This window comes from Protobothrops mucrosquamatus, unplaced genomic scaffold (genome assembly GCF_001527695.2).
Source record: "Protobothrops mucrosquamatus isolate PMUCROS unplaced genomic scaffold, P.Mucros_1.0 scaffold2725, whole genome shotgun sequence".
Classification (NCBI taxonomy): Eukaryota; Metazoa; Chordata; class Lepidosauria; order Squamata; family Viperidae; genus Protobothrops; species Protobothrops mucrosquamatus.
This window is the reverse complement of record NW_015388768.1, coordinates 109,215-174,041: the sequence shown is the minus strand read 5'-3', so window position 1 is coordinate 174,041 and position 64,827 is coordinate 109,215. Positions and strand designations below refer to the sequence as shown.

The 64,827-nt window shown below is 36.8% G+C and overlaps 1 protein-coding gene across 1 annotated transcript; it reads left to right on the top strand.

The window, feature by feature from the left end:
* The first annotated feature begins 8,716 nt into the window (after positions 1 to 8,716).
* On the top strand, positions 8,717 to 21,105 carry CLK4 (CDC like kinase 4). Its single transcript, XM_015825620.1, has 12 exons — positions 8,717 to 8,859; positions 13,757 to 13,979; positions 15,057 to 15,147; positions 15,512 to 15,578; positions 17,057 to 17,173; positions 17,268 to 17,434; positions 17,527 to 17,621; positions 17,881 to 18,010; positions 18,249 to 18,331; positions 19,212 to 19,291; positions 20,322 to 20,409; positions 20,496 to 21,105. The coding sequence occupies exons 1-12, from the start codon at positions 8,717 to 8,719 to the stop codon at positions 20,634 to 20,636; spliced, it is 1,425 nt and encodes a 474-aa protein (XP_015681106.1). The 3' UTR covers positions 20,637 to 21,105.
* Positions 21,106 to 64,827: the final 43,722 nt, after the last annotated feature.

Sequence of the window (64,827 nt, the reverse complement as noted above, 5' to 3'; positions counted from 1 at the left end):
CCAGCCGACATTGCTTGGCCGACGGCACCCTGAGGAGGCCCGCTCTGTGGGAGCGTACCGGTCTGTGGGAGGGAATCTGTGGCAGAAGGCGGTCTCGGAGGTATCCAGGTCCTATGCCATGGAGCGCTTTAAAGGTGGTAACTAACACCTTAAAGCGTACCCGGAAGGCCACTGGCAACCAGTGCAGCTCGCGCAGCAGGTTGAGCCACAATGATGGTTACTTACTTCCAAATGGTGGGCACAACTAGGGAACTGAAGTCCCATCTCTCTTTACAGGTGGTGGTCATTTAATAACTTGTTTAGTACCACAGTCACCGTTCAAACTTACAACAGCGCTGAAGGAGTGGCCGTTGCAGCATGTCTCATGATTGTGATTTGCATCAGTTTGGTATAGTGGTTAAGGTGCTGACCTAGAAGTTAGGTTAGTCACTCTCATTTAGCCCAACCCAACTCACAGAGTTATTGTGGGAAAAATAGGAGGAGGAAGGAATATTAGGTACTAGCTGTACCCAGCCACGTGTTGCTGTGGCTCAGTCTGGTAAAAGCGTGTGTTGCTTTTACGTCCAACAGATGGTGCTGTTTTTCAAAAAAAGCATGTTTTTACCTGTCACAGGTGTGACATCTATATAATATAGGTATATAAAAACGTGCGTATTCGAATGCAACATTGTGTCAAAATTTCAAAGCAATTGGTGAAGAACTTTCGGAGATTTCAGATTTTGAACAAACAAACATTTACATTTTTATTTATATATAAGATGTTCACCACTTTGAGTTACATATAAAAGTGAGATAAAAAAAATCCAAACAGAAAAAATATTGTGTCTTTCTCTGATGGCCTCCCATAAGCAAAATCAATGGGGAAGCAGTCAGAAAGTCGGAAGTCAGTGTCATGTGAGGTCCTTGCTTAACAATCCGTGCAGTCTTTGTTTAACCATGACAACCAGGATTGCCAGAAATACCATTGGTAAGCGGTGCAATTACATAGCTTATCAATTTATGATCACATTGCTTAATGACTGTTTCTGATTCAAATTAGTGTCAATAAACAGGGACCTCCTGTACATGTATGAAATGCTTGTGATACACATTAAAAAGGCAGATTTTTTATAACCACTCATGTCTGCCATTATGCAACCAGTGAGAGTCACTCTGAAATCTTCGATTGCACTGCAAATGTAATTAAGACTTTTAGTGGTCAGGTTATTCCAGAGCTGAGGAGCTACTATTGAAAGGGAAGTTCTGGAGGGGACAGGTGTTGAATTCTGACTTGTGAGACATTTGGAGCAAGGTTTCCACTCATGATCTTCTAACTTGAATAGCAATATACAGGAAGAGATGCTACTTCAAATGAAGGCTTTTAACACTGTATGGTTGTAATTTGACCTGATGTGAAAATAGAGGCAGTGAAGAAGATTGGATCCTATAATACAACCATCTCACCTGATGGGACTGGCCTGCTCCATCCATGCTGGCAGAGGAGGCATGCTGCAGGTCCCATCAGTCGAGGAATTTCAGCTGGCAGGGTCCAGCAGAAGGGCCTTCCTGCCCTTTGGACCATCTTACTCCTGGAGGTGAGACCTGCTCCCATCCTTCTGATCTCCCATAAGGACCTGAAGACCCGGCTCTGCCAGATGGCTTAGGGCCCCAACAGGGGAGCATCACAAGGTGGTCGATGAATTAAGAGGCAATCCCACCCCCACCCCCCATGCATCCTGCTCCCGCCTTCACCATCTTTTAATTATAATTGTATTTTATTCTAACTCCATTGTTATCATCTTAGGAATATTCACCTTATAGTTTTAATGCTTTTAATGCTGTAGCCACCCAGAATAGCTTCAAAATGAGATGGGTGGCAAATAAAATTAATAAATAAATAACTATAATGCCCACAAAATCATAAGGTTGAAAGAGCCCTGGAGTCAATCTGAACCAACTCCTGTCCTATGCAGGAATCCATAAGTACAATGTACCCAACAAATGGCTCTCCAGATTCCTTTATTTTTTAGTGAAAGAAAGCCCACTACTTCCTGGGCAATGTGCTCTATTGTTTCATATCTGCTCTCTGCTTTATTTACCAAGGAAATTTAAAGAAATAATATCGATGCAGGAGATCCATTTTTATAATTAAACTGCACTGCTTTATCACAACCACTGTCACAACCACCTTTCAAAGTAGTTAGCTTTATTCAAAGCCTTACAGAATATCAATACAGTACCGCTATTGCCATCTGCTGATCAGAAAAATAAATACATTTAAACTGTGGTAAACATTACCATGATTTTATCATCTACTGTATATACCACTAAAAAGTTTATATCTGTAATGTTTAATTTGCTGAAACAGTACATCATAGGCCAAAACGTTTTGAAACAAGGTACCTCAAATGGGCTAACTTACAGAATATGTCCAAACTCTGGGACCCATCACTCCTTTGGAATTGAAATTTGGATAAAGCATTTTATGACATAATACAAAATCTTATTATAAGATTTAATATAATATAATTTGAAGTAACATGTCTTTAACATGAAACTTTTACTGGTAGATGTATTGTTATATATTACAATATTATTCCAAAAAGGAATCATTAACAGAAAAGACCAAATCATAAAGGGGACAACATACCTTCACATTTTCTTACGTTGCCAGCAAAAGAAAAATCAACAGTCCATCCTTTCTGATGCATAATTTATGCTGTCTAATAAATGCAGAATAAACATTTTGTTAAACTAATTTCAATCAGGTCCAGAGGAGTATGGGAAGACAGTAAACAAACTCCCATTCATAGTCACAAAATAAAACTTACGGACTTATTAAGACTTGAATGTAGAAATTAAACCAAAAATATTAACCTGAATTTTTTGTTACAATCTATAAAATAGTTTGATTTACTGTTTAATTAAACACCCTGTGAAATGAAAGTGCACATGCCAGGGAAATAGACAGTATTTGTCCTTCTCTGGGCACTTGCCTCAATATCAGGATCAAGTCATGTTTTGATGAGGGAGAACGTACTTGATTTGAAGGGATAGTAAATACTGTGATATATGCCACCCAAAGTAAATTAGCTTGGATTTCCAGGCACTTTTTTAAAGGACAGGGCAGATTTGAGAAGCAAAAGATGACATAAAGTCTAAGCAAGTGTTTACATTCAGTTTATGGATTATGACAGAAAAATGTATTTACATTGCCTGGAATTCTATGACCTAAATTTACTCATGTGGTTTTGAAAGCCTTAATGTCTTGAGGCTTCCTATGGTCTGCAGGTATCTATTCCATATATATTATCATATACCTATGCTGGGCTACTATATCAAACAAGGGTAGGGTCATTCTCAGAACTTACTCCACTCTGTCGGGACCAGTGTTTGTCCACATGTAGTTGGAAGCCAATTTGATAAGGCTCTAATATGGCCCTGAGGGATCTAGATGTAGATAAATCCAGGGCTGGATCACTATCCAACCAAGATAGGAGGAAAACCCCAGAACATGATCTTTAAGGGTTAGATATATGCCTAGGACTTGAATGTTTATCTGAACCAGACTTTAATACATTTAAAAGAAATTATTTATGCACTACAGTATTAAACTTAAAGCTTTACATATTCATCACTTTACTGGCATGTCTGCATGGCTTACAAAAATAACCCATAATTATTAAAAAAATAAAAAAAATACTGAAAACAACATTAAAACCCAAGGATATCTAAAGGATAAGTAACTATATCTTAGCTCTTTCCCAAACTGTAAAAAGAAAAGGATTTGCTTCAGTTCCAATGATCGTTAACTGATTCCATATAACATTAAAGATACAATCGATTCCATAAGTAAATTCTTAAACAATCTGTATGAAGCCACTGAAGTCTGAACACCGCTCTTTACATAGCTTCAATGAGAATTTTAATGTCTCTCAAGATCAAAAGCTACAGAATTTCCAGCATCACTTCCAAGATCAATTATTGCATCAGAGATTTTGCTGGCACACAAGCCAGATCCTTCATCTGCACACTCAGAATTCAGAGGGAAAAATCCTTTTAATTTCATGGTCTTGTTTTATTTTTCTCAATACAATTGGAAAAATGACATTTTGGAGATTACATAAAAACATGGGAGCTGTTTGCAGTCAAGACAATCTGCTTATGCATTGCTCTCCTTTCTTTCTCCCTATCTTCTAGCTATCTATCTATAAATAAAAATGTAAATGTTCGTTTGTTCAAAATCTTAAATCTCCGAAAGTTCTTCACCGATTGCTTTGAAATTTTGACACAACGTTGCATTCGAATACGCACGTGTTTTTATATACCTACTATTACCTTGAGTGCTTTTTGATGCACCCTGTTGACCCAAATATGGGAGAAAGAAATCCTACTATTATATAGATGTCACACCTGTGACACAAACGTGCGCTTTCTCTTTTCTTTCTTTTCCATTTAACCAGACTGAGCCACAGCAACGCGTGGCCGGGTACAGCTAGTTTTCTATAAACATAGACGAATGCTTTTCCTGCAGTTCCTATGCGGGAAGTACATTACGGCATGCTACCCTCCAAATGTTGCCTCCGCATTTTCAAACCACATTGCGAGGATTTTTAAGTAGCCCCTTTCCCAGTTACGCTGGTGGTAAAGCAACCCTGGAAACAATAAAACGTACAGTAATTTATTTCAATTAGCAGAGAAAAACCGCTCGGACATTGAGCATATGAAAACTTCAACCTAAACACGCGCCACGCCGTGGGAAGCCACAAAAATTAACCAATCGCTGCTTCTGACTTCATAATCTCTGCACCCAACCCCTCCGTCCTCCAGGCACTACGTGGGCGAAGCCTGTTTTTACAGTGCTCTATTCTGGATAAGTCAGAGAACCTGGACTGTGGAGGGAAAGGCGTGGGACTTTTATTTCTTTTAAAAGGGAAACTTTGGGAAGAGAGAAAATCTCACCGGTTTTTTACGCTTGGCCCTGGGGGAAAGCGGCGTTCTTCTGAAGCAAAAGTGAGAGCTATGATACACTATACAACTTTGTTCAGATTTCAGGAGGGTCTTGAGAATTTTGTAACGTCTCTTTAGGTAGCATAGTTGCAAATGTAAAAGTAATAACAAATTAAACTATGTAATTTGCTTTTTGTAATCCAGGTTCCTCTGTCGCGTGGAGCGAGAATTGCACCCTCGTTTTGCAAAATGCTTTTCAGACTCCAGTACTCTCGCAAATTGGGGGTGGGTTTGGGTGTGTGTGTGTGTGTGTGCTGCGACTGCCCCGCAGGGAATACTTTGGAACCACTTTATTACTTTTTTTAAAAAAAAACTTGTTACCACCTTTAATTAAGCTGCTTCTAACGTGTCAGGTGAGATGCGCAGCTCTGGAAGACTGCTGCCTCCGACCCCTTTCCCCGTCGCATTGCCAAGCATTTATTTCCACGGAGAAGGCCGATCATCCTTTCTTCTCGGCTGCAGATGCACTAATTTAACACATTCAAGATACATTTAGAGATACCACGAAGTAACCCAGTGGGTGTCTTCGCCGTCTGGAATTATTTATAAAAATAAATGCAGGCGGGATATAAATAAACCAACGTGGCTGGCTGGCAAAATTCTGGGAGGGGAAGTCACAAATCTTAAGTTTGGCCAAGTCTGGATACTCCTGATGTAGACAGCGTTCCTCCCAGATCCACGCTCATTTTCCTGCCTTTCTTCCCTCCACTTTCAGGCTGTGCGTGATAAAAGCCCTGCTTCTGCAATTCTGCTCCAAAAGTTCCGATCTAAACGTTCGGGCAGCAACCCTTCTCGCGAGGACGCTCAAAAGTTCAAAAAAACCCAAACTTGGCCATTCTATAATAAAGGAATCCCCGCGGGGAAGGCGGCAGCTTTCTTCCCGGCCTCGGATGTGTGACGTAATTCCGGAGGTGGGCGGGGAGAAGAAAGCCGCCATTTTGTTTGTTTGGCTGCTTGATAAGGGGGGGAAACCGAGGTCTTCCCACCTGCTCGTAGCTAGGAAGGGACGGGGAAATTGGTAGCGCTTCTTTTTCCTTCGTCAGGTGAGCTTTGTGGAGAGGAAAAAAGGTAGGTGTGAAGTGGAGCGTCTTTGTGACCCATCTCCCGGGTTGGGAAGAAAGCATTAATGTTCCGGTTGGGGCAGGGGTAGGCAACCTCGGCTCTTTTATGACTCATGGACTTCAACTCCCAGAATTCCTGAGTCAGCATAGCTGACTCAGGAATTCTGGGAGTTGAAGTCCATGAGTCATAAAAGAGCCGAGGTTGCCTACCCCTGGGTTGGGGTAATGAGGAGGAGAGCAAATCGACGATAAAGTTGCTATAATTTCAAATTTTCTTTTCCTCCCCCGAGGTACTTGAATAGCAACAAAAGACGTTCTCTCCCCCCCCCCCAACGCGATACTTTTCCTGAGGTTAATTATTGCAGTTTTACGTTAAAAGAATAGCAAACGATATGACTTAAATTTAGCTCGTTAGATATACTGGTATGGTCCACATTGTATCTCAGCAGCGATCCCACGAGTAGAAATCCGTTTTTCCAGTCTTATCTGGAGATGACTAAATAAATATGGGACTGGGCGTGTGGAAGTTATGTACTACATCTCTGTGTGGAGGAGAGAGAGTCGAATTTTTGACTGCATAACAAATAATCAGCCTCGAATAATCACAGCCGAGTGAGTGTAATATCGAGATAGTATTGAGATAGATGCACCCCTCTTTTGTTTTGGCACTTCACTAATTGCCAATAAAATAGATCTACAAGAAACATCGTAATAGAAAGGTTAAAAAGGAGCATCGTTGCACTTAATGCTGCAGAAGCCACAGTATTAATATTGTTCGTTGCATTGTATTGTCAGGGATGCCTGTTGCCCCTCTTTCCCAGTTTAAGCCGAGCATGCTCTTTAACAAAAGGTAGTTGAGACATACAGTAGGAGCAAGACAACATTGATTTTTAGTGAGTTTGCACACTGCAGCAAACCTTAGTAGGATACAGTTCCTGTTGATTTAGCAGGTTCTGCAAACACAGCCATCATGGTTTATTCATAAACCATAGCTTTAACAATGTTTAAATGTCATCAGCCTCTTTCATGCCTATTACGGTAGATATGTACCTACCTATAGGCATGACTTCTGGTACTAGTGCCTGGTCCTGGACATTTTGGAAGTCTTAACCTGCTCATGAGAAGATAGCCTTGTAGAATTCTCTATAGAGATCTAAATAGTGATGGTAAATTGTAAAGTGTTAGTAATCCTGAAGGTTGTTTTTATTTAGGAGAGAGCAAGAACGCAATCAGCCTCTAAAATTGTTTGTCTGAGAGTAAACCTGAAATTTACATGTTTATTCAAAATTTAATACTCCTGGACTACTAAACTGATTACTCTTATGCACATTGAAAGCAATATGATCACACAGGGAGCTTACTCTCTTGCAATCCCTTCCTCTCCGATCTCTGCTCTTTGCAAAGGAAAGGGAGGGAAAAAAGCAAGTGATTTCTGTAAGTCTCTCCTTTGCCTGAACCTTTCCCCTTTGGTTTGGTTTGTCTTCTAATCACTGCCCGCTCTTCAGAATCCTTGAGTTCCCTGCTTAATATCTTATATGCATCAAAAGCAATGTGATCATGTCTGCAGTCCAGGGCTGGGAGCCATGGATTTATTTATTTATTTATTTATTTATTTATTTATTAATCATATTTATATCCTGCCCTTCTCCTAGTGGACTCAGGGCGGCTTACAGCCAGTTTAAAACGGAATAACAATACAATATACAAATTTAAAATGTGGTTAAAATAAAATATTAATATAGGCCTTTCTTTTTTAAAAATATTTAAAAACCAAATTTAAAATACCCCTTAGGCCAGTCCTGCCAGCTGAAATAACCATGTCTTGAGGGCACGGCGGAAGGAGGGGAGATCCGGAATCACCTGGATCTCTGGGGGTAGTTCGTTCCAGAGGGTGGGGGCTCCGACAGAGAAGGCTCTCCCCCTGGGGGTCGCCAACCGACACTGTCTGGTTGACAGCACCCTGAGGAGACCCTCTCTGTGGATGTGCCATATGTACAGCTTACTATACCCTTTCTCATTGCCAGTGTGATCATATTGCTTTCAATGTGTAGAAGAGCAAACAAAAATTTACTCTCTTGAAATTTTTTCCTCAAGTTTTTCTAATCCACAGGGGATATGGGAGAAAGGTCAGCCAAAGAGAGATTGCCCTCATGAATGGTTGTTTTCCCCCTCCCCCATGCTACAACTTGCAGAGTGAAGAGATTGTAGAGAAAGGGATTTGAAGGGATTAAGTTTCCAGCCCCAGTCTGCCCTAGCAATCATTTCAAGACAATCTAACCTAAAATATTCTGGATATTTATTTATTTTCTTTGTCTTGATAAGTAGCATATTGGGTTCATGTAATGAGGAATGGGAGGGAATACAACAAATGGGCAGAAATTCTCTTGAATTTAAATAAATGGTTCTGTTTTTACAGACTTAAATATTTTTTGTAAACTGCTCTTTTTATAGTAACTCTGAAGTAAGTCTCACTTTGTAATGAGGTTTATTTCCACTAAATTGAAATTAGAATATAACCTTACCTTCATTTGCCATATTAAAGTAAAATCAACTCCTATTGAAATAATAGGAGTCCTTTTTGACTTAATATTTAAGGTTGTGCTTTTAATTTGTTTTAAATAAACGAGCATGTAACACTTTTATCTTGATAGATTTTCTTTTAAAAGATGAAGCACTCAAAACAAGCTGCTTATTCTGAAGAGGATGATAAAGGAAAAGAAAAGACTACAAATAGCCGAAAGCATAGGAAGAAGTCTCAGAGTAGTGAAAGAAATTACAGATGCTATAAATCACTTAAAACTGCAGACAGGTACTTAAATATATTTTTCTAATTATAAATATAGTATAGGATAATTATATAAATAATTAAATAAGGTTTAAAGAGGTGAGAGCTGCTTTTATCTGTTTGGTCTTCTGGAAGGGTATTAAAACTTGACTTTTCCAGTTGGCTTGGGTGTTCCTCACCACTGGAAGTGGTTGATGGGATACAAAAATCTCATCCCTGTGCCATCCATTTCCTTAGTTCTAGATTTTATATAATTTTTTTAAAAAATAATTGTTTTTATATTTATCTTTTTACTGTTTGTAAGTTGCCTTATCAGGGACATGGTCGTCATATAAATTTAATAAATAAGAAACTATGTTACTTTAGTACATTTATGTAACTGTTTTTATTTGATTTGATTTGATTATATATATATATTGCTCTTATGTTTTTTAAAGTAGTTTAATTAGTATTATAAATGATGTCTGTGTTCCTTTGTTTTTATTTAGTGAGACAAAGATAAGAGTTCCTTTTATAGTAATATTGTTCACTGAAGTTCTAGAAGGTAAAAATAATTTGCTATAGTAAGGAAAGGAACCAACAATTTCTTTGATGACTTTGGATACATTTATGCAAAGTTTTTGCGAGCTAAGCTTGCAAAGTGCATGTTCATGTCTAATATTAATTGGATGCTTTGTCCAAGAGAAGGATTATATTGATGGTACTTAATATAATTTTCATGTAATCATTATAATACTGATTTTCTCTTTTTAAATGTCTACTTTTATATTTGTATTCTTTTCTACTGACTATTGTATGTCACTCAAAGTTACTTCTTGTGAGATGGGCAGCTCTATACATTTGATTAATAAATAAAATTTAAAATTATCTGAAGTTGAGATATTTACACTGTGTGTTTTTAAACTTATTTATTTGCTGAACTATCTCTTTATGGAAAGTGATAACATTGAATTTCCTGGAGAATAATTTCAGTGTAATTCTTTATTTTATTGCTGTTTTTATTGGATATGCGAGTCCTATCTCTTGAACCCTGCCTTATCTATTGAACTCTCATCTATTTTCTTTTCAAGAGTCTAATTAGGCCCTTGTTAGTGGCCAGCTCTTGACTGTTGTTCATCTCTACCATACCTATGGAGGCATAAAAACAATTCATGTACAAACTGCATAGTCTAAATTGATTGCTGCTAGTCAGCAAGGATATATGAGGAGCTGGTGTCCTTGAGAATGATCCTGATTATTTTCACTCAGCAGTTCATAACTTACCCTCCCCATAGAACTAAAGCAAAGGGGCTTTTTTAGCATCTGTGATGTTCATTAAAAGCTAACTATTATGCAGATCAGTCTAAGGCTCATTTTAATCCAACATTTTCATTCTCAGTATAAACCCAAATGTCCCTGTTGTTCTTACAAACAGAAGAGGGATATATACTCCCTTCCTACCATTGTTCCCTTATACCTTATATATGGGAACATCCCAAATCTGGAAGTAGACTGAATCTTCAAGATTATTAACCCTAGGCATGTTCTCTGTGAATTTATTCAATATTCTTTTAAAAACTTCCAGTGACTATTGTTATGTGATAATGAATTATGCAGATATGCAGACTGATTGTAAGCTATGTGAAAAAGTGCTTCCTTTTATTTGTTTGCTTATCCTTCAAGTGAACATCATTGGATATCCCCTAATCCTAACATCCCCTAATCCTAGCTATGCAACTGTCTTTCAGCTGCTTAGTGCAGCAAGGCTGAAGCACTTTGGGGAGATGCTGTGAAATTGACAGTTGAGGATGTTTGGCTGTTATGTGGATAGTTATGTTAGCTGCTTCCCAAGACCTGGGAAAGGGAGTGGGTAAGTGTGAGAAGGTAAAAGTGATGGTGGAGAGAGGGTGATTGTAGTTGGGCTTTAGAGAGTAGTGAGTTTGTTACTGCTGCATAGCCTGTGCTACTTCACACTGTCTTTGGATTAGTAGTGGAATCTCCAAAAATGACAGCTTTGAAGACTTTACCTGCTCATATATAGTTCAGGCCACCCTAGCAAGCATGAACCTGATCCAAATCATTAAAGGATGTAATATACAGAAATAATCAGGTGTTAGATCTAGTTTTTATCTCAGGGTAATTATAACATGATCTGAAGGCTCTATCAGTCCTGTGTCATGGTCAGACTGATTGTTTTGGGGTTGCTGGTGCTGTCTTACCCACCCACCATCAGAAAGAGGTTGGACCTATTGAAAATTACTAGGCAAGAAAGGGATCTTGAGTTAGAATCTGACTGGGCAGTCTGGTGACATTTGCTGAAGCATGGCCTTGTCCTGTTGTTTGGGAATGCTTAATCCTATGACAGCTGAGGAAGAGAACATGGCTTTTGGGACCTAGTTGCCTGTTAAATCTAGTTCCCTTCTGGTTGGATACATGAATGGTGAATTCATCCTTGAATGAGAGGATGCTTTTGCCTAACTTGATGATAGTGTATACTACCTGAAAAAACTGGACACTATAGTGGCAGACAATTGTAGCCCAGTCTTCATTCTTCCTATCTAGGAAAGTTGTTGAAAAGGTGATCAAGTTGCAACTTTAAAAGATACTGACATTATCAGATTATCTGGGCCTGCTTCAGTCAGGTTTCAGGCCCAGGCAAAGTAGAGAGACAACATTTGTTATACTTGTTAGTAACCCCTGTCAGTGCCAGGATGTCCTGATTCTTCTTGACATCTTTCAATATTTTCACAGTATCTTTCTGGATTAACTATGAGGATTGAAAGTGGGAGACATGAAGTTGCAGTGCTTCTTCTCCTTTCTCCAATATCAGTTGATATTGATGAGGGGAAGAATAAGTTGAAGACTGCTTTATGAGATACCACAGGCTCAGTGCCTAGTCCTTCCAATGCCTTACATGATGCCTCTGAGTGTGATCATCGATTAGGTACAGGTAGTCTTCGACTTAAAGCAGTTCATTTAGTGACTGTTCAAAGTTAAAATGGCACTGAACAAGTAACTTATGACCATTTTTCACACATATGACCATTGCAGCATCCCCGTGATCATATGATCAAAATTCAGGTGCTTGGCAACTCATATTTATGATGGTTGCAGTGTCCTGTTAAATTCCCTCCATTAATGGCTTTTATCTGTATGCTAATTATTGTTGGTAATTTAGTATTCTTCTTTAGAAATTATTTGACCCAAAAAGAGTTTGAAGCGCTGACTTCCTTACCCAATAGATACACCCACAGTGATGTTTGGTCTTCAAAGATAGTGGTCACTGTATTCTTCTCTTGCAAAATTCTTCTGCATCTCTTTGTTCACTCTGGTTGTGAGCTCCCAATTGCCACTGTTCTTTCCTAAAAATCCTATTTTCAGTTGAATTGTTGGCTAAAAAAGTGACTCCATTGCTTAATTACTTGTTTTAATTTGTCATCAGTTTATAAAAAACATATTTTATTGTAAAAAAAACCCTACAATTTAAATGAAATTACATAGGATTTTGTTGACACAGGGTTGTGGAAGGAACACGTCCTCAGGATGAAGGAGAGTACTGAGAGGGCCACTTGGGAAAGAAACTTTGCACATTAAAGCTTCCTAAGTCGAGAGGAAGAAGAGGGAAGTAGGGAAGAAAGAGAAGGAAGGGAGAAAGGAGAGGAGAGAGAAAAGAGTAAAGGAGGGGAGAAGGAAGTAGGAAAGTTGGAGGAGAGAGTGGTGAAAGAGAAGAGGAGAGGAGAGGAAGAAGAGGGAAGTAGGGAAGAAAGAGAAGGAAGGGAGAAAGAAGGTAGAGAAGAAGGAGTGGGGATGCAGTAAAAGGGGAAATGGGCGAGCAACACCAAAAGTCATGTGCATGTATTTATTTCATTAAAAGTATATTATATATAAGAATGTAAAAAGGATGTATGTTAATATCTGATAAATATCACAGTATATGTATAGGGGAGAGTTTGGAAAAATAAAAAATAAATTAAAAATAAAAAAATAAAAAATAAAGCTTCCTAAGTCATGACTGTATTTTTCTGAAGCGCTGGGCAATCTCCCTTCCTTAGCATTTGTGTTTGCTGAATTCAGAGATGTTCTTATCCTGCCCTGTGTATGGGTTTGTTGTTTTAGAATATCCTCAGATGAGATGAAGTATCTAAATCAAAGGTCCCCAACTTTTTGGGCACCAGGGACCAGTTCTGTGGAGAGAGGTTTTTCCATGGACCTGGAGGGTGTATGGTTTTGTGTGCTGCCTGCATCCCACAGATGGGGTTTTGCTTGTTTGTGTGGGCCGGTTGCTGGCATGCTGCGGCCCAGTACTGGTCCACAAACTGGGGGTTGGGGATCTAAATAGTTCTTGTGTTGCTCAGCATAAGCAATCCACACACTCAGGTGGGATAGTTCATTGATTATGATTTTTTTATAATGATAGTAATTATAAAGTTTCAATTATGTCTGCTTGCTGTTTTTACTAATGCCCTGAATTTTGAGTTGCTATAATAACAACTTTCATATGGTTACTCTCTACTTAAAGAGCTTAACACACTCATTTCTATAATAGAGTAAACAGTATATTTTCCATCTGAACTCTAAATAAAAAGGAATTCTAATAAAATATTGTGCATTTTTGGAAGCTTATTAGAATATAGAAAATATTACTGGTGTGCAGAACATTTAAAATCCAAACCATCTCAAACTCAAAACAGTTCATCTAGATTGAAATACTGTATTTGTTTTGAGTTTGAAACAGATGTTTCACATTCGAAACAGGATCTTCTGATTCTTTCAGAAATATTTTAAGCTTGAATGCACAAACATGGAGTAGCTGTTTCGAACATGAAACAAACATTTTGAATTTGAAAAAGGTCATGATGGAAATATTTTGCACACATTTATTAAATATATTTGTTTTTAATTACTTTTTGGAAATGGGGAAATAATGTAAATATATTTTCAGTAACTACTTGGATGATAGATCCACACATGAGAGAGACCATCATGACCGAAGATATGTTGAGGAATATCGAAATGACTTCTGTGACATAGATGACCATGAGCATTGTCACAGACATTATGAAAAGAGCCATTGCCATCATTATAGTAAATCATCTGGTCAAAGTGGGAAAAAGAATCATAAACGAAAGCATAAGAAACACGATCCCAGCTACAGCTCACATCCGGTATGTATGGTTTAAAAAAGAATAATAAATATATTATTGTTTTTAGTCTACTTCAAGGATATAAATGTTTGAAGATTTGATATGAAGTCTGCATTTTATTTTTATTATTTCTGTATGATGGTGTATGTATGCATGTGGATTGTACTATAGTGAATGGTATTAACTGTATGAGTTTTCATTTGGCTTAATTTGTCCAAAACTTTAGAAAACTCAAATTACTTTGTTGCCTTTTGTCTCGCAGCTCAAAAAATAAAAATAGCTGATTTACCTTTACTTGAATTAGCCTTACAGCACGGTGAAGCAACCTTGTCTAGCGTGTTCCTTATTCTTCAAAATGGTTCTGTTTCAGTGGAATTAGTTCATTAATATGATGTCTGTAATGAATTCATCATGTTTCTGTGAAATAGTTTCAAGCAAATATTAAGTATTGAATGATTTTATTATTATCAGAGAATGAATCATTTTAATAGTTAGCAAGATCTAAATATTTTACGAATAATAAAAGTACTTTTATTGTATACATTCAAATTTAAAAATGTTGAGATGCAAGACTTCGTTCTTGCAGATGTATATCACCAGAATATTAGACAGAATTCTACAAATTTTATTAATATTTTTCTCTTTAGCTGGTCCAATTATGGAAAATAAATAATTGCATGAATAACCTGTTGATAAATATTAATCAAATTACATTTTTTAAAAAAAATTGAGATCAGACCTGTTTTATAAAGATAAAAATGACAAAAATTGTTTTTGACTAGCAGAAGTACTTTAGATTATAGTCTTAGTTTCAATCTTCTGTTAATGTAAAATTTAAGAGACAAAATTGTGTTGTGTTTCTGTTGTCTTACAACTTTAAGTATTTATCTGAAAATCTGTTCCTTGCCATGTTTTTCTTCTGTAACATAAACTGTGCCCTGTGAATTTCTGGGGACTGAATTTGAAATTGTTCCTGCCAACTGTTCGTGGCCTGGTGTGTAACTGAATGCCTGAATATCCCGCTGAATGAATTGCGTAATCTACCCTGAATTCACTCTGATATATTGATTGGCTGGACGATCTTGGTGCCGTTTCCAGAAGAGCCACCGAAGGAAAAGATCCAGGAGTGTAGAGGATGAGGAGGAGGGTCACCTGATCTGTCAAAGTGGAGACGTACTAAGAGCAAGATGTATAGAATATTTTTCAACACTTTTTAAAAAAATGTCAGCAAAACATCTGTTTAGTATAGTATGTTAGATGAAAAGTGGGGGCGGGGCTAAGAAAGCTTCATTGCTCTCTTTTATCTTTTGTTTTGTCTTTGTATTCTATTTCTTTTCTTTTTCTGTACTCTTAAATATTGGTGTTTAGACAACCACAGCAGTAAATAAAGCTTAAAGTTAGATTGATAGCTAGATAACTATTTTGTGACACCTTTCCAATAAAAGTAACACATTCCGAAGCAGACAGTAAATGTTATAATGATAGACTTAATAGTGTTCAGCTTTATTCAGCTAATTCAATAACAGTTGGAATTTGTTTCTTTTTTTTTTTAGATGAGGTTATTGCTACTTTAGGGGAAGGCGCTTTTGGGAAAGTCGTAGAATGCATTGATCATGACATGTATGTATTCTGTTTTCTCAAAAGTATTACCAAATGAAATGTGTTTATATGACGGTAGAAATCCTTCTGCACATGTTATTAATTTAAGCAAATCAAACTTCAGATAAATAGTTCAAAAATAATTATTAGCCAATTATAATTATTTTTTTCTGCATCTTCTGCACTCAAGGTGTAAACCTAGCATGATAACAAAAGTTTTGCAGTCCAAACCCTAGCTCAGAAAAGTCTTAACAATGCAACATGCCAACTCCAAGCTACATTAAACTCATTCTCTTTACTATTATCTTGACAAATGCAACCAAGAATACTAGGCTATAATAACAAAGTAAACTTAAAAAAAACCATAATGAGGCAAACATGACAAGAGGTCAGGTATTTGTTAAGGGGCCTTAACAAATACCTTGCAGTCTAGGCTATGGGACTATGAGGTTCTAGCCTATTGTCAGACAATCCTTTCTTGCAGCTGGCTGCTTGGAGAAGTAAGGGCATTGGAAAGAGAATGCCACTGCCCCACCCACTGTTTCTTTCTGGTGTGCTTGCTCTGTAGCCTCCATGATATTGCTCTTGAAGCAGTGAAGTCCTCCGTAGAAAAAAGACATATTCTTCTCATGAAAACTGGAGTTTTTGTTGAATTCAACTTTAAATGTTGCGCTTTGTATTTTCAAGCTTAGGAATTTGTTATTTTTTATTTGCTATTATTAAATGTATATGCCGCCAAACTCATCTTCATTGAATCCTTTTACTGATTGTTTTAATAGGATATTGGATTATATGTTTATCGTTTTGGTGATTGTAAGGAAGGTGTTTATTCTGTTGTGTTAAGATTTCTATTTACTACTAGTATTTCATATTTTGCTTTTATTGTTTTGAATTGATTGTTAGGATCATTGAAGGGCATGTTAAAAATAATAACTTCTACTAAGTTGCCACTTTGTTTCCTGGCATATCCTTCTATTTTTGAAGAGAAAATTGCTGGATAGGGAAGAGAAAATATGATATGGTCTCATGGTTGCAAGATATGGAAGACAGTGTTAACTTATTTTTCCTTTGCCTGAAGCTGCATAAAATACTGCTCAGATGCTTTAGGAGACTCTGGTTCATCATGGGAAATAATGCCGACAATTACAAAATTGGTAAAAAAAAAAATAAATCCTCGTCAACTCTTGACTCCGGGGGTCTTGTCTTTATCAGTATGTAATCATTCTTATATTATTCTGGTAGGGTTTGATGGTGATATGTACAATATGACCAGATTGTAATACCAGAAAAGGTTTCAAATATTATTTACATATAAAAAAAGAATGTTCTAAAGTTATACTTTCATTAACTGTTGCATATCATTTTAATATTTCTGAATCAGGACATGTAATCCCATCTATCAGTATCAAGTATCAGTTAATAAAGATTACAGCTGATTTTTTTCTTATATGCTTGAAAAAGGCTGAAGTTAAATTGCAGTATTTTATTTTATTTCTCAGGAGAGAGATGCATGTAGCTATAAAAATTGTAAAAAGTGTTGGTAGATATCGAGAAGCAGCTCATTCAGAAATACAAGTATTGGAGCATTTAAATACCCTGGATCCTAGTAGTACATTGTAAGTATAAACTAAACATTAATACTATGTTTTAAAAAATAAATAATTTACTGTTTTATTAATGTCTTGTTTGGATGATGTTTTTATTTCCTAGTCGTTGTGTCCAGATGTTGGAATGGTTTGAACATCATGGTCATGTCTGCATTGTATTTGAACTGCTGGGACTCAGTACTTACGATTTTATTAAAGAAAATAGTTTTTTGCCATTTTCTATTGAACTGATTAGGAAGATGGCTTTTCAGATTTGTCAATCCATAAACTGTAAGTATATTTAATAATTAAAGAATTATTTATATCTATAATACTATACAGGAATTTAAGTATTGAGTGATTACTTCTTTTTCTTTTTCCAGTCTTGCATCACAATAAGTTGACTCATACAGATCTAAAACCTGAAAATATTTTATTTGTAGAGTCTGATTATGTAGTAAAGTACAATTCTAAAATGGTAAGTGCTAAAACATTTCTTGCTAGGTTGTTCCTATGCATTTTTTATTCTGTACAATGTATTCAGCTGCCATAATATTTTTTTTAGTATGAGATTTCTGTGTAAAATATTTAGTAAGGCCACAGTTAGTAAAATCATTGCACGAAGCACTTGACTTCTTTAAGAAAGTTTATTACTTGGATCACAATATATTCCAATTATAAGAGATTCAAGAAATACAACTAAAATAATGTGTTGGTTTTTTTTAACTTTGTTACAGAGGCGAGATGAACGCACCCTGAAAAACACAGATATTAAAGTTGTAGACTTTGGTAGTGCAACATATGATAATGAACATCATAGCACTTTAGTCTCTACACGTCATTATAGAGCACCTGAAGTTATACTTGGTTAGTAAAACTTTTCAAAGCTAATTTATTAGTTTAATGTTCTATAAATAATTGTAAGAATCTTTTCCATACATAACTTTATAATATGCATGGTGTTACTATTCCTCCCTACCTTTTCCTATTTTTATAAGTAATGGGGGAAAGACTGATGGTTTAAGAAGTCAGGTAAGTATTATTAATTCATGATTTTCAACCTGAGTATCATGAAATAATCAGAATGTTGTGAATTGTGTTACAGCACTTGGTTGGTCACAGCCCTGTGATGTCTGGAGTATAGGCTGCATTTTGATTGAATATTATCTTGGCTTCACTGTCTTCCAGGTATGCATATAACTTTTTACTTATAATTCTAGAGTTAAATGGAACATTGAATCTACTTGGCTTTGTTAACCCTTTAATGTGAAATCTTATGGAATGTGGGTAAGATTATTTATCAGAACTTTATATCTACACAAGATGGGTGGCATATACATTTAATAAATCAATCAATTAGTGACAAGAATTGCTTACTTTAATACAGTATGGCTGAATTACTCGAGCCTTACCTAAGTGCTTCAGTAGTATGGTTACTATTCTGGAAGTGACCAATTTCTGAGTACTTCTGGCATGGTCAGAAGACTCTTAGAACATTTACAATGAGTTCAGAACAATCTGTTACTAAAACCAAACAATCATTCTGCATTCAGAACTGTTCCAATGTAAAATGTTATGCACAGCACTAAAAAAGAGTGCACATTGAATAAAGGTAATAATTACTTAACAACCACATTTGGTAACCACAGCTTTATCGGTAAGTAATGTGATTATTAAGTGAGTCTTCATGCAGTTTTACTCCAGTCTTCTTCATTGTCGCCTCTTTTTGGAAGTGGACTGTGAAGTATGCAAATGGTGGTCGCTGCGATGGTCTGAAACACTCGAAATTCGATAACGTAAACATGGGAATTATGTCAGAGCCATTGTGCCTTTAAATGATCACTAAACAGGGTAATTATTCAGCAAAGACTACTTGTAAAATGTACAGTTGACGAACTCTTCATTCCAGGTTTTTGCATAGTTCCAAATTCCAGAACCCTGGAGACTATAAACAGTTGTCCTTTTTCTGTGAAAACATGCTGATATGGGCAAAGGGTATTCTGATTGTTAATACTTACATTTTAGTATACTCTTAATTTCTTTGGGCTGCTTTTGTTTTTTTTTGCAGACACATGACAGTAAAGAACACCTGGCAATGATGGAGAGAATACTTGGGCCTTTACCAGTGCACATGATTAGAAAATCACGGTATGCTAGTTTAAATTGTGAACGTGTTTTTTACAAAAAAATTCAAAGAAAACTTTTTTTGGTGGGGGGGGGAATAAAAATATGTCATGCTGGTAATATTTGCATAGGAGTTTATTTGCATCAAACCAGACAAAAGAATCAGGGTTTATGATCCTATGCAAATATTACCAGCATGACATACTTTTATCTATTGTTAGAAATATCCTTGGGCAGATGAAAGTTTCCTTTCCTTTCCTTTCCAATGTTAAGACTACATGGTTAGAAAAGAATAACTCGAACTGCTGCCAACATTACCCCCTCCCCCCCCAGCAAGATAGGTGGCAAATAAATTTAACAAATAAATAAAATGATTTTGGGAGTTTTTATTTCTGTGTATTTAAAATACACAGCAATGGTTCTGGGTGCTGGGTGCCAAAATAAATAACTGTAAATTAAAGTGCACTGTAGGGGTAGCATCAGTGACAGTTTTTTTTAATGGAGAAATTAATGATAGTTGAAAAAGTAGCTGAAGTCTATGTGCAACCTAAAAACAAGCATCAAGAAGAAAGATGAAGGAAAGGATCCCTAAAGGAGCTTGAGAAAAGGAAGAGTGCATGAGAGCTTAAGGAAGAAAATTTAAGTTTTTGAAATATTTTGAGTTTGAAAAGAGGTGAGTTTGGAACGCATTATTCAAAGCTCAGATTGCATTGCTTGAAAAACTTGAGTATCGACAAAATAATGCATTTCAAATTTTAATAGATTTGAATGACTCTGTAAGCACATAGGAGTAGCCGCTCATCTTTTACTGCCTTATACGCAAGGCTGAAGTTAAAACAGATGTTTATTGTATACTTTGGGTATAAGTTTCAACTGAATTTAATGTAATATCATTTTACATAGGATTGTATTAAGGATATTATAAACACTCAAAGAGAATGAAGCATTTATGAATTTACTTATGAATGAATAAATTATATTTGTAAACTGCTCAGTCATACTGATAGCCCAAAAATGGAGATTGGCAAGTTACAGATAGCCTTTTTGTATATAGGAAATGTTACTTTCATCATAACCAACTGGACTGGGATGAACATAGCTCTGCAGGCCGTTATGTTAGGAGACGATGCAAACCACTAAAGGTAAGGGGGGGGGGGAATTCTTTCTCCATTTAATTCTGAAGTTCTAAGAGTATTTTTTAAAGTCAGCTTTTCTCTCTTTTCCCTAGGAATTTATGCATTGTCATGATAAAGACCATGAGAATCTTTTTGATCTCATCTGCAGGATGTTAGAATATGATCCAGCCAACAGAATAACTTTAGATGAAGCCTTGGAGCATCACTTCTTTGATTCCCTAAAAGATAGATAGCTTTTCCTGTCTTCCTTTAAGGAGATGATAAGGACAAGGTCTGTCAACATCTGTTGTGAGATGTTGTAAATAATAAATTAATTTGTACAGTTGTTTCTGTAAATATAACCGTTATGTGTCTATACTGATGCTCCTGTATTATTTGGTTGAACAGTTACAGCTGATCATGGATGTTGTCATGTAAACATTAAAGAAACGTTTTTACAAGTGATTGTACTTTTTGGTGTTAAAGAAGAAGGCAATAATGGACTTGGGAACTGTTAAACAATGGTGACATTAGGAGCAAGAGTTTTCAGAGGACAGTCAATATTTCAAGAAGATAATTCACTTTTAACAGGATAATTGAAAATTATCCTGCTTCTCCAAATTTTTACATTGAGGCTTATATTTTAAAATATTACAATATTTTATATGATTCTTAGATTAATTATCTGCTATATTGCAAAAAGCATTTCAATTATCTTAATGATTATGTTGGGATTAACATTTAAAAATATTTTTGTTGGGTAGATTGGTGTGGGCATATAGTGGGGATACAGAGGAGGATATAGATAAAACATAACCACTTTCTGATATCAAAGTGAGATGTAATTGTTTCTAATCTGCAATTTATATCTGGAAGTAAAATAAATTTTAGTAATCCTAATACAGTTTAGATTAGTTTATGCCCATATGAATGAAATCCTATGACATAGAAAAAGCATTAATTGTTAGAATACTATTAAGTTGGTCTCAACACTTAGTGATGATTTATTGTGGATCAACATTCACTATCTCAGCCTGCCTTCAATTATAATCTACAACTCATTCAAGGGCATTGTAATAATCTTTGTCATCCAGTCCATATACCTACCTATTTGCTTACCCTTCCATTACTAACCTGAATCTTGCCAAACATGTTTGCATGCGAAAGTATGTAAATTTTTGCTTGTTGATCATTCTTTTGAGTCGGTCTTTTTTGTTCCATGTTGATGGATTGGTTCTCATTGGAATCCTTGGTATTCTCAGTCACCATATTCAAATCTACGATTCAAAGGTAGCTTTACATTTTTCACTCTTTCTGTTTCCACTTTCCCCTGACACATGACCTTGACATAGTGCAGTGGCTTAGTACCTTCAGTGACCCTGAAAAGGACACTGACAGAGCTATAAGTTCCTGCTAATGGTGAAAGAATAAAGTTGATGTTATAGGCAATATATAACAGGGAGAAGGGAGGCAAGAGGGAAACCAGGCTACCTGCAACAAGAAACTCCAAAATCATATTTGAAGAAGATAGTGTCAATCCCTTTTTCTCTTGTTTTCAAAGAAACTTAAGCAAGAAAATATATTAAGATTGGTAAAACCATTTGAATTTTTGTGAAGGCTCTTTTAACATAGCTATGTTAATTTTTGAATGGTTTATTATAACCATAGAAAAAAATATTTATTGTATTTTTATACTGTTCTTGATCCAAATAATTCAATTGGGGTACTTCCCATTTTATTCTCATAACAATATTGTGAACTAATTATAAAAAGAGACTGAACCAAGGTCATCCAAAAATGTAACAAAACAAAATGCTGAGTCAGATTCATTGTAAATAACTCTATTCAGCTGACCATCAGTTATTATCAATGTCAGATACTGTGTGGTGCCAGAAATTTCAGGTTAATTATGTTGTCATTAAAAGTTGGACTTTAATGTTCATAAGTCATTACAGCAATTTCATGAGGCATTCATATAACTACATGCTTTGGCCAACAGCCCATATTTTATCTCCCATTCATCTTTTCCCCCCTTCCTTTCTCTGGAAAACTATTCAAATAGAATGACACAAAGAAGTTCAGATTTCAGAAGAAATGAAAGCTCCCCAGTGATTCACTGTCCACAAATTTTTGGAGATGTGTGATTAATACAAGCATTAATACTCTTCACCGCTTATTTCCTTCCTTTAAATATCTAAATTTGCATATGAGTCAGCTCTATTTTTCATCTTTCCTTGCCAGTTCAGAAGTGTACTTTTAATTATTCTGTGTACTATAGTTTTTGAAGAATTTTATTTCACACGAACACAGATTTGCATTTTGGACATCTGGAATTCTTTGGTGGTAAAAAAAATCCAATTGTTTGCTTTCATGGAAATGATTTTCCTTATAGACAGGAAAAGTCACAATTCTCCCTTTCTGTAAATTTTCTTACAGTGCTGCTGATGTTCTATAGCAACTTATGAGAAGTCTGCACGGTGAACTGTTCCCAGTTCATATGATACTGGCTGCCGTTCATAAATTATACTTTTATGGCAGTCAAGCATTTATTTTCTTCCAAAATTTAATGTTAGTGTTGCTGTTTTTAAAGTAACTTTATAAAATAAACAGTGAAGAACTGGCAATTAATATATCTGGGAGTTGCGATGAAAAGATCAGAACAGAAGAAATTGTGGAACTTCCAATTAAAAGGACTGAAGGGGATTGGACATGTGTTTATAATAAATTCAAGTACCACTCATCACAATTTGCTAATGGGGATGAACAGACAACCAGCCTTGAAAATAGGGAAGTTACTGGTTCAAGTAAAGCATAGGAAATATTGCTTCAAAGGAGACCTATTTAGTCACTTTTATATTAACAGGTCTCTTTTTCATTAATATGCCTATTCAAACTGCTCTTCAGGGACAAAAGAATGATTAGCATTCTGTGATTGCTATGACTTGCCAGGGTATTGGTAAATAATTTATAATTTTATATATTTTAGTGAAATGCTACTTTTTAATTTCTACAACATTACTAATGGTGCTTGGAGTTCAATAACTGGTTACAAGGTTAGTGATTATTACAGTAGTAGTGTTCATATTCATATTTAAGTCAGAAGTATCCAATATTGGCATCTTTATCCACTGGCACAAGGTGAGGTTTCATCAACATGCCTTGATGTAAATCTCCGTCTTGAGCAGTTGCAGTGGAAGTCCTGACTTGGTATAGGTCTGGAGGCTGTTAGGTCTGGATAGGAAGAAATCTTAACACTAATAACTTGATTTTTCCAAATGTTTTGGATTACAAGTCCCATAATTCATGGTCACTGGATTTATAGGAGCAATAGACCAAAAATGGGGAGCATGTGGATTTGCTGTTAATTATACTTTGACTTGGTTTATCTTAAAATTATTGGGATATTGAGAACTATACTAGATCTTAACCTGGCTGAGAAGTTAGGAAAACATACATTTATAAAGTGATTTTTTTCCCTGTAGTATAGGTGCTAATAGTTGAAAAGTCTTGGGTTATATAGAAAGTTGGAGAATTTTTTAAAAAGAATATTTGTCAGGTCCATTTATCAGCTCGTCAGTTGCCCAATTACTGTAGCAATAAATTGGTGCAGATAAGCAGGAATAACACAAGACTCCCTGGTGTGGAGATGTTGCTTGAGTACATGCAAAAATGGAACTTCTATTATTTACTCTGGAAATCTACCATGTTATCATTTAAGTGAACAACAAGAAAGCAAGATACAACTCCCAGATCACAAAAACTTTGCTGTGCTCCTGACAAAACATTGAATGGTAAGATAGAAATATTTGAAACTTAGTGGCAAGATCACTGAATAACAAACTAGACACTGGTGGGTATAGAAACAAAATTGATTAGCATTAAAGTATATCATTTTTATGGACCTGGTATACAGAAGACTGAAACAATCACATATATTGCTATAATCTGCTTTCCTTTCTTGCTGCTTTCAACATTCCTCAGCCATCCAAATGAGTCCAAGAGAATTCCTCAATTCTCCAGAGCAGATATATTTTTTAGAAAGGAAAAAAACATTCTTAGCAATCTAAGATATCCCATCCAGGATAAATACAGCCCATCCAGAATAAATAGCAATGATGCTCTACTACTAATGTGTAATTTCCTTTGTGAATGCTTTTTATTGTATTTGAAGAACCATAGTTAGCCAATACCTTTATTAGGAGCAACCAAAATAACAAGAGTTTTAAATTCCTAAACTGCATCAAGCCAGATAAACAATCTTAAGGAATAAACAAGAATAGAGGAATTGCTCTCTTACATTTTATGCAGTTTTTAAATTACGATTATTGAAACACAAAATTTTGAATTTTTGTTTTAATAAGACCTCACAAAACTATTTTTAAAAATACCAAACAAAATATTGATCTAAGTTGGAATCCAATTTTGTAAACTTTGATTAACTGTGCTTTATTGAATAAACCACAATTACCTGGATTTATGTAATACATTATGCCAAAACCAAGCTAACAATGTTTAGCACTGAATTTTATCTCTACATTTAAGCGGCCATAGAATTAAGAATATTCAGTTTGTGTTGTAAAAATGAATAATGACAATTCAGTAGAGTGCTATATCAGTGGTAAATGTATTTTAACTGTATTATGATGTTAAGTCTCACTGATGGGACTATTAAATGTGTATGGAATAGACAAAGATTGTTTTATGTATCAGATTAACAAACTAAGCAAGTTCCAGTAGGGGGCATTATAAGCTAAAGGTAATTAACATCAATTTATAATTTCTGAACCAACAAAAGAATATACCATAAACTTTAATGCACGCATATTAAATTCATGAGTGCTTAATTGCAATTTGAACTGATTACATGAAGCCTATAGTCAGAATTAAAATGTTATTCTATTAAGCAAAAGGGAAGATTTTTTTTTCTCATGATTTAACCCGTTAAGAGTGGATACATAGAAGGCAGATGGAAAAAATGCATAAGAATGTATCATGCCACTTACAGATACTAAAAACAACAGTAATAGGAAAGATGAATTAGAAAATGATGGGCAATTTTCTGGAATAACTGACCATTTTTGGAATTTTTGAAAGTATGCGGTGGACATTCTCCCAAATTTTACCTCAGCTAACAATCACAAAACACGCTGAGACAAATTAGTGAAGGTGCTTCCTCAATCTTCCTGGAATCCTACTACCCAGTTTAGCTTTGTCTTTTTTTCAGACTAGATGGACTTCTGACTTCTTCCTCCTCTAGGTCTATATGTTGTCCTTTTAGCTGGGGCTTTTCACCATTTCCATTTTTTAAATTAAAATGTGTATCAACAAAGCAGGTACAAATAGCATTAGTGAGGATAACTACAGTCAAGACTGGTACCCATGGAATTGTATTATCTTCCTGGATTAGATTAAATCTCCAATAGGAGTATTACTAAGAATCACTTAAAGAATTTGAACTTCAGGAAAAAAATCAGCCCTGGATTCTAGGATAGTGGATGCATCTAAAGTGGCTCTACAACAGCTATTCTTATTTCCATATTTTGGTAACTGCAATAAGATTGAATTGTGCAGTGCCCAGAAATTGCCTTGAAAGCTTATTTTATCAGGAAGGTTGATAAGTAGAATAGTGTATCAATAGCCATGTCTCTTTCCCTGCCTTAAACATTTTCTGTGTCTCTCAGAAATATATTATTATTAAAGCTCTCCTGGGCCAGCTGTTTATTATAGTACTTTGTGGCTTAGAAGCTGCATAATTTTAAAACTGAGATAGACTCCTGTTTTCATCTGTTGAAGGATAACCTCCACTAAAGCCAATTGAGTATTTTTGAATGAACTGTCATATTGAGTGACAAAGAGCTACCTGATTCAAACTACTTATCCCTTCCCACACATCTATATTCTGCCAACACATAGTCCTTAGGAAGTTACTGTATGGAATATTTCTTTTAATTTGCCATACTTTAGTTTTTCTTGTAGGAAAACGGTGCATTTCTTACTTTGAAAACATCTGGAAAATTCACAACTCACTGCAAAGAGATTTCTTTACTGCTTAATTTGCATAGCAAGTACAAAGATAACCTAGAAACCAGGTCTCCATTGTTCCTACTGCTTGGTTGTGACTTCAGATTAGTACAAATATACAACAGTAACACAACAGGAGATGGCACTCTGTATGTACTCAAGAGGCAGTCAGTATTGTCTCCAGCCAAAAGCCAAATATATTAACTTGGGGACAAGTAGTTCAAACCAGAGGATACAGGCAGTGATATGGCTCTTTCCTGCTCAATTATATAACAGTTTATAAAAAAATAAATTGAGTTGTCTTTAATACATTTAGACTGCAGTGATTATCCCACAACTGTAAGTAACATCCCACAAAGTTGAATATTGACTTTCTGAGTAAAATGCATAGAACTGCACTGTTTGTTATTCTAGGTTTTCTTGTACAGGCAAGTAAAAAAAAAAAAGCTTCACAGGTCAACCAATTAAATTCATTTTCTGATTGGTCACAACTATGCCTGATTTCATTATTTTATATATAAAGTTAGCCATTTTATGCTTCAGAACTACATTTGCTTTTTAATACCATGTCCCAGTCAGAAATATCTTTTTGGAGCCCTTCACAATAAAATTTGGAACTAGTGTTTTTTATCATTTAAAGTGTGTGTTTTAAATGATAAAAAGTGCTGGTCCCAAAGCATCCCTTCATTGCTTACATTTCCATTATTTAGATGTATTCATTACAAGATCTGTTTATTCCTGCTTTCTTTTTTTTAATCCAGTTTTAATCAAAAGAGAACCTCTCTTCTTATTCCATAACTGCTAAGCTTGCTCAAGGATATTTGGTGATTTTATCAAAAGCCTTTTGAAAGTGCAAGCAAATAAAATTAGATTTCATAGAATTAAAAAGGGCTCCTTAGAACCATCATGCAACTGAGTTCAATATATATTGCCTCCAAGTAAAAGAATGTTTAACATTGAAACCTAATGCAATTTTATACTAGAATAAGACCCACTGAGCTCAGTGGGGCTTATGCTTGAGTAAATATGCAAAGGATTGTGTAGACAGGACAAAGAGGTAATGTTAGATGAAATTATGAGCCAAATTGACACACTAAAAATAAATAGAACCTCAAGTCCAAACAATGTCACACACAAGTTTTTGAAGAACTTTAATATGAAGTTGTTGATCTTTTTTTCAAGTACACAGAACTTCTAGAGAACTGGAAAATAGCCAGTGTGACTGGAAGTGGCTCAAGGCGGCAATAAAGGTATTAGGCCAGTTTTGTTATCGGTTATTGAAAGTGCTATTAAAAAGAAAATAAGCAAATACAAGAAAGAGTGAGACTTGATGAAAAGAAACAAAAATAGTTTCTATAAAGTTAAATCTTTTTTATAGACATTTGAGGGTGTTAACAAACATGTTGACAATACTGACCCAACAGTAATTTTTTGGGGGGGAAAAAAGTACCCAAGCAAATTTAACTGCTTTCAAGTAAGAGGAAGGAGCAATCATTGACAAATGGTGAAGAACAGGAACCAAAGTGGGAATAAATGGCCAATTTTCACACTGATGAGATGTGTAAATTGGAATCCTCCAGGGAAGGTTGTTGTAACTGGTATTGTTTATTTGCATGTGTGATTTTATGGAGAATTTGGGGGAGGGGGGGAATGTCTGTTAAGGCCAAATATCTTTGAATCCCAAAAAATATAACTCACATCACTTGCCTCCAATTTACATCTCTTACATAATGTAGATAATGTAAAATGATGCAAATTGTGTTAATTTATTATTCAGAATGTGTTAGACACCAGACTTTAATCTGGTAAAGTCTGAACTAAAATGAGCAATGTTAGTGTCTGTGGTCTAGACAATAGATGTGTGAACTAAAATATCTATTGCAACCAAAGTTTTCTAATTAGTAGTCTGTAAAATTGAGACAGGAGATCAAATCAGTCAATCCTAAAAGAAATCAACCGTGACTGTTCTTTGGAAGGACAGATACTGGAGTTGAAGTTCAAATACTTTGGCCACCATATGAGAAGAGAGGACTCATTGGAAAAGACCCTGATGTTGGGAAAGATGGAAGGCAAAAGGAGGTTAGATAGTGTCATTGAAGCAACGAATATGGATTTGGGCAGACTCCGGGAGACAATGGAGGACGGGAGCTCGGTGTGCTGTGGCCATGCAGTCGTGAGGAGTCAGACACAACTTAGCTATATACAGTATAGCTATATAACTAACTAAAATTGGGGCTGAGCAGCTATAGCTGTATTGGCTGATGAAATCCAACTATTCAGTGTGGTAACATCAAAAATGGACTGCAAAAATCTCCCAAAGCTTCCGAACTGATGAAATGTGTTTATAAACCATCCTTAACGCCTCTGTGAGATAGATGGTTTCTAAAAAAAGATAGATAAATACGAGAGAGAGAGAGAGAGAGAGAGAGAGAGAGAGAGAGAGAGAGAATTCAGTATGAACAAGTGTGAAGTGATATAGTTGACATAAAAAATCCAAATGTCACCAATACATTAATGGGTTCTTAGTAGTAACACCAGGAAAGAGATCTTTCAGTCACAGTGGGCAGCTTGATGAAAATGTAACTTTGTACAGCTGCCACAACAAAGGGAAATTGAATTATTGGAAACTTGGAAATTATTTTAGCACTCAGACGACTGATCATTACACTTTGAAAGGGATTATTTTAGAGTTAGGAAAGGTGCAAAAAAGGACAATCAAAATTATTAGGGGCTAGAGAAACTCTTTTGCAAAGAAAGGCTTCAGTGCAGCAATCAAGGCTCTTTACCTTAGAACAAAAGGAAATAAATATGGGGTGCATCAAATCAGGCAGAGGATAATGAGGTTTTCTCTCATCACCTTATTCTGTTAAACTAGAATTTGCAAATGACATTATGGAAGATCATAGAGGATCAGGTTATCAATGGCTATGAATACTGATTGTCTGCTGTGTCCTGAATTATAGGCAACCCTAGGCAGTGGAAGAGGGCTCTCAGCCTCCAGTCTAGGTTTAAAAAGCTTCCCAATTCAATCAACCTGACCCATTGTGTGAGATAGAATGCTGGACTCTTCTTACAATTCCATCACAGTAACATGGTCTCTTTAATGTGTAAGTTATATGTTGTGGGTTATAAATTGTATCTGGTGTCTTTCTTTGGGGTGGAATGGAGCCATTGGAAAATTAAAGACCACAGACCCTAGCACAATATATAAGTAGAAAAGTATCGGGAGATACAACTTCATAGGGATTCGAGATAACTTGTTGGATGGATAGTTCATTTTGGGACTAATTATCCCTTCCATCTCCTACAAAGCAAAGCCAACTCAGAAGTGAACCCCACTTAAGTTCAAAGGAACATATCGCACGCCACCGAGAATGGGAATAGCACCGAGGGATGCCAAATTTACACGCACGCCCCAGTCTTTCCAGGCCATCTGTTAAAGACTTGAGACGGCTCTACTAATCAACCTCCATCCACTACTCGGGAAGAGGGTTTGAAGCGCAGCCGCTGCCCGCCCTCAGGAGAAACCGACGGGACGACTGAGGAGACCCCCGCCGCAGCCAGCGGAGAAGAATCCTCCCTTTCGGGCGGGCAGCAGGGAGAAAGGAGGGAGAAGGTGTCCCATTCGCAGCCTCCAGCCCTCTCTCCGTTCCTGAGCTGGGGGGCTCGGCGCAACTCTGGCCCGGGCTGGGAGGAGACTGCGAAGGCGCGGGGGGCGGCTGTCCGTTTCGGACTCCCCCGGGGAAGGAGAGCCTCGAGTGGTGGACGCCGCCCCCGCCTCCCCAGTGCCAGAGGGCTGAGGGGGGGGGAAGAGAGAGAGAGAGACAGGCAGGCAGGCACCCACCTACCCTCCTCCCTGCCCCCGCCCCGCGCAGCTGGAGGGCCATGCTAGGGAAGAGGCCACGCTTCCCAAACTTCCTGCCCCGCTCGCTCGGCCAGCGGGTGCCAAGAGCTGCTGCCGCGCCCGCCGCCGAACGAGCGCTCCGTCAGCCAGGGGACCGCAGGCACCGCCGCTCCCTGCGGAGGAGAACCTGAGCGCTCCCCGCCTCGGCCGGCCTCGCGGCACGCACGCGCGCGCCCGCGCGAGAGAGATGAGCGGGCCTCGAGGGAAGGCGCCCGAGGCTGCGCCCCAAAGCGGCGGCCGCTGCGCCGGGGGGGCCGTCGGCAGGGCCCCCGTTATCCTCTCGCTGCTCTTCTCGCTCCTCTCGGTGGGCGCCTGCTTCCTCCTCAGCGCCAAGACCTCCAAGCTGCAGGGGCGGCTGGTGGCGCTGGAAGCAGAGTTGGCCAGCCGCGCCTGGAGCCCCGGAGAGCAGCTGGCCGCCGAGCCTTTGCTCGCTGCGCTGCAGCCTCAGGTGGACGACCTTCTCCGGGAGGTAAGGGCTGAGAAGGGCGGGGTGGGGGCGAAGGGGACAAGGGCGGGGCGGGGCGGCGGGGCGAAAGGCTGCCTTATTCGCTCGCTTCTCTCAAGTAAAAACTTTCGAAGGAGAATCCGGCTTTTCCTCACCGGGTCTAGGAAGGGGCTGCAAATGGGAGGCGGGAAGGCAGGCAGGCGGGCTGGCGTTTGGATCAGGCTCTGGGCTGCGGACGTCTTTTGACTGACAGCGCGGGGCTCGACCCGAGAGTGCAGGAAGAGCCCCGTCGCACCTCGCTCTTGATCCAAGGCTTGAGGGGGCATCTGAAGGCGCCGCCGCTTGCCGATCTGCTGAAGCGGCGGGACTCTGCATAGCTGTGGGTCTTCAAAGTGCCTCCCAGGGCATCGGGTGTCGTTTGTGCTGTAACTGGCCGAGGCAGCTACTCGGTCCTGGAAGCAGGCGGAGGGGACCCTGCTCTCTGGCGTCTCCAAACGAGAACACTTGTGGGCTGTTTTGCATTGTGGAACTCCATGCTTAACCTTTTAACCTACATTTCCTCAAAGAACTTGGGACCTGGTGAAAACCCCTATCCTCAACACCTGCTTCGTGTTGTTGTCCACAACGCTCCCGGCTAAATGAGACTGAGATAATCCATTGCTTAATATATTGTGAGAACCACAACGGTTTTAATTGGTTTAGTAAACCATTAGCATGTTGCATGACTCGCCTTACTAGAGCATCCTCTGAATTAAATGATTGAGCGGGGATTCAGCTCTGGCTTTAACCCAGCGGTTATCTGGCAGGATGCACTGTTTTAATTGCTAGATTGCAAGCTCTACAATATATAAGTAAAGACATCCTCTAGTTGAGGTTAACTCTAAGTGACCGCATTCATGTGGTCTCGGCACCATTTTGGAGATAAGTTGCCTTTGCTTTTGCTGGGATCATTTTTGTTTTTTGTTTTATTTCATATTTTAATCAACACCCTTGGATGAATGTAAAAAAAAAAAAAGTGTATTTTGAGCACATACAGAATTTTCCTTCACTATAGTTCCAAAAGTACTTTGAGGATGTCAAGGTCTCTCCCGCACCTCTTTTAAACTAAAACTCACAAAACTGTAAAGGTATCATTAATTTTGTATCCTTTTGTAAATATACATTTGTGAAATCTGGATTTCTAGATTACTTCATTACCTTGTGTTTTTAAATTCTGTGACAGCAGTGCTCAAAACAGTCTTCAACGTAGTGATCAGTTGACTTTCCAGAATGTCAAGTTGGCATTGCAATTCAAGACATACCTGGAGGGTTTTAGGTTAGGAAGAGGTGGTTTGTTATAAATGGATGAAACATTTCCAACTTACTGTTAAATCATATTGTGTAGAGTTGGGAAAAGCTCCAGTAACAACCTTTCTTAAAATCAAAAGTACTTTAAGAATATTTCCCAGGAAAGAGAGAGCCTCCTAGTAAGTGTAAAATGAAGCTGATTTAATTTATGAAGCATGTTAAATATGGTTGCAAAGATGTGCAAATCATGGACCATATCTTGTAGATTGACTGGCAATTAATATATAGACTTGACTGGCACTGTGTTCACACAAATCTTAGTCCCAGTTTAATTATCTGTTATAGTTAAGACGTTCCCCTTTCTATCATTGAACTGGACTGATCTGGAACAAAACATGGTGTAACCGGATTAATACTTGGATAAAAGTCCAGTAGAAACTCCTTTGGTTTGTAGCATAGGTGACAAAATTAGAAAAATCATCTAGAAGAATGCAGTGGCAAACCACTTTTTTATAGTTGCCAAGAAAACTACATGGACATGTCTATACAGCCACCAGGAGTTAAGCTTGACAAGAGGGAAGCCAAGGGGACTTTCTTAAGTACACAGTTGTTTGTTCTGTGCCTTAACAAAATGTTAGGTACCACTGACAACTTCATTCTGCTTCTTCTTAGGATAATTGCTGATGTGAAGTGAGGACAGAAACTTGTGACACTGTAAAAACAAAGATATTTGTTATACATTTGAAAAGAGAACTGACATTGCATGCTATAGTAAAGGATTAAGATTTCAGTCTTGATTTTTTTTCTGCAATAAACCAGGATGGCTACTGTTCTAAAATAGGAGGTAAAATTCATACCTGGAATTATTCAGAACAGTAGTCCTTCTCAATGGTAGCCCCCTTCTCTCTGGAATTCTTTCTTTCCAGAGGTATGTGAAGTTTCTGCTTTGCTGACATCTCAAAAATAAGTTATATATACTTTATTCCAATGAACCTTTGATCCCAGCTGATTGATTGATTAAGAGTGTTTGGTTAAGGTTTTGCATTGGATCACGTTTCTATGTTTTTCCTTTATTTCTGTTTCTAGATTTTTGTTTATTTTGATGATATAGCACCTGGAGTCTTTCAGGATTCAGGCAGATTACAATTATTGTTAGATAGGTAAATAAAGTACTGTAAGTTTTATCTAACAGGCTTATAGTGTTTGGGGCTTTTTGCTCATGAGATTTTACAGTTTGCAGCCAACTTCTGGAGAAGAATTAGAAAGGCTAAGAATCCCTTTCATGGTATGTTTTCTAATCCTATGCAAATTATCCATAGTTTGTTTTCTTTAAAAGACCAGAAGTGTGTGGGATGTAGATACATGATGCAAAATCCATGCCAAAAGAAGAAAACAGTTTATGGTGTTTCTCAGTCTATAGCTATATCTCCAAGACTGGAAAATTGGCATGAAATTGCTTAACATTTAAACAAAACCAGGACAGAATCTGACAGCAACATCTATATGCTGTCTAACTCCACTTAATGTTGGTTGTGAATAGCCAAGAAAAGAATAACAGGGAGCTTAAATTTTATTTTAAAAACAAAATTCCTGCAGAACTACAAAATTAATTATAAACAAAACATAGGTACTGTAGTTCCAAAGGATATGAATAAATATACCCTTTGATTCTTAAGTTTGCTGTGTTACTGACAGAGCATTCAAATAAGGTAATTGTTCAATTAGTCTCAGATACAGTTCTTCATGACCTCTTTAACTGTCACAGGGTAACTTATAAGACATCCCGGAATACATTCTCCATCTATAAATAGCACTTTCCTACCAATGTTTTGAATTTTGTAGCCAGTCTATACAATGTGATTACTTCAGTCCAACTTTACTGGCTTGTGATTTAGAAATAGAGGAATACAAGCCAACAGAAATAGAAAAATACTAATGTAATAGTATAATTGCAGCTTAATGAAGTGATATTGCAATGAAAAATCCCTTCTTGAAATAGTCATTATGAAAAAAGGAAATTCTAATATAAGCAGTGGATGCTACACAAATACTCAAAGAAAGATGGTAGATTTATTTTTCTCATTTAGCTGGAAACTGCAAACCTATCCAGATATAATTTGGATTTCATTTTTGTTTATGATTGAGAATAGTTTCTTAGTCACTGAACTTTTAAAAATCTGGATTGGTTTGGACATACAGTAATGCTAAATCAATGAACCATTGGTATAAATCTTATATTTATTAGGTTTCCTGTTGTATTTATTTTCTTTTTCTGAGTGACTACAGGATTGGAATGCTTTGACGTTTCTATTTTTTTTTTAAACTGGCATACAAAGAAGAATATGGGGATTATTGCATTTATTCATCAGAGAATCAAGTTTTAGTTAGTTAATGAAGGTCTGAAATCAAAAAGAACACATATGGAGGGTTAAAAAAAGGCTAAAAATAGACAAAATTCATAATTGTTAAGATGGTGTCAGGTAGGCTAAAGCTCAGAATAAGTTAAAGTTGGTGAATGATGATAAACAATAAAAGGTTCTTCAGATACATTCAAAATAAAAGAGAAAAGATTTATACCAGTTGCTCAGTGAAAATGGCAACATGCTAGCACACAATGTAATACAAAGGTGAAACTACTCAATTCCTGTTCTGATTCAGGTTTTATCAACAAGAACGCATTTGTTGTACCAGGCAGAATGAAGGGGTAGGACTGAAGCTTGAGACTGAAAAAGAGAGAGATGGTCAGGACATATCAGTTTATTCCGAAGGAGTTTAAATCTCCAGAGCTGCATGATTTACATCCTACATGTCTATGGAGATTCTCAGTCATCCAAGTCATAGTTGTCCCAAAGATGCTCTTTCACGGGGCAACTGGACTTTGTTTTCTTTTTTCGCTTCTTATCCAAGAAGCTTCTTCAGCTCTGCCTGGATGGTGGGGAATGGAAGGATTTATACTCCTTGCAGACAGCTGGTCAAATCCTTCCATTCCCTACCATCCAGTCAGAGCTGAAGAAGCTTCTTGGATGAGAAGTGAAACATCTTCAAAGAAAAACAAGAAAGTCCAGTTGCCTTGTGAAAAAGCATCTTTGGGACATTTACATCCTACCATACTATAGGAACATTGTACTATAGAATTCCAGACACAGGAATGGTCTGGCTGGATTTTTATGTATTAGTTGTAAGAAATCCCAGCAAATAGCCAAAATGGTTCTCAATTTTAGCAGCTTGAAATTATATGGACTTCAACTTCTAGAATTTCCCATCCATCATGCTGGCTGAGGAATCCTGGGAGTTGAAATCCACATATCTTCAAGTTGCCATGGTTGAGAAATACCGTGATAGACAATAAAAAGAAGGCAATGTCACAGGAAATCATGACTTCAAAAATGGGAAAAGGAGGATTCAGGAAACTATTACCAACCCTTCAAGTTAGTCAGATCAGGAAACAGACTAATGGTGACTGGAGCTCTATTAATATAGACTATAGTAACAGAATCTTGAAAGCCTGCCTACGTTTTCCCTAAAACTTTGTTTTCCGGTACTAAAATATGCTTACCACATAGATTCTCCAAGGACATTTCTATGGCCCTCTACAACTTGAAACAATTAGTTTTATATCAATACCTGGGAAGATTTGAGAACAGATGATAAAACAATCGTTCTGCAGATACCTTGATAATAATGCAGTGATTATCAAAAGCCAGTATGGATTAGTCAAGAATACGTCTTGTGCAACTGACATTACGTTTAGACTTGTAACATTCAAGATTGGATTGCACATGGACATAAAGGATCTTGATTTCAATAAGCATTTGATAAAGTACTCAAGAACATTCTGGATTGGGAAACTATGTGGGCTGAATAGCATGACAATTAAGGGGAAAAACAGCTATCTTTAAAAACTTCCATCAGAAGAGGGGACCTATTTCCATCATCCCCTATTTCCATCATCATCTTCTGACACAGAAGAATGATCTTGGGTTAGAGGAGGAAAGCAACTTGACTGTGGAGAGCTAATTATCAAGGGAGGTGGTGCTCATGTTCACCGAATATGTTCAAGGACAAGCTGGATAACCTGTTGACTGGATTATTATGATTCCTAACCTGAGTAAAGTATTGGGTTTTAAAAGGAAGTTCATAGTGTTATAGACTGTAAGGTTGAAAGAAACTTTGGGTATTTAATTCCATCTTCCCGTTCAGTGTAGGAATCACCTCTCCAGTTCTGATACATGGCCTTCCTCCTCCAGAGAAAGAAAACCTATATCATGACAAAACACTTTCAAATACCTAAAATCAAGTTTCATGCCTTCCTGCATGTTTATCTTCTCCAAGCTAAACTATCCAACTGTTCTTCATGTAATGTTCATCCTTGACTCCTTATCATCTTTGTTGCTTTCCTCTGGGCATACTCCAGTTTTTCCACATTCATAAAATATGATGCTCAAAACTGAATGCATCAATGCTGAATAAAGAGATACAGTGATTATCATTAACATTACTGTAATCCTACTGTTGATGCAGTCTAGGAGTGCATATTTTTTCTTCTTCTGCAGATATATAATAAAAGTTGGCTCATATTTTGTGATCTACTAAGATACAGATTCTTTTTGAATATGGTATTTCCCCTACACCTTATATTTATATTTGCTTTTTCCTACCCAAATATAAGTCTTCACATTTGTTTCTGTTGAAAATCATATTGCTGCTATCTTATCATCATCATCATCTTTTTTCTCTGTCTTACCATTTGCTTCTAGCCTAATTCTTATATAGAGACCTTGGAATACTCTTTGTATTTATTGGAATTTTTGACTCATGTAATTTGATCTGTATCTTCTTGCGAAAGTTCTATGCTCACTTATGTGATGGATCTTTTTATAACACATCGTGTGATTAACACATGGAAATGTCTTTTTAGCCTATAATATATAGTTTGAAAAACAAATTTCATGTATTTACAATGTAGCACAGGTTCCTTGTAGATGACATTTTATCAGATTTGGGACCCTCAACAAGCCCTTTCTGACAGACCACGCCAAAGAAGAATATTCATCTCAGAGAAGGCAATCTTCAACCCTTAAAGCCTTAAACCAGGGGTGTCAAACTGCCGGCCCACAGGCTGGTTGCATTATGCAGAGGCCGTGCCCACCCCAGCTAAGGCAATGCGAAAAAAGTTGCGATACATCGCGACACATCACATGACACAGCGAGTTTGACACCCATGCCTTAAACTCTGCATGGGTTTAAAGATGATAACCTGCACTTTGAACTGCATTTGGAGCTACCTGGCAATCATTGCTGCATCTGGCAGTAGTGATGTCACATAGATGTCATATAGGTAATAATAATAATAATGATAGTAATGATAAAGTTGGAAGGAACTATTCAGGCCAGTTACTGAACCAAATAAAGTGACTGACCAATCTTCAAGAGCAGCCCCATGAGGTCCACTTGTGAAGTACACAGGTATGCATTAAGCCCTCTCTTCCCAAAAAATGACTGCAGCTGGCATACAAGATGCAATTGTTCGAAAGATCTTCCACCTGCTGTTTAAGCAGGAAGTCTGGGTGATTTGTATTATTTGACTAGTGTAAAGACAAAGTGATTGTCTCTAAATTTATCTCATTCAATGGAAGACTGAGTAAAGTTTGAGAAATGTGCAGCTCTTTTTGCAAAAACATGTTAATGTCTATTTTCTATATTATCAGGCTGTTATTTTTAGCTGTCATAGGTCAGTGCCAAAGAAGAGAATAGATGTCATTGCAGAGACATCAGTGATGGCATGCCAGTGAAAGATGAGAGCTCCAAAGGACGGCATCAGAGTGTGATACCTCGTTCTTGTATTGCACAAAGTGTCCCAAGAGCACGTCTCTAGGTGACATTCCACAGTTAGAAAGCTCTCAAATGAATTTGCCTTGGAAAATGTTTAGGGGCAAGAACAACTTGTTATTTTTTTTTAAAGTGCAGTTTGTTGTGTTTTTCTCTTCTTTGACTTCTCAGCCTTAGTCCTAAAGGGGAAAAAATGGTAACTTTATTGTATATTAGAGAAGATGCTTCTGGATGCAGGGGAGGAACATATACGAAGCTCCACTTTTCAAATACAGTAGTTAAAGCAGCTGTATCTTTTTCCAAGCCTGCACAAGTACTGTGGGTGCCGTTTCCAGACGTTCCTGCATGTTCATGCATGCAAAGTCACTTTTCTTTGCTGGGAAAAAGGCAGGGAAGTGACTGACTGTGCATGTAGGCAGAAACAGCTTGAACCCACAACCCAAAAGAAGTGTTCCCTTGTCTTCAGGAGCACCTTTTGGAAGGATTTGCCCAGTCCTAAAGTACATTGTATAAATTGGATTCCCTACCAATCCATGGAAACAACTTCATCAATCCATAATGCATGTGTCAGCATATTTCAGAGCTGCATTAAATATATAAGTATTTTTGTAAGCTTTATTTTGTAATTTTCTAAATCTTCCAGCCTAACTGCTTCATTCTAGAGAGCTGAGCCACCATTATAATGGATGAATAATGTCTCATCTAGTTTTCAATAGTATCATAGGGATATGATACTTACTTTTACAATGACTTTGCTATTTCAAATATGCCCAGAATCTTCGTTCTGAAACTGGAAATGAAGTTTTCGGGGGATTGTAGTACAAGCTGGAAAAGCTGCATTGGTATTCCTACCACAATAGGAATATGTTCTTTTGTTAATTCATTAGAAAATGGGAGGAAGAGATTGAGTAATTTGTCCCAACTCCTTTCCTGTGCCTGAATAGACATGAGGTAGTGCACCAGGAAGTTATAAATTAACTTTCATGAGCTGCTGAATTGTCAGTAATTGCATAATTTCAATTTGGCATGAATATTTCTAGTTTTCAGTGTCTCTCCCCTTCTCTTATTTGTTTTATTTGGTTTGATGCTTACTACTCATCTACAATGCTACATAGATCCTCAAAAGTGAATATAAACAAGTATTCTAAATTCAACTGTGCAGCTTTGTTTTCTAGCTTCTTCCTTTTTTAAAAGTAAAAACTGCATAATCCTATCTACAAACAGACAATCCTCTATAAAGGTAGCTCCTTTAGTTTAAAAAATGCATACCATTTTTGTGCATGGTATGCATATATAGATACCATTACTTTGTTTGGGTCTCAGTCAATGATTTTACAGAGTCTAGGGCAGTGATGGCGAACCTTTTAGAGACCAAGTGCCCAAAAACTGCCCCCACTCTGCCTCCATCCCCTGCCCTGCCCCCGCTCTGCCCCCCCATCCCCTGCCCCTGCTCTGCCCCCCCATCCCCTGCCCCGCCTGCCCACAGGACCACTCACCACCTCCAGGGCCCGCCACAGATCATCCAGGCAGCCCAGCAGCGCTATGGTGGCCACACCCTTTGCCCGCGCCCTGCAGCATCAACTGCACGATGGGGTGTGAGGGCAGAGTCTTATCTACGCTGCCTGGCTGCCATGTCCTTGGCTGCGCTGCTCCGTGTGGGCCATACTCGGGGGTGACTCTCCTTCAGGGGGGCTGCTGGAGAGGAGGGGGTTGCAGGGCGAGGCAAGGCTGGGGCAATGACACGTGTGCCCACAGAGAGGGCTCCGAGTGCCGCCGCTGGCACCCGTGCCATAGGTTCGCCACCACTGGTCTAGGGGGAAAAGTGTGATGAATGCTTAAGAATAGATTCCTTCAACTATTACTAAGTAATTTTGCACATTAAATATAAAACAATTTTGAAAGGAACAAAAAGAGCAGAGTGCTGGTTTGTGTAGTTTATTTGGATTGAAGTATTCTATTATTTTAATATTAATTAAATACTGGTGTGATACAATCAAAGCGGAGCAAGTCTTGGAATTTCCAGTGGAAGAGATCTAAACATTTCCTTAATTTTCTCATTGAAATTTATGAGACTTGGCTTCAGTATGGCTAGGATTTGTATGTTTAGCAATAGCATGGATCACATTTGTTGGCTATTAGCTTTGATTTATTTTTACATTTGCTTTCTTGACAGAAATTGAACGAAGGATTAGCCAAATTACGTACAGCAAGAGAAGTACCCTCTGAATGTCATTGCCCACCAGGTAGGTGCATGAGCAATAGATTTTTTTAAAGTAGATATATTATGTTATTAAGTGAATGTGAGAAATAAATAGCTATCATAGCATTGCTTGAAAGATGGGGGAGATCCCAATTTAAATATATTTACAAGTAGTTTTTGTTGTATGGGCAGGAGTTTTCTGTTTGATTTTGTTTTTAATTCTGCACGTGCAAAAGTGAATAGTCAATGCAATTAAATTGATTGGTTTCTAGTTTTGAAGTGTCTGAGTGTTTTCATAACAAAATAAATTATTCCTTGTTAGAACAAATCTTTCTTAATTTTTTACCCCAAAGCACCCTTCGCTGGATGAGTAAGTACCTTCAGTATGCATGGTTGTTTAAAAACCTTTATCTATAGATTTATCCCAAAGATAATTTATCAGATGAAACATTAAAGAATTTTGTTAGCTTTTGTTCAGCTGCCTTGGGTAAAATTTAGTGAGATCCGGTTAATAAATGTCTAATGATTTCAGTATGAGCAAAATATGCAAGTATTTGCTTGTTTCTTTCTGTATACAGTATATTGCTGATCACATCTGAAACAAAACGGAACACGGCATCTTGTATTTGAAAAGTCACATGAATGGGGTCATTTTTGTAAAGGTTGAGGTGAAGTGTTTCCAAATGGACATTTTTGTTTTGCACAGAAACCAAAGTCATCGTACATATACTTGGATCTGATATTATTTTCTAATGAAAACCTTGTGGGGCCCAGTGTTTAGAAGCAATCAAAAGACTGTAAATTGAAATTCTGCTAGCATTAGTACATGTAAACTTTGCAGGTTGTTTTTGAAATCCTAAAAAAGATAACATTATTTTACCCTCTTTTTATCTTTAAATTATATATAATAGTTTTGTTAGATTTCTAATTGTTTTAAACATAATATAATTATAGTTCTTTTACTTTAGTAACTACTAGCAAATAAACTGATAGTAGTCTTTATACTTATCTTGACTGATCTTTTCCAAGCAGGTTACTATAGATTTATTGATACATTAACCTAAAATTATTTCTAGTATGTCAAAATATAAGTTAATGAAAACAGGGAAGCCTGCCTAATTTTTAAGTGTGTGTTTTGGTTCTTGGAGCAAAGACAATAGTTTGAAGATTTTTATTAGGTTTAAGTCAATGCTCTTTCTGACTTGGGTAGAGCCATCTTGTGCTTCCCAAATTCAGAGGCAAAATCCATACTTTTGGAAGAATGTTTTTAAATCTTTTTTTTTGTTTGTTTGTTCTCTGCAAGTGAAAAATGTGTATGTTAAGCTTTCTTGAGGTTTAGCCAATCTATTTTTTTCATGTTAATGTTGGCCTTGTTTCATAGGTTATTTCACAACATTGCCAGCTGCATCTTCAGAACTCCCAATATAAAATAAATAAATGAAGTGAAACTCCCCGTAGAAAAAAACTTGTACACTTTATTGTAGGCTTGAGATTTTGATGATTTTTCATGATTTCTATTCTTAAAAAATAAAATACAGGTAGTCTTTGACTTACAACAGTTCATTTAATGACTGTTCGAAGTTACAACTGCACTGAAAAAAATGACTTATGACCATTTTTCACACTTATGACTGTTGCAGAATCCCCATGGTCACATGATCAACATTTGGATGCTTGGCAACTGACTCATATTTATGACGGTTGCCATGTCCCAGGGTCATGTGATCACCTTTTGCGATCTTCTGACAAGCAAAGTCAATGGGGCAGCTAGATTAACTTAACAGAGTTATTAACTTAATAGCTGCAGTGATTCACTTAACAATTGTCGCATGAAAGGTCATAAAATGGAGCAAACCTCACTTAACAAATGTCTCATTTAGCCAAATAAATTTTGGGCTCAATTGTGCTCAGTTGTGTAAGTCGAGGACTACCTGTGTACTGTAACTATAATTCTTGATTATGAAGTCACTGAAATATAGTTAACATTTATAGTCAGTTGATGCCAGTGTCTGAAGTCCCCAACGTTTTGGGGTTATGAATGCATATTGAATTTGGGAAACTTTCAAAATTGCTACTAGGTAGATTTTTCTGTGCACAAAGTGGCTATAATAAGAAACACAATATAACACTTTTTTGCCAAGCAAAGGTGGACATAACATTTAAGCAAAGCACCAAATTTATCATTTTTTTTTTTAAAAAATGAGCTCTAGATACATTAACAGATACATTAACGAAAGTGAGACAAAGTGGTACTTTTACTTTACTGTAATTTTTAAGAGAGGAAGTTGGCATGCTGCAGATTTTTTAAAATGCAAAAAATCCTGGCCCCAAAGGTATGCCTTTAAGCATATCAACATTGTGTGGCACCAGTTGGAGATTAACAGGTCGCACAATGAGAACTTTCCCTTTGCAAATCCTCTTTCTTGCTTACCTTTCATGGTCCAACTCTGCGTCTCCACCTGTCTTCTGTATGACAGTTTTGAGAGAAATGTTATAGTATGGTTTAATCTTTTGCTTTCTTCTCTCCTGATTCTCTCTTTCATTCTCCACTGCCATTTGTTTTATTTGCCTTTTTTATTTCTCCATTTATTCTCTATTGTGCTCAGAATCAAACTCGATCAGAAATTGGGATGTCTGTGATGAAGATCTCTTCATATCAAATTCAAGTATTGCTGCATAGGGAAAGATTTGGATCAGAACTGTGGTTCTGGGATAGGAAAGGTTTTTCCCTACCATATTTTCCCAGTCCAAATTCCTACAGTGAAAAGCATGAAGTACTTTATAGTACTAAATGGGCTGTTGGAGAGCAATGTCAGAGCATGCACAGTCTTATTGCGCTGAGATAACCCAGGAGTAAACACAGTAAACAGTGGTCTATATTAAATGGTGGTTTATCTTACACTATCTGCAATATCATACACCAGGAACAATATACACACGTGCTAATACAGCAGGCTCCAACACACATCAGTTACAGCAGGAAAAACAAAAGAGAGAGAACACAACAGCAGAGCCTTCCCTTTTATTCAAAGGCTCTTAAAGGGACACAGACCCAGCTGGCTCTTAAAGGGACATAGACCCTGCTGAGTCATTCCCATCATTACACCATACATCTCACATTATACAAGCTGGTTAGCTATTAAATTATTACCTTGACAAGCAAGATTCAGGGAAAATATAGGACAGCCACTTCCAGCTGCATACTCCCATGGCCATACATGTAGTCCTTGGGCTATAATAGTAATTGTAGGAGGAATGGCAGAGCCAGGGGGTGGAGTTAAAAGAAGGATCAGCCTAGAATCTCTATATAGCCACAAGCAGATGAAGTCCAATTTCCCTTGAATTCCATTACCCTTTATCTAACGCCAAGCAGATGCTAACTATTACTTGAGAAGATTCCTGTATGCAGCTTTTTTAGCAATAAATCAGTTTAATTGAACCTTCACATATGGACCTGGTTTTTTGCATCTGACAGTAATTGGAACTGGCTGTCACTAAGCAATGCAGTCATAAACTCTGATGTCACCTGAACACATTGCTTAGCAACAACTATCCCAGAAGTCCTGGTTACCAGCATAACCCAAGACACATGAGTTATTAAGTAGGAACTGGCAGGTGTCTCAACTAAGGATTGCAGTGTAACTTTTAACAAAGGCATTCTTGGAAGACTTTTGTAGCAGTCCTAGGCAGTATTATTATTATTTTTTTTAAAAAAATACCTTTAGTTTCAAAAACACTTATTGCATAATGACTGTTGTTTAAAAAGGAAAGCTCAAAGGTCATTTGGACATGTGGAACTATCCATCTGGTTCTGAAATCCTGGTCAAGAAATGTCTAACCACAATCTAATTGTTGTATAAATGTATTAGATTAAAATCTGTTGATAATATATACATTATAAAGCTGTTTTTCTTCCCTAGTAAGTAAGCAGTCATTATTGACCTCAGTAGGCAAGAATATGTGTAGCTCAAGACTGAACAATGCTTAGTGCTCTCTGAGCTTGACTGCTTGCTTGCAGACATTTTATTACCCAACTATGGTAGGTAACACTGTCAGTGTGACTCAGTGTGGAATTTATTCCATGTTTATATACAATAGTGGCCAATTTTGATAACAAAATGATTGTGTATTAGTACTGGGAATGACCTTGGGAGACAGGGGGAAGAGACATAGCCAAGGTGCAATGAGATAGAAGGCAACATGGCCCACAGCAGGAATGTGAGCAGAGCAAGTGGCTCAGAAGAGACCTTCCCTAGTTTCTTGGGATGTAAAAGGTAGGAGGTAGAAGTATTCTTTCAAGATTCTGTTAATGTAACCAGAATTAATTTATCTCACTATACTTTCTATCTGGTCTAGCTTACAAAGCTGACAGGTTTTTCTCTTTGGTAGTTACTTGATTGGAGTGATGTTTTGTGCATGGTTGTTTGTTGTTAATTCCTTATCAGAGAATTGGCTGCTGGAGACAATGTGTTCTAATCCTTTTACTTCCTTCTTAGCTTTTTTTATTGTGTCTTTTGAATGCTTTGTAAATATGGCTTCTCTCTGATTATTGATGGCTGATTTATCTGAACACCAAGCTTCTAGAATTTTGGATTTGGCCCAGTAGCCCAAGAATAAAAAAACAGGAGTCATCTACAACATACAGTGTAAGGATTATAACAGCCATTATGTAGAACAGACAGGCAGAAGATTAGCAGAGTGCATCCATGAACATCAACTAGCAGTCAGAATACAGGATGAAAATTTAATGTCACAACATAAGAACAGACTCAACCACAATTTCAATTAGGAAATTGTTGGATCTTTAGACCGAGCTTGGCATGAAGAATAACAATGTTACCTAGCTGGATAGTGAATTATCTGCAAGCAAACAACCAAGCTCAGAGATCACCAAATACTCCACATTACTGATTTAAATTTAATGTTTTGCAACTGTAAGACACACAGCCATAACTCCTCCCCAAATATGTGGTTGTGTGTTTTTAAGGAAATGAATGCTAGAAATTTTTTCTTTAATATTTTATGCTCTTTCCCTTCTTTCTGCTATTTGTGAATTCATGAAGGGCTGATGGGGAAGCCGTACCTTTGGTAATTAGCTGCTATTCTTAGATAGAGTGAACTGCCATTCTTTCTCCTCAGCTATTGGCCGACTTGTTCTGAGCAGTGATTGTACAACAGCATACTGAATATGTCAGGGAATATAATGTGAATAAATTTGAAAATGAGGCTATAAAATCTGTAGGAAATTTGCTTCATAGAAAATTGACAAAGAGCAAAATCTAGCACAATCCAGCTATAAGTGATTTATGAGGTATGCCATCTAATCATATTTGGCAGTCTCACTATGAAGAAAGCGACTTTGGGTCAGATATATAGAATTGGAGCCTTAGGGAAATTAAGTATTGTTGCATGTTAATGCAATTGCACCAAAATTCTGTAAGGAATATACCATTCGTACTGCCCTGATGTGATTTTGGAAATGTCCACTTAATAGTAATACAATGTTTTGTCTTGGAAATTCACCCAAGATTAACATGTTTGCACACCCTTTGGTGTTTTTGACCACTAGAGGGAGCTAATATTATTTCATGAATACCATAGAAATTAAATTACGCAAAGTATTAAGATAAATCTCATTATCAGGATCTGAAATGCTTGATTAAGATATTTATGTTAATTCTCTTAAATGTGAAGAATAGTTCCACAACTATAAAAGGCTTATTTTTATGTTCTTTAGCTGGTTTATTGGTAACTTTCTTTAATGTTCTTTATATAGTAATTAATCTACTTAGATCACTTTCAGATCTCTGTTCTACTGAAGTGCATCTTTGATCATGTTCTGATTAGGAGTGCATTGTTTTCAAAATAACCATAAGTACTTTATGTCTTTACTAAAACATTATTAAGACTTCATGTTGACTCGGACTCTCTTTGGTTTAAAATAATTGTATATTAAAGGATGCTAAATCCTTCCAGTTCTCTGATTCTCTGATTCCAAATTTGGTTGCTAAATATTCACTCTAGACACCATATAGCTATTGGTCCCTATAAAGATTTGAATTTTTTTAAATAAGCATTTCAGTGCCTTCAAAGAACATAATACTATTTTATACATATCCACATAACAATCTCCAGACTGCTTTACACCCTGGTCTCTTCAGAGGTTGATAGACAAATGATGTAAGTTATGTTGTGATGTTGCAATGCAAACTTTGCACCTTGCAAACTTGTATGTGAGGTTGCAACATAAACATTAAAGGCTGGTACCTGTGCCAAGACTTCACAGTGAATAATTCATTTTGTCATCATTGTGTTTAATACAAAATGGCCTGGGCCAATTTTACTTATATTTGGAAGATCTATCTCATGGCTTGTGTCCCTATATTCTTTTCTGTTGGCAGATTTCTTTAACTAAACAAAGGATGGTTTTATACTGGGTTGCAATGCTGTCTGCAAAATAAATAAAATAATATTCCATACATGCAGCTTCTTGCAGAAAAATGAGAAGTACTTCTGAACATGCAGCAATCTGTGACCTTTTTGTAATTGGAGTACTTGGATCTATTGCTGTGTTTGCTTGTAGTGGATTCTAATCACTTTTAATAGAAAAGCAGGTATCATACATTTGCAAGGGATTCTGAAAATATTTAGTTAACATTCATTGTGTACAATACCCCTTGATGTGGTCAGTTGAAAAAATATATAAATTGCAGTGGTAACTATTCTATAATCTACCTATTCTCTAATTTCTCTATGTGGATATAGATTGTAAGTTTAAAAAGGTATTCATAAGCTTGTCCCAAAGGTGCTTTTTTTTAAAGGCAATTGGAATTTGCTTTTTCCTTGAAGATGTTTGACTTCTCATCCAAGAAGCTTCTTCAATTCTGACCAAATGGTGGGGGGAAAATGGAAAGACTTATAAGATTGCAAGGAATATAAATCCTTCTATTCTTCACACACACACCCCCCATGTCATGGTTCCGATAGATGAAACCCATTAAAGAACTTCAAGGCAAGAATTCTTCCTTAAAGAGCATTTTATTCAGGAAACAAAGCATCGGCACTACATAGTTGTACCCAAAACTAGATTTCCTCCCCCCAGAAACAAAGTAACAAGTTGCAAGTTCCACCCCCACTAAGCAGTCATAATTCACATTCTCCAATTAGCCCAGAGCGCGTGCTCTCTCCCCAGCTTCTCAGCCTGCCAAAACGTTATCGGTTTGTGTCCTTGAGTTCCCATGGAGCTGCATTATTATTCTGGCTAGCTGAGCTCAAGCATTCACCCCATCCCCCCTTCAACACATGATCTCTAAACAGAAGAAAAAGCATGTTAAAAGCAAAGGGAAAATGGCTGCAATTTCCATGAGTTGTCAGAGCAGGAACACCCATTGTTACAGCGTTGACACCCGCCCCCAATCATGCAGTCAGAACTGAAGAAGCTTCTTGGATGAGAAGCCAAATGTCTTCAAGGAAAAAACAAAAAAAGTCCAGGTGCTTTTGAAAAAACACTTCTGTGACACTTCATTAAGGATAGTCCTGCAATCCTCGTAGAGGCTTTTTGATTGTCATAAGGAGGGGACACTGAAGGAAATAGGAAATTCATCTTTCAGCAATTCTTTGGTCCTAGCAACAATGACAAATGTTTCCATTTTGGGATCCTCTCTAAAAATTAAATAATGTCTCACTTCTCTGCCAAGTCTTACAAAAAGTTCACTAAACATCTCTTTCCAAAAGTGTACTAAAAGTCAGTCTCTGTCTGTCTGTCTGTCTGTCTGTCTGTCTGTCTGTCTGTGTCTTAAAGAAATTGATTCTATGGGTTATTTTCCTTGCATCATCTTTTCTTCAAAGTCCAGAGTTGCTTGGCACAGAAACTTTCCCCCTTTTTCTGCTTTGAAAATTGAGGTAAAAATGAGAGGAAGAAGTGAGTTTACAGTTGAGACTGGACAATATTTATTTTTGCACGCGTGTCAAAAGCACCAAGAAGATTCCAGGTTGAAAGGCGGCAGTGACATCACCGTTACCTTGGGGATGCCCAGTTGGGGGCTCCTTTTACGTCCCTGGCAGGAGCTGGAGTGAAGGATGAGAACTCAACCCCGCCCCAGGCAGTTCTTGAGTCTTGAACACAGGCTTGCTAACCTCCTGCCCAGCATCCCAACCACTCGACCCACTGTGCTTCCAAACTGGAGAATAAAGAAAGGCTATACAGCTAATCACAGTGGGGAAGATGAAACCAGTTAAAAATGTCCTGCGTCATCAAGTAATTGGTTTACAAGGCAAAATTTCATATTTTTCTTAAATGGTAGATGTACCTCTTGAAAGAAAAAATCTTCATCAGGGTCCAGTCCAAGCTGGGAATAAACAAAATGGAGACTGCTTTAGAAAGAAGGTTGTAGTTTATTGAAGAGCAGAGCCAGACAGAATCGTGGCTCTGGGAAAACTGACCACATGCAACTGGGAGTGATGGGTTTTTATACCTTCTGGGGCTCTTGAGGTTGTTTCTTGTTCCTGTTTGAGGCTTTGTATTTCCTGTGTCATGTACTTTGACCTGAGTCTGAGTGTGCCCTTTTGGTATTGGTGGGTTAATCCTATTATGTCCCCAAAGGTCATGTCTTTTAGAGTTTGGATGGGGTATGTAGATTTTAGAGGTCTTTGTCTTCTTAATCTCATAGCATCTAGCTTCCTGGCCCCAAGCTTCCTGAATGAATTATTACATCTACATTTCTAAAAGCTGGTTTCTGCTGAGTTTTCTGGCCGGGGGGAGAGAGATGTTTCTGCATTTTAAAGATCTTCTCCATTATTCCTTTGGAGAAATATATTCTGCCTTTTTGATATTTCCCAAAATATTTCTTTCTCTGGATTCTTCCCACATACCATTGGAAGGAAGGGCAAGGACCTTTATGGCAAAATGGCTATTTTGGGGTGGTGGTGGTGGAATCTATTCTCTATATAACATTAAACAGCACCAGAGTTCTAAATTATATTTAGCCTACCAACCAGACTTTCCATGTTCTCAGAAAGATAAGTGGAAAGGGAAAATGCCATTCTGGATTTATAGACACTCACAACACTTTAGTCAAGATTTTTCTTGCAGCCCACTTTAGCTGTTATAATTCAAACTCTTCTCAGGAATGTTCTGGCTTACCAAGATCAAAGAGTTCCTTAGCCTAGGTTTATTGGCGAGTGGATTTGTGGAAGGTTGTCTGGAATGACTATTCAAAAATAGATTGGAGTGTAATTTTTAACAAAGGCTAGGAGATTTTCATTTGATGGCTTATTGCATGACAAGCATGTAACCATGGCAGTTTTTTTAGCAGGACATCTGACATGTGTCATTCATTTCAGCTGTGAAACCTAGAAAATTTTACATGGTGATGGTTTTCTCTACAAAACTGTCTTAAGACAGTTTTTGGAATTTAAGCTCCTGGAAGTCTACAATTCTTTCAGATGAAATTTGATTTTAATATGTGAAATTAACATGGGTCTAATAAATCCATGACTTTTTTTCAGTAGCTATTTTCAAAGTTAAAAAATGGAGCAAAAAAACCCTCTGTTTATAATAGCTCATTTCTATAGAGATTAAAACAGACTTTCTTCTTTGATTAATTATGCCTATAGGCAAAATTATATCAATTATTGGGAATTATAACTGGAATACTAATGAAAAATAAGTACTTTCCAACATCATGGCTATAAAACAAAATATTAGTTAATTTCTTTAAAAAAATAATTCTTATTATATTACATATTTTATCAGTTCTTTTGAATTCTCTGATATCAACTCAATTATGATTCAGATGATGCATGCATCTTTTTCCCATAAGAAAATCATGACTAGATTTAACTATAATGTTTAGCAAAATTAATACTGTCTGCATTACAAATTAAAACATTTAAAAAACCCTCTAAAATTGTAAATTTCCCAAACCTTTTAAAATGGGCAAATACTAATATTAACTTTCAGCCACGTGTTTTTGAATCTTCATTTCAGGTTTTTCAAAGCACAAAGAGTGGCACCCTAAGTGTATCTCTGGCTCCAGTCACAGATTGTTTAGTAATTTCAATGATGGAAGGAACTTTTGAGCACATTATTTTACTATAGGGCTTTTTTTCTGCCAGTATGTCTCTATCAAATTTCTTCACATTTTCTAAAACCCATCTAACTTTATGATTGACTTCAAAGGAAATTTGGAATGATATCTATGTTCCATATGGTTAAAAAAAATGGTAAATGTCAAGTATTAACTGCACAAGTGAATGATGCATTGAAAATATGTGAAAAAAAACCTCTCAAGAAAAGCCAATGAATTTCTAGTGTAGTTCAGGATGCATAACTTCATGGATATCCCGACATGGAGTCAAAACATACTAAATGAGAAAAAAAAATATTATTTAAATAATAACTTCTATTGAAGTGTAAGACTCTGTAAGCTCCTAAATATAGTGTTTTAACTAAAATGATGTATCTGAGTGATTTCAAAGAGTTAAACAAGATCAATCCTGATTAGCATTTGGATGAGAGACCACTGGAAGCTGTAGATAACCTGCAAGAAAACAATGGCAAACTACTTCTTCATTGCTGCCAAGAAAACGGTACAGATATGACCATGAAATCATCAGGAATTGAACCCAGCTTGAAGGAGACTTTTTAATCTGTGCATAAATAAAACATTTATAACATTATAGCATTTCCTGGCATAGAACAGATAACTCATCCTGTTTTTGTTTTAAAATAAGAATGGTGAAGGCCAAAACAAAAGATAATAAAGTCACAGTATATGAAATAACAATAATGAAATGACGGAGATGTATAAAGACCGAAGTACTATAATAATGATTCAGGTTATTTTAAAAACCAATACGTCAGTGAAATAATATCTTTGATGATTCCAAAAAACAACCATGGATCACTAACACTAACTTCAGGAAAATGTTTCATCACGGCAAGAGAAGGAGAAGGAGAAGGAGAAGGACGAGATGATGACAATAACAATAATAATAGGTAGTCCTCAACTTACAACAGTTTGAGGGTAAGGTTCATTCTCTGAGCTTGTGGGTTGGTTTCTGAACATTTCATTACCAGTCTAGGTAGCATCTTCAGCAGCGTTTAGGGGATATCAGTGCCAGTGTACTTTTGTTTATAAGGGCTTCAGATGTGGGTGTGTCAAGTGAGGGTCTTGTGATGGGTCAGGTGTGAATCATCAGTGTGAGGCTTGTAATGAGGTTATATCAGGTCGGTCAGTGGGAGGTGAACTGCTGGTGGGGGGAAGGGGGCTTGTGTGGGTTGGTTGAGAGTCAGTGCTGTTTTTAGTTGGCTGTGAGGTTGATTTGGATTCTGAGGGGTTCATAGGCTGATTGTAGGTCAATGTGTGTGTTGATGGAATTGCTTGTGGAGTGCCAGGCTTCGATGGACTTATGTGTGGCAGGTGGTAGTGTGGCAGATGATTTTAGTATTGCTCCAATCGAACTGGTGTTGTTTGGTGTCAGTGTAGGTAGAGATTAAGGATTTGGGATTGTGGCATTTGACTGCCAGCTGGTGTTCCAGGCTCCATGAACCAGGCTCCACGAATACAAACTGGTCCTTTTTAAACCAAAAACAGAAGTGGCTGAACTGAGGCTAGAACAGTGAGGTTTATGGACTCCCCAAATTCTCTGTTATAAATTGCTAGAACCTTTAGGGATCAAGGGGGAAGCCCAAGAAACTCTCTGTTTACAGAATTATTGTACCTGTAGAGATAGGTAACCAGGAAGCTGAATTAGGATTAATTTCTGGGTTTTGTCTGTGAGACTTTGGTGTTTTGATTTCTTTATACAGCTGGGAAACTGTGTTTTATGTCAACCTTGCAGCATATTTTAAGGAATAAATGCAGGTATTTTCTTAATTTTAAATCTCTTGTGAAATGTATTAATGTAGAACTCTATTTTTTTGTGAAGGTAACAAGTTATTTGTCACAAACCAAGGGCAACTTGTGCTGTATTATGTGGATTGTATTTTACTTTGTAACTCTCTATTTTTAAATAAGGTATTGTTTTCCCATCATCTGAACAGTTTGTAATTGATTTTCTTCACTATGAATATTTGCACTTTGAATATTTAAAATTAAAAAGGAGGAAAATTGGTTTACCTTTTCTCTTTTAAATAAAATGTTATTAATCTCTTGTAAGATTGATCTGTTTCTCAGGCAGGGACATGGGGAAAAAAAGTTAAATCCTGTAGCCATACATTTTAATTTTGTGTGGCCAGAAAGTAATGCTATAGAACAGTGGTGGCGAACCTATGGCACGGGTGCCAGAGGTGGCACTTGGAGCCCTCTCTGTGGCACACGTGCCATTGTCCTGGCCTTGCCTCACCCCACGATCCCCTCCTCACCAGCAGTCCCCCTGAAGGAGAATCGCCCCTGAGCGTGGCCCACGTGGAGCAGAACAGCCAAGGACATGGCAGCCAGGCAACGTAGACAAAACTCTGCCCTCACGCCCCATCGCGCACAGTTGATGCTGCGAGGCACGGGCAGAGGGCGTGGCTGCCATGGCGCTGCTGGGCTGCCTGGATGATCTACAGCGGGCCCTGGAGGCGATGAGTGGCCCTGTGGGCAGGCGGGGTGGGGGCGGGGCAGGGGGTGGAGCAGGGGCAGGGCCAGTTTTTGGGCACTCAGTCTCTAAAAGGTTCTCCATCACTGCTATAGAACTTAATTCATTTTTTCCTTTATGACATTTTTATCTCTCTTACACATTGTGTAATTATATTCTTTCTTTTATGAACTTTCAAGTCTGTAGTTTAACTAAGAAGTAGAAGAATCTCTGTAAGCAAATATTTTCATATCGTTGCCAAGAAAAATCTATAGACTTATTACCAGGAATTCAGTTAACTCAGTGGAGACTTTTTTTGGGGGGGGGAGGTGCTAATTCCCAACTTGGGGTTGCCAATTTCATTTTTCCATGCCCCCACCCACTAACCAGTGATTGGAGACAGGAACCTTTTCCTAACAGAGAATTGTTTTCCAATAACTATGGGCTTCCATAGTAAAAGAAAATTGCATCAAAATGATGACAATCACACGGTACATAAGCTGCAGTTTTTGTATTATATAGTTCCTATATATTTTTATCTCCCCGCTCTGCTGGAGATACCTGTGCCAGTAACCTTTCCTGACACAAAGACAAATAAAACACTGTTATCAGTTGCTGCTCAGTTAAGATTTTCCAAGTCATGTAACCAACACTCCTCCATTATCTTCTAGCATTCCCTTCTGTGGGAAAGGCTAGAAAAGTGTAGGCTTTAAATCTTGCTCATCAGTAGGTATTTGATACCCCTCTCCAGCAGGAAACAGAAAGACAATGAGTGAGTACATCTTGAAAGTGGAGTTGAGAACCCCATATACCTCTGTAAAGTTCAAAGGTGAGACAGACTCATTAAGGGATGGTCCCCCAGAAATCAGTGCCATGTTTATCACAGAAGTGTGGTAAGTGAAACAATTAAAGGCTATTATAACATAATGTGGTATATTTTCTATAACACATGGTTAGAAATGGCCAAAAGTAAACCACTGTGGCTTGTGGTATTTCCACCCATTATTATCTCTAAAAACATATGCCTGTGTAGTTTGTAGCTTCAATGCTGTATAGAGCTCATGGAAATTTTATTCAGTTTATTCCCTGGCTAATTAACACTGCAAAGATTGATAACTCTGCTTACTAAATTAGCACATTGAAATAGTATATAACATAAAATAGTTCATAATATTGTGTGTCACATCAATAGCCTGCTGTATTGTTTTTTGGTTTGATTTTAAATACTTACCCCCAAAAGCAAAATACTTTGGGTCAGATATAGTGTATTTGTACAGGTATTTGTCTCTTGTTCATCATTAACCACAGAATAGAGAATTCTGCATAGGACACCATGCTATATTATTGTACAGTCAGCTTGCTTTATGGGACCTGTGCTTGGAAGTGAACTATTTTGAAAGTCTAATTAAGTTGGCACCTGTTGTTCCAAGGTTTATGTGTCTACCAGAGGCAGACGTTTTTATGTTGAACATGAGTCACACATGCTGTACTTACAATCTGATTTGGCAGGGGGAAGAAATATAGTTCACTGTTTTAATTTTATCTCTGACATAAATGCTACATGTAGTAGGCTTTCTGCAATCACTTTGATTTGATTTACAGAATATGTATTAAGTTGTTATTAGTCATCTAGTTGTGTTCTCTAGTCTGCATTTTACATCTCTGAACAAATCTTTTGACTGACCCTGCTAGTACACTGTTTTATTACGAAATTGCTAAGGTATAGTATCTTATCCAACATTTCATACCAGATTTTGTGATCAAGTGTGAATCTGTATTTTCTTTTCTTTCACAAACTGGATGTGTTAAATTAATAAATAATATAGATTTTGTTAGTATCATGGCCTGCCAGAGAAGGTCTAATTCGTTCGTTTTTTTTATATTAATGTGAATAGATACAAAAATTAAATCAACAGATAAAGCTTTAGTCATGGTGTCATTCAAATTAATGCAGGATTCTTTCATCATACTGAATAAGAATTATTATAACTATTATTTTAACTGTGCTCCTGCAGAAAGCCACAAGAACACCAAACATTATTAAGCACACATTGAACCTGCTTCATGAGATATGAAATATACTCCAAAATTAAATTTGGACAATATTTTGCTTTCCTAAACTTTTTGGGGGTTCTTCCTCCTACTGGGTCACTAAATCTAAAGCTCCATGTATTAAAAAGGTATGAGCCATCCTATTCCCCAAAGCATTTATTCTTAATTGTGGATTTAGATGGCAGCTGGTTGCTTCAAATGTTAAGGCAAAGTGTATTAGTTGCTTATACCTTAAGGCCAGTAAAGCCACATTTGTTGTATACTTCTAATCAAAATTGACTGCTTGGGCTTGTCTGCATTGATCCATTGAGATAAGTTGAGCTCATGATACATACACTTATTTAATCTCTACTGATAAAAGCTTGAAACTTGAGCAAACTACATGGAGAACATTTTGTCAATAGATTACATAAAGAGTTTATTTGGACTTTTGTCTACAATTATAAAAATTTAATTAATTTCTTGGGATAAAGCATAGACCCAGACTGAAGTGGATGTGATAAAGGCCCAGATTATTCTTGCATAAATCCCTCTGTGTAAATATTCTGAAATGTATATGTTTCTACGATCAAACAGGAAAAATTTGAACTGGTAATTATGTGTTCTCAAATTCAAATTATTTTGATTAACTTGATAGTCATGGAATTCCCAAACCCAGATCTGAGCAGTATGTTAAATTCATAACTTTATCCCTTTTAGCCACTACTACCAACAGCTGTTTTTTTAGTTGCCTGCAGTGCACTTTAGATGAGTTGATAAAAGTACTACAGAATTGCTATTACAGATAAAGAACCTCTGTTAACTACTACAGAACTGAATCTTATCTTTCCATTGGTAGAAATTTAATGCTGCTTTTCCCTGAAAGATAGATTTGATAGTGAATAATATAGAATTGCCTTCCTTGGACAAGTTGGGGATACGTCATTCTGTCTGAGTTAGCACAGCATTCCTTTCATCCTGAAATTTTGTATTTTCTTAAGAATCCAAAATGCAATCCAAATCTGAATAATGATCAAAACATGTTGGTTTGGCTTTAAAGTTCATTGCATTTAAATCCCATTGAAATTTGTACGAGGTTTATTCTTTTTCAGTTGATTTCCATAAAAATCAGTGCAGCTCCAGATCCATGCTCATTGGGTAGATAGTGTCACATGGGTTTGGCAGAATACTTGATTGTTCAAGTTGCAGCCAAGCTGAGCTTGAATTGTACCTTCAAGAACACCTTTCAAGTACAATTTGTTTAAAATTATTTTTGTTAGTAAAGTCCTATATGCATATACTTGGAATAACTAGGGATAGCTTTTGGGATCAAAACAGTTGTTCCAAAAAATAAATGTTCTTTTGCTGTCCTCATGTGTAATGAAATGGAGTTTTGTGAGAAACTATTTGTATCTTTGTCCAGAATTGCCTTATCAGGGAGATGGGCAGCATATAAATGTAATAAATAAATAATCTAAATTTCCATTTCTAATAGCTCTAATAATATTATATCATCAAGCTTGGAAGATGCATCTCTCCGGGAAAATATTTAACAACATTTCTTTGTGAAATTGTGGCTGGTCACATACTTCAATCTACCGTAGTTGTTTTTGCAATTGATTTTTAACAGTAGAACAAAACTTTCCTAATGAAAATAAAGAGTGACTGACTTTGCTGTTTACAGACATTATTTAAAAAGTCTTAAGTCTTATTTGTTCTTATGTCATCCCTCCTGGTTAAATCATGCAGGAAACATGACTAGATGAGCCAATTCTACTTTATTGTAAGGCTACATTAACAGAATGTTGTGAATCTGAAAGTACAAACTTCCCACTGCCACTAACCGATTAGGGTTTATTTCTCTGACCAGGCATTTCCCTCATTCCCTAGGCAGCATCTCTTTTCTTCATCTCCCAGGATCCTGCACACATTGTATTAGCAAAATTCTGTTCTTTTAGTCAGAATTTTTAGACTAAGACTACATCTTAGGAAACCTTGTGCAGGGAGGGGCTAACAGGTAGCCAAGATATCTCTGATGAAGCTTGGGCTGGGCAGAAAACATCTTGATGGGCCAAGTTTTGTTTGCTGCAAAGCAAGAGGGCTTGTTTGGATTGACTTTATGAGCTCCTGCTTGACTGTTTGATTGAATTAAACTAAAATTGAACCTAGAGAACCAGAAGAAGTTCTTAGCGCATAAACTTTCCTCTGACCTATAATATTCACAAAGAGAATGGATCCCTTTGGGAGCTATAAACACCAATCATTTAATTATATAAATTCTATGTAACAGTTTTATAAATTCTATATATCAGTTCCATTAAAGCAGTGACATGTCCCATGTTTTTTTAAAAAATTCTCAGTTGTTTGGGGCTGCTGAGCACTTTGGATTTTAAAAAAATGCTAAGGATGCTGTCCTGGAAATGATTGTTGAGGGCCTATTTGTAAAATAAATGTCACTGTAATGATGGCAATGGAACACCTGTTAGAACTGAAATACAGTTAAATAGCTCACACTTTAGTACAATCACAGGAGGGAATCTATTCCCCCAGAAATGTAATTCTGTGAACTAAAGTTTTCTGGACCAGTAAAATCTCTATCCATTTCATATTACTGGGAAAATCACCTCCAGATCACTCCCTTCAATATACACCGCAGTCACTAAAATTAGTTTCTGTCATTGTGGGTCATTTCTAAACTCACCCACCCACACCATCTGTCTACAGAAGCATGCATTCCTTCCCTCCTTCCCCCAAAGTTTACTCCCCAGCTGCCCCATTAGCTATCTACCTGACTCCTTTGTCTTTCTCATTTTTTTCCATACTAACTGAAGGAATAATGAGTAACGGCCACAGAATTTTCATTCTATTTCTGGACAGTGTATTTCCTAAGGCTTTAGGGTATTGTTGAACTCAAGGTATTCCAAGGAGACATAGTGGTAAATGGAGGGCAAATTGTTGTTTAGAAGCATCCAAACTGCCAGAAAGAGAGAGATGTAATTCATTTAACAACCAGTCGTTGTATCTAGTGGAGCTGGATACCTTGACATCTGTGTGGAGTTTGTTTGCAGGCTTTATTAAACACAGTGATAAAAAGTGTTAAGGTATTAGATAAGAATGATTTCAAGCTGATAACGAATTCTCCTTTAAGTAGCTGCAGTATATGGGACTTGGGATGGTTTGTGTCAGAGTTGTAGTGGTTATTTGATTTTGGATAATGGATAGGGTTCACATTAAACTGGAATGAGTTTGGGTGTCTGGCTTATTTCACAGTTTTTATAGTGTGTTTTTAGAAAGGAGTATGAGAAGTTAACTTAAACAATGAACACACATGGGTTAGACTTGCAGAACGATTACTCTATTCTGCTTTCTGTATTGTTTTGTATAGAAGTGTTTTCTACTTAGTCTGAACAGAGCCTTTTGTGTCACAATTTTAGTTAAACAGTCTCTACCTTAAGGACTGTCTATATGGTTATGAGCAGAGGTCTTCAAACTTGGCCCTTTTATGACTTGTGGACTTCAACTCCCAGAATTCTTCAGCCAGGCATGCTGGCTGAGGAATCCTGGGAGTTGAAGTCCACAAGTTATAAAAGGGCCAAGTTTGAAGAGCCCTGTTACGAGGATGTCCATATAGATCATTTTTGGAAGTTAGTTTAATGAAATAAGATTTATCTGGTTTGGTGTTAACAGTTTGAGCTTGGTAGTTCTCACACCAGGCTTTTCCAAGCTACAATAATTAAAACTTGAGGCCAGCACTGTTCGTTGGAGGAGGGCCCATTGCAGTCTTGCCACACCTTGTTTATTGACATTCTCATTGGGTTCCAGGCATTTAATGCAAACCAGTTACATTGTTTTCTTGCTCTGCTCTGAAAGGTTGCAGCCGAGGCCAAAGGCCACCCTGCTCACAATAAAACAGCTACTTTTGTTTAGCAAAAAGCTCCATTAATTAGGCGCTCCTTGCTTTCATCTCTATCATTGTTTACTACATGTGGCTGCTATTAATACATGTTGCTTGCTAGGAGATTTTGTTGAGAGAAACACACCTTTTAAAACATCTTGGAGGATTTTTTTTAAAGGTCCCAGCCAGGCTCTTTGTAATTCCTGTATCTTGTGCACAATCTTTGTTTTATACTACTTTCTGGCTTAATAGTTTTTGCTGCATCATTAGGATTTTTTTTTAATTGAAACTTTAGTAGCTGAACTAATTTTTATGATATTAGTGAATCTTGGGTGTCCAAAGGAACTGGAAAGTTATATATTCTATTGCCACTTTGCAAATAACATAATTTAGAACTGAGTAATACCAAAGCAAGTGTTTTAAGTACTGCTTCTGTGAATTTCCTAAAAGGTCTCAAAGCTTCTTTAAGTAATGCAGGAACTCTGGAAAGTGGAACTCATTAGCCCTGATTAGAGGCAAATGAAGAGAAGAAAATGGACTAAAAACAAAGGAGCAGAGAAACCAAGAGCCACATTCCTTTTTGCCTCAATGAGCAAACTTTTATTTTCTTTAGTGACGTTATTACAGTTTCTGATTTAGTCCAATTACTGTTGACAGTTTGCTTTTTATCTTTCCCCCAGATAATTTGCTGGAATTGTGTGTTTTGGTGATTCTCACTTTGTAATTTGGACATCCAGGCAACAGAATTTCTGGCTCATTATTGTGATGCTGCTATTAGTCTCTACATGAACATCATTTCATTATCTGATGGAATTTGTAGACTACTTTGGAGATGAAATTTCATCAAACCTGGCAATAATTCAGAGAACTGCATATTTAGATCATGTTTTGAAAAAGGTAAATTGGAGAACACACACACACACACACACAAATTTCCCAAGAAATACAGACCTCCAAAAATGAAAAATAAATTTCAAAACATTTCTAATGAGATTTAATCTTTCACAATTCATCCCTTAGGTCACAATTTGCTTTATTCACATACAAGTGAATTAGTGACCATGATTGTTAAGTGAATCTGGTTTCCCTATTGACTTTGCTTGGCAGAAGGTTGCAAAAGGTGATCACATGGCCTCGGGATACTGCAACTGTCATAAATGTGAGTCAGTTGTCAAGCTGATAACTGAATATAAATCACATGACCATGGGGATGCTGCAATGGTCATAAGTGTGAAAAATAGCCACAAGTCACTTTTTTCAGTGCCGTTGTAACTTTGGTCACTAAATGAACTGTTGTAAGTCAAGAACTACCTGTATTTGCTATTTTATTGGTACAATTACTGAGATGTATGTATTTGCATAAATAAATAAATAAATTCCATTCTGCAGAGGAACGATTGTAACATTGGTCTATATTTCGATTAACTTTGGGGAGGGGGGATATCAGCTATTAAAAATAAAAGTATTTCCCTTCAGCTTTGCTGGTGGAGAATGTATGGGGTAAAGGATAGAGCTGCCAAAGCTAGACAGATGGTCTCAGAATAGATAAGACCATGATGTAAACATAGTGCAGATGCTATCAACAGATTAGCATCAGAAATGTGCTGCACTCCCTTACAACAAAACAGCAAGAGAAAAAAACATGGGGTTTAAATCTTGGTCAATACATTCTGTTGAGGCCAAGATGTTACCAGGACTTAACTTGTTTCTCCCATGGATCATTTATCTGCCCATACCAAATTTTGATTTTTCTGTAAGAAGTATTGAATGCAGCTTTAGTTTTAGAAAATGAATTACTGCTGTGGGCAATAATTGAAGATTACCTTTAAGAGCAAGTTTGTACAAACTGCAAATTAGTGAATACTGAAATAGTTTGTTCTGCATAACATTTGTACAAATGAAAAGTACATATTATTTCAACAAATTAGCAGCACATAAGGACCACACACTGCTATCATTTCTCCTTTTCTTGTGTTCTAAGAACCTGTAAAGTTGGCTAATTATATGTATTTTCAAAGGTGTTCAACAGTGAAAATTCACTGGAATTGCAGTACTTTTTAAAATACTTTACTTGCAGTACTTTATTCTTTCATATTGGGCAAACTGATTTGTCTATGAAGTCTGTACTTTAAACAATATTACAGTTGGATGTCAACTTTTTCTGTAGACAACGACCTAGAAAAAGATTTTGGACTTCTTATAAATATCCTTGATTCCAAATATATTTAGAAAGCCTTTTGTAAATGATTGCTTGTATAAAATGTTCGTATAAAATGGAAAACTTATTTTCAGGTGCTATCATTCTTTTGGTGAATCCATCAAAATAATAATACTTTTGATGAGGTTCTTGGAAAAATACACCATTTTATACATGAATATCCCCATAAGGAATCACTGTTGAGTGAAAAACCCTGAGCTGTGGTTTCCATACCACATTTTGTATGTAATCATTGTAAATCACATCATGAGTGTTTTCTTTAAGGAGGGAAAAAACCTTTACAGTTTCCTTAAGCAAACAAAGTCTGTAAGTTTTCCATACAAAATAAATTGCAAATCAGTCCATACGTTAGTGGTCTGATGCTTCTGCACTGTTGACATTTGGCCTCGCACATTATTTTTTCCTTCCCCCCCCCCCATGCTCTGTACTTTATAAAATAAAAAATAGCTTAGTTGTCTTTACAGCAATGTCAGATCTGATTCTGTTGTTTGTTCTTATCTTTCTGATAATAACAACACATTTGCTGGTGGGATCCAGAGCTGACTTCTGGCTAATGTCAAATCCTCAGAACTGAGAACTGGGGAAGTGCTGAGACAGCCCACACTGCTTCATTCATGTAGTTAAAAATAATTGACCATGGGAATTGTGAACAAAATGTGTCTGACTTAATTTCAACTTCTCTTATGCTTTTCATTCCTACAAAAATAGCATATCTCGGCATCTTTAGAAAGATAATATAAAATATACAATATAGTACTTAAACAGAGGGTTATACAACATAACCCTTTTTATTGTAACTTTTCAAAGGCTGAGAATGGAAATAGTAAAGCTATTCCAATAATTCAAAGGAAATAGTGAAACTGGAAAAGATGCAGGAGAAACGAGTGAAGACACAATATTAATATTTGGAGACTTTCCTTCTGAGAAGTTCATAACATTAATTATGCTTACAGAATAAATTGTGGTAGACATTTGAAACAGCTGTTCTGAAGTATACAGGAGTTTCAGAGGCTGCTGGTTGTCTGCTCAATGGATACATCATGGATGCACATTTTTTTTCTTTTTACAATCCTCTAGTCCCTTAATTCGGGATAAAGTTAGGGCGATAGAATGGAGCTGAGCATTTACTGGCTGGATGACCTTCCTGACGCCAAAACGGAGTTCGCAGCAAATATTTTCTTTGTGTGCCCTGAGAGAGTAACATCTGCCATTATCTAGAATTCAACTCTCAACCTTCCAAGTGAAAGACTAGTGTCTTCCTCACTAGGCAATCATACCACTCGGGGATGGATATAATGATGAAGATAATAACAACAACAGTATAAGACTATCAATGTATTTATTAGTAGTTGGGGGAAAATATAATTTTACAAAATAATTACATGGAATTTCTTGCTGGTGATGTAGTTTCACAGAGATTATTACAGTAGGGAAAGAAAACCAGTTTGATGTAATGGTTAAGGTGCCAGGCTAGAAACTGGGACACTCTGACTTTTAATCCCACCTTAGGCCAACTGGATGATCTTGGGCCAAATGCACTTTCTTATCCTAGAAAGCAGACAATAGCTAACTATTTCTGAAATCTGAAAGATCTATCATAATCATGATTATGTAATGGGAAGTGTATATGGACAGGGCATTTCCAATACTAGCTTCATTGAGTGGGTTTGGGTGACCCATAGTTCCCTTTGTGTCGTGTTCAATCATTTTAGTAATGTACATCTTGATTCAGTTTTAAAAGTGCCATTGTCTAGCAATGTTTTTGTTATTAATCTCAAAAAAGACTCTTTTTCTTGGTGAATTCAGCACTTGTTGTTTGTAGATGTGTGTAGATGTTAAGACCTTTTTTATGTGGGTATCCTCTCAATGGTATGTCATCATAAAGAATCCAGCTTTTTTATTTCATTCTATAGCTGTATTTTTGTTGCGTTGTGTGGTCTGCAGGCTTTATTATTTATTGGCTTCTTTGAAATCCCTCTGGTTTGAAAAATGCAATGAATGCAAGTTTTAGAAATAAAACTTCATTAATCTAAGTAGAAGCAAAACAAACCGGAAAAGTGATATATGTACTTCCGATTTGCCATTGACTGATTCTAGTAAAAGATTTAAAAGACTGAAGAGATAGAAGTATTTACACTTATAACGAGAACCTGAGTGGGAGGAAGAGTAAATAGGTTAAGAGATAAGGAAAGGCAGGAAACAGCTGGGTAAAAAAGAATATATAAATATAGAACTGGGAAAGGGATTTATACTAGCAAAGATAACTACAGTAGAAAAATCAGGTAGATAGGAAATGCATGTTAGGAGCAGAAAAACTTGACTGAGAAATAAGAGAATGTTCTCTTAAGTGGAATAATTAGATTTTGTATCTAATTATTCCACGTAAGACAAAAATCACAGACTATAATAAATTTTCATTGATTATAATCTGTGGTGATTAAACATTTTTAAAAACATAATTGGTCATTAATGATTATTTAAAATAAATATTTCAGTATGCAAACAACTAGTACAACAATGGAATAAGTAATAAAGCAGCATTGTAAGATATTTATTTTTGTAATGCTATGATTGCAGTGTGACTATTATTGCAATGAAATGCTAATAGTTATAGATATGTATTACCAATAATGATTATTTTAGTCATATGGTTTGACAGATTAAATATTGAGACATCCACATATGAAATAAGAATAGGAGATAATGTAAACATAGGGAAGAAATAAGGAAAAGTAATACAATTTACATCCTAGTTACTTTTTTAAATGAAGATGTTCCATAAACAGATTTTTAAATGCAATTTGTAGTTTATTTTTCATATGAGATAGCATTTCTCATTCAAAGTTTAGTTGTAAACTCCAACTTCCTTTCAGATATTTTTGAAAAACATGGATAGGTTCTCAATTCTTGATCTTTCTTAATAAACATAAAACCTTAATTTAAAGATAAATCTTTTCCTATTTCCAGTAATCATTTGAAAATAATTGCATTCAGCCCCAACTTTAATAATTTGACATTCTTCAACTTCTACAAACTCCTACATGGGAATTAATGTAAACAGAATTTACTGCATGATGAAAGACACTAATTTTTATCTTATTTTCCCTCCAGGTAGTTTCACATGTTGTACATGGACATATTCCACTTTTCATCATAATGATCTAGCAAAGTAAATTAGATTAAGGACATTTGTATACATGGATTCTGTAACAATATGAAAATGTTGGAGAACTGAATGTACTTAATTGTGATTGTAGAGCATTTGAAATATCTGTGACAAAAGGTGGTGATGGTGTCATTGTATAGGGAATTTTACCTCTGTTTCCCTTTGGAGAGAATTGATGCTTCTTTCCTTCTGCCGGCTCTTGAACTTCCCTGTAAGGGAAATTGTAACATAACGGTTTTGCAGCTCTCAGTTAGCAGCTCAAAGGAAACAAGCAGAAATGAAATTGACACCTCTTTTCTCAGATTATGCCTTCTCTTCCATTCCCCTTTCCTTTTTTTTTTACTTTCTCATTCCCTAAAGTAGGTATAGAATTTTTAAATATGTTGCAGAACCTGCAGAAATCTGATGTGACACAAAGTCATTCATTCCGTGTTCTCATCATTTCAAATTGGCCAGTGTGAAGATGATCACAGAGCTTTTTCAGATTACTTTTGAAGCTTTGGAGGCTGAACAAGATGGTGAGTGAAAATGCCTCAAGACAATGTGACTGGGCCAATTAGAGTACGGAATCCAGACTTTCCTATTAAAAATTCCAGCACCTACTGAATTTTATTACACAACTGACATCACCCTAAAACTAAACTTAACTTTAAGAATAATTATGCCATACTTTTAATTATATTAAAAGGCATCTATATTTGTGTATATTTTTGTATAGAATACCCGAAAGTGTGTTTTTTTCTTTGCTTTTTTTTTAAGGATGCTACTGAAAAGCACAATTTCTGGTTTATTGAATGCTATGTGATTTTTAGTTAGAGCAATTTTGAAATATTAATTTGTCTGATTTGTCACTGTTGTGAAGCTTTGGGAAACAGATTGAACCTG

What these genes read in the sequence shown, in the direction of transcription:
- CLK4 (XM_015825620.1), top strand. Translation starts at nt 8,717, where the DNA reads ATGAAGCACTCAAAACAAGCTGCTTATTCTGAAGAGGATGATAAAGGA. An exon ending in GAATGCATTGATCATGACAT is followed by an intron (nt 15,579 to 17,056) that starts GTATGTATTCTG and finishes TTTATTTCTCAG; the next exon opens with GAGAGAGATGCATGTAGCTA. An exon ending in GATTTGTCAATCCATAAACT is followed by an intron (nt 17,435 to 17,526) that starts GTAAGTATATTT and finishes TTCTTTTTCCAG; the next exon opens with TCTTGCATCACAATAAGTTG.